The sequence below is a fragment of the Stegostoma tigrinum genome, chromosome 46 (genome assembly GCF_030684315.1).
Source record: "Stegostoma tigrinum isolate sSteTig4 chromosome 46, sSteTig4.hap1, whole genome shotgun sequence".
NCBI classification, from domain to species: Eukaryota; Metazoa; Chordata; class Chondrichthyes; order Orectolobiformes; family Stegostomatidae; genus Stegostoma; species Stegostoma tigrinum.
This window is the reverse complement of record NC_081399.1, coordinates 10,276,542-10,346,175: the sequence shown is the minus strand read 5'-3', so window position 1 is coordinate 10,346,175 and position 69,634 is coordinate 10,276,542. Positions and strand designations below refer to the sequence as shown.

General features: G+C 52.3%; 3 protein-coding genes across 10 annotated transcripts; 2 read left to right on the top strand and 1 right to left on the bottom strand.

Annotated features, from left to right (window-relative positions):
• The first annotated feature begins 11,147 nt into the window (after nt 1–11,147).
• LOC125451973 (oocyte zinc finger protein XlCOF6.1-like) lies at nt 11,148–25,618 on the top strand. Of its 2 annotated transcripts, XM_059642738.1 has the most exons (3): nt 11,148–11,420; nt 18,629–18,782; nt 22,381–25,618. In XM_059642738.1, the coding sequence occupies exon 3, from the start codon at nt 22,430–22,432 to the stop codon at nt 23,231–23,233; it is 804 nt and encodes a 267-aa protein (XP_059498721.1). In that variant the 5' UTR covers nt 11,148–11,420; nt 18,629–18,782; nt 22,381–22,429; the 3' UTR covers nt 23,234–25,618. The 2 variants fall into 2 exon arrangements, with proteins under 2 accessions (XP_059498721.1, XP_059498720.1); XM_059642737.1 differs by lacking the exon at nt 18,629–18,782.
• Nucleotides 25,619–26,027: 409 nt separating this feature from the next.
• LOC125450435 (immunoglobulin superfamily member 11-like) lies at nt 26,028–46,568 on the bottom strand. 6 transcript variants are annotated; one of them, XM_059642733.1, is made up of 7 exons: nt 44,330–46,568; nt 38,261–38,418; nt 33,171–33,375; nt 30,624–30,779; nt 29,636–29,755; nt 27,211–27,353; nt 26,028–26,301 (listed from the first exon to the last, which is right to left on the bottom strand). In XM_059642733.1, exons 2-7 carry the CDS (start codon nt 38,279–38,281, stop codon nt 26,233–26,235), a joined length of 714 nt encoding a protein of 237 aa, XP_059498716.1. In that variant the 5' UTR covers nt 38,282–38,418; nt 44,330–46,568; the 3' UTR covers nt 26,028–26,232. The 6 variants fall into 6 exon arrangements, with proteins under 6 accessions (XP_059498716.1, XP_059498717.1, XP_059498714.1 ...); XM_059642734.1 differs by having other exon boundaries at nt 44,335–46,568; XM_059642731.1 differs by having other exon boundaries at nt 45,086–46,568.
• A 5,389-nt stretch (nt 46,569–51,957) lies between these two features.
• Nucleotides 51,958–67,297, top strand: LOC125449607 (thiosulfate:glutathione sulfurtransferase-like). Of its 2 annotated transcripts, none has more exons than XM_048525451.2 (4): nt 51,958–52,456; nt 64,064–64,219; nt 65,433–65,592; nt 66,107–67,297. In XM_048525451.2, exons 2-4 carry the CDS (start codon nt 64,129–64,131, stop codon nt 66,159–66,161), a joined length of 306 nt encoding a protein of 101 aa, XP_048381408.1. In that variant the 5' UTR covers nt 51,958–52,456; nt 64,064–64,128; the 3' UTR covers nt 66,162–67,297. The 2 variants fall into 2 exon arrangements, with proteins under 2 accessions (XP_048381408.1, XP_048381407.1); XM_048525450.2 differs by having other exon boundaries at nt 51,963–52,456; nt 64,097–64,219.
• Nucleotides 67,298–69,634: the final 2,337 nt, after the last annotated feature.

The following is a 69,634-nucleotide window of genomic DNA, read 5'->3' as shown; positions in this document are numbered from 1 at the left end:
TGGGGCCCTGAGAACTGGAGTTCCCTCTTTTTCTTGCTCACCTTTTGCTCTGCCACAACCATCTAATGATGGCTTTTGTAACCAAGTGGGTGCCAGTGAATGAAAACGCTGCCCAGTTTCTCCGTTTTTATGTATTTTTCTGCATCGTACAGTGAGGAAATAAATCTAAATCTGAAGCTGGCTCGCAGTTTTACCGTTTAGCTGTACAATAGCTGTGGAATAATTCCGAGTGTGCTGAGGATATAATGCTGACTGTCAAATTAACATCATCCGTGGGGCTCACTGCATTTGCACAAATCGAAAACGACCTTTATTTACGCAAATTATTGGCAGACCGAAAGGTCACGGAGTCTGTTTCAGCTCAATGAAACAGGCCGCAGCCATTCTCTTTGTTCATCCTTCAGGACAGATCAAAGTCAACCTGGGCTTGTTTAAATTTAGAACCAAGCTCGGCAGTTAACTGTCAGCCATCGCCTACCTGGTGCCTTCTCAACGGCCATGCTCTGCCCTGCCGGAATCCCCTTTCCAGCTTTCCGATGCTATTTGAATTCACCAGCTTGCATCCACACTGAGCTGCCCTGTCCCCACTGTTGTCTAGTCTCTCCTTTGAATAACTTGGACAGCTCTGACCATAATGCAATGAACAGATTTGAACAGGTGTCCCACAACAGTCGAAGTGACCAACACACTACGAACACAATCGCACACCAAAACAAAACATTCACAACTTTATTAGGAGCAAAATTACCTTTTAATAGCCCACCCGCCGTCTCCAATCCTATTTAGCCACTTACAATATATCCCGAGTCTGTTGTAACCCTTGGCAATCGCACTCCCTTTTCTGAAAATGGGTCCTGGCCTGAAACGTCAGCTTTCCTGCTGCCCTGATGCTGCCTGCCCTGCTGTGTTCATCCAGCTCCACACTGCGTTATCTCTGGCTCCAACATCGACAGCTCCTACTATCTCTGAGTGAGCACACCCTCTCCTCCTGTCTTCAGCTGTGCACAGCTGCTTTCTGTTTTTCCTCCCTCTCTCTGTCTCTCTATCTATCTCACTCTCCCTCCCTCCCTCTCTCTATCTATTCCCCCCCCTCTATCTACCTCTCTCCCCCTCTCTCTCTTTCTCCCCCCTCTCTTTGTCTCTCTCTCTATCTATCTCTGTCTTCCACTCCCTCTCTTCCTCTAGCTCTCTCTCTACCTCTCTCCCTCTCTCTCTCTGTCTTCCACTCCCTCTCTTCCTCTCTCTCTCTCTCTCTACCTCTCCCTCTCTATCTCTCTCTCTCTCTATCTCCGTCTTCCACTCCCTCTCTTCCTCTCTCTCTCTCTACCTCTCTCTCTCCATCTCTATCTCTCTATCTATCTCTCTCTATTTATCTTTCTCTCTCTCTCTCCATCTCTCTCTCTCTCTCTCTCTCTATCTCTCTCTATCTATCTATCTTTCTCTCCCTGTCTATCTATCTCTCTCTCTCTCTCTCTCTTTCTTTCCCCCTCTCTCTGGGCGGTTAGCTGGTCTCTGCCTCCTGCCCTAGCTGCTTGGCCTGCTGTGTTCATCCAGCTCCACACTTTGTTATCTCGGATTCTCCAGCATCTGCAGTTCCCATTATCTCTGCCTCCTGCCTTGCTGTTTTCCTGGGAAGGCCTCAGCCGTTCCGAGAGAGCGGTCTGCGGATAAAAGAGATAATGGGAGTTGCAGATGCTGGAGAATCTGAGATAACCCAGTGTGGAGCTGGACGAACGCAGCAGGCCCAGTAGCTCCTGTGATGCTGCTTGGCCTGCTGCGTTCGGTCTGTGGATAAACCCTGTTTCTAATACTTTTTTCTGGAACTTTCTATAGTGCTGACCAATCAGGCAGATTAATAGCAGATTTTGGTCTGGGTCTTCCTTTTTAAGTTTGAGGATCTTATGAGGATACTTTTGCACTGTGTGTCTGGTGTGTGGGTTTTGTGATTTCAGAGTTCTGTTTGGCCAACATACCCAGTGTCCCTCGCTGTTTGACCAAGTTAGTGAATGGTGTGTGCTTTAACAGCCAGGAGGCTGATACATCTGCAGAAAAGCCCCACACCTTCCAGTCCAGTCATTAGAACATCAACATTGTGCACAGCAACTTCAGAGCAGTGTGGGACTGGAGGAACGCAGCGGGCCAGGCAGCATCAGAGGAGCAGGAAAGCTGACGTTTCGGGTCGGGCCCCTTGTTCAGGAAAATTTTTCTTTTTCGGAAGAGGGGTCCCAGGCCAAAATGTCAGCTTTCCTGCTCCTTTGATGCCGCCTGGCCCGCTGCGTTCCTCCAGCTCCACGCTGTGTTATCTCTGACTCCAGCCTTGGCAGTTCCTGCTGTGTCTAATTGCAGATCAGGACCTGTGCCAGCAAAACTGGTTTGCGTGCTGTTTTCTCCGGGGTTTTTCTGGGTAGATCTTCATTGCAGAAATTTGTATCACTGTTTGTTCTGCATTCTACTGATTTCCACAGTGCCATCACAGTTCATTTTGACTGTTGTATCATGAGACTGTTATTCTGTAATCCCCCCTCAGCTCTGCTCTCATTTGGTTCTTCCTGCATGTGTCAGTATGAGTGTGATTGTGTGTGTGTGTGTGTGTGTGTCTGTGTGTGTGTGTGTAAATGTGTGTGAGTGAGGGTGTGCTTGTGTATTTAAGAGTGTGTGTGTGTGTGCATTTGTGTAAGTGTGTGTATATGTCAGTGCGTGTGTACATAAGTGAGTGAATGTGAGTGTGCATTTATGTGAGAGAGTGTGAGTGAGTGAGTGCAAGTACATAAATGAGTGTGTGTGAGAGTGAGTGTGAATTTTAATAAGTGTGAATTTTGTGTGAGGGGGTGCCTGCGCGTGTATTTAAGTGTGTGTGTGTGTATTTAAGTGAGTGTGTGTGAAAGTGAGTGTGCATTTGCGTGTTTGTGTGTGTATGAGTGTGTGAGAGTGTGAATGTGCATTATGTGTGTGTGTTTGTGTGCATGTGAGTATGCATTTGTGTGTGTGTATAGTAAGGGTGTGTGTATTTAAGTGTGTGTAAGAGTGTGTGCATTTGTGTGAGCAAGTGTGCGTACATAAGTGAGTGTGTGAGTATGAATTTGTGTGATTGTGTGTGAGTGTGAATTTGTGTGTGTGTGTGTGTGTACTTATGCAAGTGTGAGTCAGTGTGAATGAGAGTGTGTTTATGCGTGAGTATGTGCACTCGTGTTTGTGTAAATGTGCATGTGTGACTGTGTGTGAGTGTGCATGAGAGTGTGTGTCAGTGTATGAGTGGGAGTGTGTGTGTGTGAGTAAATATGTGAGCGAGTCTGAGTGAGTGTGAGTAAGTGGGTGAGTCTGTGTGTGTGTGTGAGAGGGAGTTAGTGTGAGTGTGTAATGGAGTATGCGTGCGGGTGGGCAGGTGTGAGAATGAGTGTGTGTCAGTGTAATTGAGTGAGTGTCAGTGTGTGTACGTCAGCCTCAGTTTGAGAGTGAATCAGTTTTAGTTTTTTTAAATTTGCGTTTGTGATGTGGGTGTTACTGGCTGGGCCCAGTGTTTATTGCCCCCTGTCCCTAGTTGCCCCCCTTACGAAGGTGGGGGTGAGCTGCATCCTAGAACCCCTGCAGTCCATGTGCTGTGGGTTGAGCCCTTCGGGAGGGAATTCCAGGGATTCTGACCCAGTGACACTGAAGAAACAGGGATATATTTCCAAGTCGGGATGGGGAGGGGCTCGGAGGGGAACGTGTGGGGGTGGGGGTCCCATGTACCTGCTGCCCCTTGTCCTTCTGGATAGAAGTGGGTCATGGGGTTTGGAAGGTGCTGCCTGAGGATCTTTGGTGAATCTCTGCAGAGCATCTTGTTGATGGTACACACTGCTGCGACTGAGCGTCGGTGGGGAGGGCAGGGAGTGGGATATTTGTAGATGTGGTGCCAGTCGAGTGGGGGCTGCTTTGTCCTGGATGGTGTCAAGCTTCTTGAGTGTTGTTGGGGCTGTCCCCATCCAGGGGCAAGTGGGGAGTATTCCATCCCACTCCTGCCTTGTGCCTTGTAGATGGTGGGACAGGATTTGGGGGGAGACAGGACGGGAGTTACTCGCTGCAGGATTCCCAACCTCTGACCTGCTCCTGTAGCTGCTGTGTTCATGTGGTGGATCCAGTTGAGTTTCTGGTCAATGGTAACCCCCAGGATGTTGATAGTGGGGGGGATTCAGTGATGGGAACACCATTGAATGTCAAGGGGCAGTGGTTAGATTGTCTCTTATTGGTGATGGGCATAGCCTGGCATTTGTGTGGCGCGAATGTCACTTGTCAGCCCAAACCTGGTTATTGTCCAGATGTTGTTACATGCGGACACGGACTGATTCAGTATCTGAGGAGTCACAAATGGGGCTGAACATTGTGTTATCATCGGCGAACATCCCCAACATCTAACCTTATGATGGAGGGAAGGTCATGGATGAAGCAGCTGAAGATGGTTGAGCCGAGGGCACGCCCCTGAGGAACTCCTGCAGAGATGTCCTGGAGCTGACATGACTGACCTCCAATAGCCACCAGCATCTCCCTGTGCAACAGGTAAGACTCCAACCACCAGAGAGCTTGACCCCTGATACCCACTGATTCCAGATTTGCCGGGGCCCTGTGATGCCACTCTCGGTCAACTCAGTCAATGTGAGTGAGTTAGGATGGGTGTGAGTGAGGGTGAGGGTGAATGAGATTCAAGGAGGGTGTGAGAGTGATCGAGAGCGAAAGGATAGAAAGTGAGTTAGTGTGTAAGAGTGAGTCTGAATCAGTGTGAGTCAGGATGAATGTGAGTTTGTGTGAGTGAGCATAAGTGTGAGTGAGAGTGAGGGTGAGTGAGTCAGTGTGAGTTAGGGTGTGTGAGAGTCAGGGTGCATGTGAGTGAATGTGAGCTAGTGTATGCGAGGGTGGGCGTGAGAGTCAGAGTGAGTGTGAATGAGAGTGAGCTATTGAAGGTGACTGTGAGAGTCAGAGTGCATGAGTGAGACGGGGAGTGTGAGTTCATGTGAGTGGGTGTGAGTGCGAGAATCAGGCTGGTTTATGAGCGAGAGTGTGAGTGAGGGTGGGTGAGAGTGAGAGTGTGTGTGAGGGGGAGTGTGAAAGTCAGGCTGGGTGTAAGTGAGGGTCTGAGTCAGTGTGAGCATGAGAGTGAGAGTCAGGCTGGGTGTGAGCGAGAGTGAGTGTGAGTGTGAGAGTCAGGCTGGGTGTGAGCAAGAGTGTGCGTAAGAGAGAATCAGGCTGGGTGTGAGCAAGAGTGTGAGTGAGTGTGAGAGTCAGGCTGGGTGAGAGTATGAGTGTGAGTGAGTGTGAGAGTCAGGCTGGGTATGACTGAGAGTGTGGGTGAGTGTGAGTCAGGATGAGTGTGAGTGAGTGTGTGAGTGAGTGAGAGTCAGGCTGGGTGAGAGTGTGAGTGAGTGTGACTGTGAGAGTCAGGCTGGGTGTGAGTGAGTGTGTGAGTGAGTGAGTGTGAGAGTCAGTCTGGGTGAGTGTGAATCAGGCTGGGTGAGAGTGTGAGTGAGTGTGAGAGCCAGGCTGGGTGTGTGTGAGTGAGTCTGAGAGCCAGGCTGGGTGTGAGTGAGTGTAAGAGTCAGGCTGGGTATGGCTGAGAGTGTGAGTGAGTGTGAGTCAGGCTGGGTGTGAGCGAGCGTGTTTGAGCTGTTGGGAAAAACAGAGCACGTCCCCTGACTCACCACTAGCTCTGAACGACTCCCCCTGTTGGACACAGAGCACCAACGCCTCAGGGCAAGCTCCATGGCACTGGGCTCCCGTACCTCATGCCCAGGGACATGGGCGTTCAACAAGCCCCAGTCTTCATCGACCATCACAGCACAATGTACGAGGGACACTCACTAAGGGCTAAAGTCCAAGAAGAGCCCAGCGACGTGACCGAATGTATCCTCGGATATTATTATGGAAGTGCTGGGTAGTAATCTTCCATTACATCTTCATTACATCCTGAAAAACATAAATCCCTGAGGAAAACTGACAATGTAACACTTTTATTTACAAAAGGAGATAATACAACTGGGAAACTATAGGCCGGTTCGCTCAACATCTGTTGTTGGGAAAATGTGAAGAGTTTTTAAAAAAATAATAGACAATATTAGCAGAACATTTATGATCCGAAAGAGTCAGTATGCTTTCATGAAGGGGAATCAGCATCTGACAAACTTAAGAGAATTATTTGAAGAGATATCAATCAGGGTGACTAAAGGGAATAAAAATCAGACATAATATATTTGGAGTTTTAGAAACATTTGATAAGGCACATGAGACTACTTAGTGCAGAATCCCATGGTGTTGGGGTAACACATTAGCATGGAGAGAGGATTGGCTGACTAATAGAAAATAGAGAGTTGGGATAAAGGTGGAATTTTCAGCATGGCAACCTATAGCTAGTGGAGTGCCTCAGGGATCAGAGATTGGGTCACAATTATTTCCAAGATATTTTAGCGACTTGGATGAGGAAGGAGGAAGGCGGGTAAGTGGTAAAGTTTATTCAGAGAATATGCAGAGGGGCCTGGGCAGGTTAAGTGAGTGAGAAAAAACTTGTCAGATGTGATATAGCGTGGGACATGTGAGGTCTGGACTTTGGCAGGAAGAGTAGAGGAGCTGAATATTATTTAAATGGAGAAAGGCTGCAGAAAGCTACAGCACAGAGGGATTTGGGAGTCCTCATGTACAAATCACAAAAAGCTAATGCACAAGCTCAGGGGGTAACAGGGAAGGCAAATGGAACGCTGGCTTTAATTTGAAAGGGAATGGAGTCGAAAAGTAGGCTAGTCTTATAAACTATACAAGGCACTCGTAAGAGCACACCTACAATACTGTGAGTGGCTTTGGGTCACCCTTATCTAAGGAAAGATATCCTGGTATTAGAGGCAGTCCAGAGGAGGTTCACGTCACTGATCCCAGGGATGGAGGGACTGTCTGAGAGTTTGGGCCTGAACTAATTGGAGTTTAGGTGAGTGAGAGGCGACTTTGTTGAATCATGCAAGATTCTTAAGGGGGGGACCCGACAGGAGAGATGTGGAGAGATTGCTCCCCCTTGTGGGAGATTCTAGGGCCGGCGGGCGTAATCTCAGAATAAGGAGTTGAGACAGAGATGAGGAGGGATTTCTTCTCTCAGAGGGGAGTGAATATGTCGAATTCTTCACCAGGGAGGGGCTGTTGAGGCAGGGTCAGTCAGTTCATTCAAGGTTGAGATTTTTAATTAGGAAGGGAAGCTTTGCAGCTGGAGAATAGGCAGGAAAAAGTGGAGCTGAGGATTATGAGATGAACTACAGGATCTGATTGAGTGGGTCGTCCTCTGACAGCTCATTTCATACACAACCAACAACCTCTGCATGAAAATGTTGCCGCTTAGGTCCTTTTTAAACCTTTTAAGGTCCCTTTTAAATCTCAATAAAATTGCTCCTGCATTTCTTTCTGCCAGGAAGCTCGTCAAGGTCATCCACAACCCTCAAATGAGTCTTCATTTGTCATTTACATTAGCAATTTGGGTGAGAATATAGAAGGCTGGGTTCGGAAGTTTGCAGGGGACGCCAAGGTTGGTGATATAGTGGACAGTGAAGAAGTTTATCAAAGATTACAAAGAGATCTTGATCAATTGGGCCAATGGGTCGAGGGGTGGCAGACGGACTTTAATTTGGGTAAATACGAGGTATTGCATTTTAGTAAAACAAACAAGGACAGAATTTATACAATTAACAGTGGGGTCCTGGGTAGTGCTGGAGAACTGAGAAACCCAAGGGTGCAGGTATATAAGTCTTTGAAGTTCACAGGAAATTAATGAGGCATCTTCTGGAGCACTGTGTGCAGTTCTGGTCACCCCATTAAAAGAAGGGTAGTATTAAACTGGAGAGGGCTAGGAAAAGATTTACCAGGATGTTGCCAAGAATGGAGGGTTTGAGATATATGGAGAGACTGGATAATCTGGGACCTTTATAGGACATAGAACATAGAACAATACAGCGCAGAACAGGCCATTTGGCCCTCGATGTTGCGCCGACCTGTGAACTAATCTAAGCCCCTCCCCCTACACTATCCCATCATTATCCATATGCTTATCCAAGGACTGTTTAAATGCCCCTACTATGGCTGAGTTAACTACATTGGCAGGCAGGGTGTTCCACACCCTTACCACTCTCTGAGTAAAGAACCTGCCTCTGACATCTGTCTTTAATCTATCACCCCACAATTTGTAGCTATGCCGCCTCATACAAGCTGACATCATCATCCTCGGAAAAAGACTCTCACTGTCCACCCTAACTAATCCTCTGATCATCTTGTATGTCTCTATTAAATCCCCTCTTAACGTCCTTCTCTCCAATGAGAACAGACCCAAGTCCCTCAGCCTTTCTTCATAGGGCCTGTGCTCCAGACCAGGCAACATCCTGGTAAATCTCCTCTGCACCTTTTCCAATGCTTCCACATCCTTCCTATAATGGGGCGACCAGAACTGCACACAATATTCCAGGTGAGGCCGCACTAGCATTACCCACTGGCATTTAGGAGGTTAGGGATGAGCTTGTAGATGTTTATAAAATCAGAAGGTGTATACATAAAGGTGATAGCAATAGCAAACTTTTTTAAAATCCCTGCGGATGGGGGAAGTTCAAAACGAGATGGCATATTTTTAAGGAGAAAGGTTTAATAGGGGCCTGAGAGGCAACTTTTTCACGCAGAGGGTGGTGCGTGTATGGAATGAGCTTCCTGAGGAAGTGAAGGATGTGGGCACAGTTACAATGTTTAATAGACATTTGGGTAAGTACATGAACAGGGAAAGGTTCGGAGGGATATGGGCTGGGAGCAGGCAGGTGGGACTGTTTAGCTTGGGATAGTGGTCAGCACGGACTGGTTGGACCAAAGGGTCTGTTTCTGCGCTGTATGACTCTAAAACTCTCTGTGATTTAAGTCTGGGCTGGGTGGTCTGACAGTAAGCCAAGGGCAGCCCCTGGCATCTAAGTTGGTACTTTTTGTCCCTTATTAAAGGTGATTGGCAGGCTGATGAAGGGTCTAGGCCCGAAACGTCAGCTTTTGTGCTCCTGAGATGCTGCTTGGCCTGCTGTGTTCATCCAGCCTCACATTTTATTATCTTGGAATCTCCAGCATCTGCAGTTCCCATTATCTCTGCCCATGACCTGCCTTGGCTCTTCCTGCCCTGCTGTGGGCTGTTTGATCTGGACTGGGAGTAAAGCAGGTTAAGGGATGTCATGGCTTAGCCTATTAATCCAGAAACTCAGCTAACGTTCTGGGGGACCCAGGTTCAAGTCCAGACTAGGCAAATGGTGTAAGTTGAATTTTTCTTCAACAGTTAAAAAAGTATTGAATGATGACCCCGAATCCATTGTCAGAAAAACCCACCTGGTTCGCGAATGTCCTTGAGGGAAGGAAACTGCCTTCCTCACCTGGTCTGGCCTACTCATGACACCAGACCCACAGCAACTTGGTTGATTCACCACAGCCCTCTGAAACGGCCCAGCAAGGCACTCGGTTCAAGAGGGCAGCTAGGGACTGGCAATAAACGCTTCTCTGGGAGGGTACGCATCAGCTTTGAGCTGCCCTTGTCCGCGGCTCGCTCTGGCTCTGGGCAACTTCCCCCAACCCCTGGGAACCGTACGTAACTCCTGCTCACTACCTCCTCCTCTGAGGCGCAGGGGTATCTCACTGAGGGGGGAGAGTGAGGGGTGTCTCACTGAGGGGGGAGGGTGAAGGAGGGGTATCTCACTGAGGGGGGAGAGTGAGGGATGTCTCACTGAGGGAGGGACGATGAGGGATGTCTCACTGAGGGAGGGATGATGAGGGATGCCTCACTGAGGGAGGAAGGATGAGGGAGGGGTATCTCACTGAGGGAGGAAGGATGAGGGAGGGGTATCTCATTGAGGGGGGAGAGTGAGGGATGTCTCACTGAGGGAGGGATGAATGGATGGTCTGGTTATCTCACTGAGGGGAGAAGAGTTTGGGGGACTATCTCACGAACCAAAGGGCCCACTGAGTCCTCAGTCTGATACCCAGGGGAGTTATAACGCACCCTGCCATGAGACATTGCCTGACCCTGCGTTCCAAGATAGCGGCGCTGGCAAGTCACGCAGATTGCAATTCTGTCCGCAGCAGACCAGCCGCTTCCTTCCTTCTTCTGTAACCTCTTTATCCTGTTTTCTTCGCCTTCATTCCTGGCAGAGATGGGGATATCTAGGAGGGGGTCAAATGGAGCAGAACACTTGGTGAGACAGCAGTCTGACCTGGCAGAGAAGTCAGCATCGCCTGGCTCCTGTAGGCCCGGAGCCTGGGACTCCTGGCTCCTGTAGGCCCGGAGCCTGGGACTCCTGGCTCCTGTAGGCCCGGAGCCTGGACTCCTGGTTGTGGGGCGAGTGCTGGCCCAGCAAGTGTCCTGACAGGGTGAGTAAGGTGGGCAGGGAGGTGAAGGGGTAGTGCCCGTAGAATGGCAACTCCAGTGTTTGTAGGTCTGACAGAGGTGGCAGTGAGGCATGAAGTGGAAGGCAGTTGTGGTCGGTGGACCAGCTCAGAGCTCGAGGTGGAGGCAGCCACAATAAATATTGAGTATCTTTCAAATTCCATCTTTTTATCCTTAAACTATTCCAAATGGCACCAGCCTGCAGTGCTGTGTTATTCACTGTAAAATGCAAGCAACAATACTCAGCTGTGGGATAATGCTACCTCTACATTTTCCCCCTATCAAACATGCCCAGGAGAGTTATAGCACAAGGTTAGATACAGAATAAGTCTCCCTCTACACCCTCTGCCATCAAACACTCCCAGGGCAGGGACAGCACAGGGTTAGATACAGAGTAAAGCTTCCTCTACATTGTCTCCCATCAAACACTCTCAGAGGGCAGGGACAGCACAGGGTTAGATACAGAATTAAGCTCCTCTACACTCTTGCCCCATCAAACCCTTCCAGGGCAGAGGCAGCATGGGGTTTATATACAGGGTAAAGCTCCCTCTACACAGTCCCCATTTAGCACTCCCAGGACAGGGACAGCATGGTGTTAGAATATAACATAACATGCAATCTCCACTCTCGATGTGAAATGCAATAGAGGGTAGGGGGTAGAAGCTGCACAAGAGTGGAATTAATGGAAGTCATGTTCTCCCAGAATGCTCTCTGGTTGTGCAAGTGCCCTATTGGTTGCCTTTGGCAGGCAATGACTGTGCAGATTGGTGTGTGTGTATGTGGGGCTGGAAGCCATTTGCAGAATAATAAGTCTGGAGCTTGCCCTGGTCCTCTGCTTTGAGAATGAGCTTCCAGCCAACCCCTGGGCAGGGTGTGGAAGGCCCTGAGACAGCTCTTATTTGTTAGCAGCCTGCCCTGCCCTTTGTTTCAGGAGGAGCAGAGGGAGAAGCAGGAGGACTGAGGGAAGGAGACGATTGCTGCATTGAGCAGGCCTGAAGCTAACAAAGGAGCCTGCAGTGTCCTGGTAGGTCAGCCCCAGCGTCTAGCTGTTACTGTTTAACCGAGCCACATAAAGCATGCAATCCCCAAACCCACACCCCACCGTCTCCGTCTCCTTCCCTCCATTGCACTGCATCCTCTACCCACTCTCATACTCCTATGTACTGTCACTTTTTCTTTCTCTCTCCTCTGCACCGTCTCTCTCTCTCTCTCTCTCTCTCTCTATTCCTCCATCCCCTCACCTTTGCCCTCTCTCTCTCTCTCTCTCTTCCTCCCACACACACACACACTCTCACTCACACTCACACACACTCTCTCTCTCTCTCTCTCTGTCTCTCTCGCTCTCTCTTCCCCCCCACTCCCTTTCTCTCTTGCTCCCCGCTTACAGTCTCTCACTTTTCCTCCCACCGTCTCACACTCTCTCCTCCTGCCTCCATCACTCATTCATACTTTCTTCCTTCTCTCTATCACCCAGTTACTTGCCTTCTGTGTATTGCCCTCTCTGTCTCCTTCTCTCCCTCCCATCTCTGTCTGTGTCTCTCTCTCTCTCTCATCCTACCCTCCATCACAGTCTCTCATTCCATCTGTGTCACTCAGTCCTTCCCTCCGTCTCCATCTCATTTTCTCCTCCTCCTTCCCTCTGTCACATGCACACGCTCTCTCTCCACCAGCCCTCTGTGTCTGCTTCTCTGGGTCTCCTTTTCGCTCCATCACAATCTCTTGTTCCCCTCCTGTCTCTCTGTCCCCCCCACCCCCCCACAACCCATTTTGCTTTTTCCTCCATCAGTTATCGATCTCTTACCTCCTCCCCTTTGTCACTCTCTCACTCACTCTCTCCTCCTTCCCTCCATTTCTTTCTCTCTCTCTCTCTCTCTCTCTCTCTCTCTCAAACTTCATTATGTATCCTCAGATCCTCTCCCCCTTCCTCTGTCATCTCCTCATTATCTCCTCCTTTTGCCTTTCAGTCTTTCCTACTTCTTTCCATCACATTCTCTCTGTCACACACGTTCACTCTCTCCCCCTCACTCTCACCCCCATCGTTCTCTTATCTGTCTGACTGTCTCATTCCCTCCATCTCCCTCTCACTCCCTCTGTTGCTCACCTCATTTTGGCTGCCTATTCCTTCTCTTTGTCTCCCACCTTCCCTCCATCACTCTCTCTTACTCCCTCCATTGCACACGGACTCTGCTCTTCCCTCCATCTCCCCCTCTCCCCTCTCCTTCACGCTGTACCTCTTATCACGCATTCTTCCTTCCCTCTGTCACTCTCACTCCCCCTTTTTGTCAATTGCCATCACACTCACTCCATTATCGTCTGTGACTCTCTTGTCTTTTCGCCATTACACACTCCCTCTCTCTCTGACCTTTTTCCTTCCACTTCCCCCTCACTCTCTCCTCTATTTGTCCTTCCCTCCATCTACCTGTCTTTGACAGATTCTCACTCTCTTCCTTCCCTCATTACCACACCGCACCCCCCACCCACTCACTCCCCTTTCCCTTCCTTCCCTCCATCACTCGTCCTCCCTGTCTCGCTCTCTTTCCTCCTTCCCTCCATCCCTGGCTTGAGCGCTTTCTCCTCCATTCCTCCGTCCCTGGCTGACGCGTGCTCTCTCCCTCCTTCCCCCAACCTCCCCCCAGCCCCTGACTGGAGCACGCTTCATCTTCCATCATGGGTTGAATTGAGAGCCCTGACTACTCCTTGCCACTGTCCTGCCGTTGAGTAGCGGGCAGCTGGGGTATGAGAAACATGCAAACAATTGGCTCAGAAGCAGAGGGGAGCCACTTGAACCTTGACCCTGGTCTGACATTCAAGAATATCCGATCCGATGGTAACCTCAAATCCACATTCCTGACTAACTGCCAATAACCTCTGAGTTGCAGGTAGACAGGGCGGTGAGGGAGGTGTTTGGGACACTGGCCTTTATTGGTCAGTGCATTGAGTACAGGGAGCTGGGAGGGTCATGTTGCGGCTGTACAGGACATTGGTTAGGGCCACTTCTGGAATACTGTGTGTAATCCCGGTCTCCTTGCTACAGGAAGGATGTTGTGAAACTTGAAAGGGGTCAGAACGGATTTACGAGGATGTTGCCAGGGTCGGAGGGTTTGAGCTGCAGGGAGGGGCTGGGGCTATTTTCCCCGGAGCGTCAGAGGCTGAGGAGGGCGACCTTATAGAGGTTTATAAAAGCAGGAGGGGCATGGATAGGGTGAGTAGACAAGGTCCTTTACCCCAGGGGTGGGGGAGTCCAAAACTAGAGGGACATAGGTTTAAGGTGAGAGGGGAAAGATTTAAAAGAGACCTGAGGGGTAACTATTTCACACAGAGGGTGGTGCGTGTATGGAATGAGCTGCCAGAGGAAGTGGTGGGGGCTGGTACAGTTACAGCATTTAAAAGGCACCTGGATGGGGACATGGATAGGAAGGGTTTAGAGGGACATGGGCCAAATGCTGGCGAATGGGACTAGATTAATGTAGGATATCGTGTCAGCATGGATGGGTTGGACCGAAGGGTCTGTTTCTGCGCTGTACGTCTCTGTGACTCTATAACGTTTCATCCCTTCCCTACTCAAGAAGGCAGACATATAAAATATAAAATTTGGCAAGCTATGTGCCAGCTACACAAAACTGTAGCTGGGTTTTGTCAGGAATATTGCGTGCTGTTCTGGTCACCACCATACCGGGAGAACATGAATGGTATGGAGAGGGGACAGGGAATGGTCTGGACAGTTATGAGGTGAGGTTGAATAAACTCAAATTGTTTTCACTGGAAAGACTCAGGGGTGAGGGGTGGGTGACATGACAGAAGCCGACAAAGTTAGGAGAGGCCTGGGGGGACAGTCAGAGGCCTTCCCGCCCCCAGGGTGGAAAGATCCATCACAGGGGTACACAGGCTCCAGGTGAGACAGTGCAATCTTTAGGGGAGAAATGTGGGGAATATATTTCACCCAGAGGGTGTGGGTGCCTGGAACGCACTCCCAGTGGAAGTGGGTACATTAGCAATGCTTAAGGTGCATCTCGATAGATACATGAAGGGGAGGGAGAACAGAGGCAAAGAAACCACACACGGGCAGTAGGGAGCGGGTCTGAGAAACCAACAAACACTGCAGTGCAGAGGCAGGCCACTCAAGCATTTGGGTAACCCACCCTAATCCGCACATCCCTGGGCACTATGGGACAATTTAGCACGGCCAACCCCCCCTAACCCGCACATCCCTGGGCACTATGGGACAATTTAGCACGGCCCACCCACCCTAACCTGCACATCCCTGGGCACGACGGGACAATTTAGCACGGCCAACCCACCCTAACCCGCACATCCCTGGGCACTATGGGACAATTTAGCACGGCCAACCCACCCTAACCTGCACATCCCTGGGCACTACGGGACAATTTAGCACGGCCAATCCACCCTAACCTGTACATCCCTGGGCACTATGGGACAATTTAGCACGGCCAACCCACCCTAACCCGCACATCCCTGGGCACTACGGGACAATTTAGCACGGCCAATCCACCCTAACCTGTACATCCCTGGGCACTACGGGACAATTTATCACGGCCAACCCACCCTAACCTGTACATCCCTGGGCACTATGGGACAATTTAGCACGGCCAACCCACCCTAACCCGCACACCCCTGGGCACTATGGGACAATTTAGCATGGCCAATCCACCCTAACCCGCACATCCCTGTGCACTATGGGACAATTTAGCACGGCCAATCCACCCTAACCTGCACATCCCTGGGCACTACGGGACAATTCAGCACGGCCAATCCCCCCTAAACCGCACGTCCCTGGGCACTATGGGACAATTTAACACGGCCAATCCACCCTAACCCGCACATCCCTGGGCACTATGGGACAATTTAGCACGGCCAACCTACCGTAACCTGTACATAGAGTCACAGAGACGTACAGCGCACAAACAGACCCTTCGGTCCAACTCGTCCATGCTGACCCGATGTCCAAAGTTAATCTAGTCCCATCTTCCAGCATTTGGCCCATGTCCCTCTAAACCCTTCCTATCCATGTCCCCATCCAGATCCCTTTTAAATGCTGTAACTGTACCAGCCCCCACCACTTCCTCTGGCAGCTCATTCCATACACACACCACCCTCTGTGTGGAATAGTTACCCCTCAGGTCCCTTTCCCCTCTCACCTTAAACCTATGCCCCTCTAGTTTCGGACTGCCCCACCCCTGGGGTAAAGGACCTTGTCTATTCACCCTAATCATGCCCCTCCTGCTTTTATAAACCTCTATAAGGTCGCCCCCTCAGCCAGCGAAATTAGACCCAGACTATTCAACCTCTCCCTAATAGCTCATCTTTGGACTGTGGGAGGAAACCCACGCAGATACGGGGAAAACGTCCACACCGGCAGTCGCCCGAGGGTGGAATCGTACCTGGGACCCTGGCGTTCGGAGGCAGCAGGGCTTACCCACTGTGATGCCCCCAGTTCTATGTTTCCCTGCAGGACCAAACATCCTTTCAACGCCACCGAAAGTGGCCCCCTCAGGACCTTGTATGTTTCGATGTCATCGTCGCAGACTCTTAACTCCAGACTGAAAGGGTCTATCTTTCCCCGTGAGGAAACCTGCGCGTTCCAGTTACGAGCCTGCTAAATCTTCCCTGAATTCCCCCTCATGTATTTGCACCACACATGGACCTCGAACAGTACAGTGTGCTGTAGAGTGGAAGTTGTGGGTAATACAGAAGGCAGATGGAAAGTTGGCCTTCATTTCAAAGGGAGTGGGGTATAAAAATAGAGAGTTTTTGTTAAAATGAGACACGGCACTATTCAGCAGGGACACCGTGAACAGTGTTGGGAGCCCAGAAAGACTGAGCAGCCCAGAGAAGGCTCACTCAGCTGATTCCGGGGGTGGAGGGACTCTCTGACGAGGGAGAGGTTGGGGTAGGATGGGCCTGTACTCGATGGAGTTTAGGGGAGGGAGAGGCGACCTTACTGAACCATTTGGGATTCATAGTTGGGGGGAACTGACAGGGGAGATGTGGAGAGGCTGTCTCCGCACCACCCCCCCCCACCCGCCCCGTGGGAGAGCCTAGGACCAGAAGGCATCAACTCAGAATAAGTGGTTGTGAGATTGAGACAGAGATGAGGAGGAGAGGAGGGAATCTGTGGGATTCCTTCCCACACACAGGGTGTCGGGGCTGGCTCAGTCAGGATATTCGCGGCCAAGAGAGATTTTTAACCGGGGCAGGAATGCAGAGGCAAGGGGAGAGGTGGGTAAGCGGAGTTGAGGATCATCAGATCAGCCATGGATGGCAGAACATTGACAATGGGCTGAATGGCCCAATCTGCTCCTACGATTTATGGTCTAAATCCTATGCCTGCCCCCCCACCCAACCGAATGCCTGCTGGTTTGATGTGAGATTTATCCAATTCACCTTCTCCAGCCGCCACCGACCCCTGCCCCGCCCCTCGGCCCAGGAATAAGGTCAGCAGTAGATGTTCTGTCCAAGACTTCTTCATGGGGAAGCATTGGGGGTGGGGGGGTGGTGCGGGGTGCGCAGCTGAGATACTGGGGGGGGGGGTGGGGACGGTGAGGTGGGGGAGAGGGTGGAGGGGGACATGGGGGGGGGGGGGGCGTGGAGGGCGGGAGTAGGTGGGGACGGTAGGGGGCAGAGGGGCCGCTGGGGAGGGTGGGGGGTTCGTGGGCAGGTTGGGTGGCGGAGGCGATGCTGTGGGGGTGTGGGTGGCGCAGAGGAGACACTGGGGAGATGCCGGGTTGGGGGTAGGGGGGGTGCGCGGAGGGGACGCTGAGGAGGAGGGTGGCCCTGGGAGGGGGGGGGGGGTGCGGCGGGTGGGACACTGGGGAGGAGGGCAGTGGATGGTGGGGATGCCGGTGGGGGGAGTGGATGGTGGTGACACGGGCGGGGGGAGCGGTGGTTGGGAATGGTGGTGCCGGTGGGGTGGGGGTGTTGATGGAGGGGGGGGGGGGGGAGTGGTGGTTTCGTTGGGGTGGGAGGGATTGCCCATGGTGGGGGTGTGCAGGGTTGACGGTTACGGTGGGTTTTGCCTGTTGGCGGGGGGGGGGGTCGACGGTGACAGTGGGGTAGGGGATGTTGCTGGTTATGGTGGGGGTGCTTGGCTGGTGAGGGGAGGGACAGGGTCGACAGTTACGGTGGGGTGGTGGGGAGTGTTGACCGTTATGGTGGGGGGGGTCATTGCCGGTTGTGGGGGCGGGGTTGATGGTTATGGTGAAGTGTGGGTGTTGCCAATTACGGTGGGGTGGGGCTCGGTTACTGTCGGGTGGTTGAGTTGCTGGTTATGGGATGAGGGGGGGTTGTTGCCAGTTACAGTGGGGTTGCTGGTTACGGCGGGGGTGTGCGGGTTACGGTAGGGTGGTGGCCGGGGTGGGGGGGGGTCACCAGTCACAGTGGTGTGACGGGGTGTGGCTGGTTACGGTGGGGTGAGGGGGTTTGCCGGTTATGGTGGTGTCACTGGGGGGCGTCGGGAGTGTGTGGCGGTGGTGCCGGTGGCGGGGGTGTTTGAAGCTTATGGTGGGGGAGTGGGGTTGAAGGTTACGGTGGGGTGGGGTGTGTGTGTGTGGGGGTGGGTGGGGATGACAGTTACAGTGGGTGGGGCAGTGCTGGTGGTGTTCGGGGGTTTGACTATTACGGTGGGGTGTTGGGGTTGATGAGGTTGACGGTTACGGTGGTGTGGGGGGGGACGTTGACGGTGGGGTTGGTGGTGTGGGGGTGCATTGACGGTTACGGTGGGGTGGGGGTGGTGCATTGACGGTTACGGTGGGGTGTGGCGGGGTTGCATTGACGGTTACGGTGGGGTGTGGGGGGTTGCATTGACGGTTACGGTGGGGTGGGGGGAACGTTGACAGTTACGGTGGGGTGGGGGGGTGCATTGACGTTTACGGTGGGGGGTGGGGGGGACGTTGATGGTTACGGTGGGGGTGGTGCATTGACGGTTATGGTGGGGTGGGGGGGTGCATTGATGGTTACGGTGGGGTGGGGGGACGTTGACGGTTACGGTGGGGGGGCGTGGGGTGCATTGACGGTGGTGAGAGTCAGTCTTTCCTGCGTTGGCTGCAGGTTTGGAGCAAGGTTGGACAAACCCCAGAGGGTGCTGGGAGAAATCGGCTCGGGAACTGCCTGGTTGGCTGACCCAATGGGTGGATGATACTGGTGGCTGAGGTGTGACGCTGTGGAGGCAATGGTAATGTTGATAGGTGACTCCCGTCTGTCCCGTCTGTCCCACAGGGATCTCCGGTTTAACCTCTCGCTGAATCCTCCTCACATCCCATTGTGATAACTTGCACAGGCAGGTGAGCCGCGAGTGAGGATCCTTGGGACTCCCGGTCGCTAGTTCGGGTTTGGAGTCCATTCAAATACGCAACACTAACCCGTCATCCAGGTGCGTGTGGGCAGCGGTGAGGGAGCCCAGTGTCCAGGTCACCCCCAACCCATTACAATCGCACAGTGCCACTCACAGCTATCCCTAACAATTCCCACTGCCTCGCACTCACCCCGCTATCAATCCCAAACTAATCCCTCTGTCCTGTTCAAACTATTCCCACTTCCATGCTCACTTTCCCCATCCCTGTATCAATCCCCAAACCGATCCCACTGCCCCGCTCCCTCCCCATATCCCTATAACCATCCCCAAACCGATCCCACTGCCCCGCTCCCTCCCCATATCCCTATATCCATCCTCAAACTGATCCCACTGCCCGGCTCCCTCCCCCTATCCCTGTATCCATCCCCAAACCGATCCCACTGCCCCGCTCCCTCCCCCTATCCCTGTATCCATCCCCAAACCGATCCCACTGCCCCGCAGCCTCTCCCTGTTTGTCCCATCCAGCTTTGTGCCCTCTGCCGGCTGTTTTTATTCACTTGTGAGACATGGGCAATGCTGCCCGTCCCCAGTTGCCCCCTTTGAGTTGGTAGTGGTGGGGGGGGAGCCGTGCAGTCCATGTGCTGTGGGTTGACCCACAGTGTCCCCTTAGGGAGGGAATTCCAGGGATTCTGACCCAATGACACTGAAGGAACGGGGATATATTTCCAAGTCGGGATGGGGAGGGTCTCGGAGGGGAACGTGCAGGGGGTGGGGGTCCCATGTAGCTGCTGCCCCTTGTCCTTCTGGATGGAAGTGGGTCGTGGGGTTTGGAAGGTGCTGCCTGAGGATCTTTGGTGAATCTCTGCAGAGCATCTTGTAGATGGTACACACTGCTGCGACTGAGCGTCGTTTGGTGGGTTGGGGGGGGGGGGGTGGTGGGCGGCAGGCAGCAGGGAGTGGGATGTTTGTGGATGTGGTGCCCATCGGGCGGGGGCTGCTTTGTCCTGGATGGTGTCGAGCTTCTTGAGTGTTGTTGGAGCTGCCCTCATCCTGGAGCAAGTGGGGAGTATCCCATCCCACTCCTGCCTTGTGCCTTGTAGATGGTGGGACAGGATTTGGGGGGAGACAGGACGGGAGTTACTCGCTGCAGGATTCCCAGCCTCTGACCTGCTCTTGTAGCCGCTGTGTTCATGTGGTGGGTCCAGTGGAGTTTCTGGTTAATGATAACCCCCAGGATGTTGATAGTGGGGGGATTCAGTGATGGTAACACCATTGAATGTCAAGGGACAGTGGTTAGATTGTCTCTTATTGGTGATGGGCATAGCCTGGCATTTGTGTGGCACTTGTCAGCCCAAACCTGGATATTGTGCAGATCTTGTTGCATTCGGACACGGGCTGCTTCAGTATCTGAGGAGTCATGAATGGGGCTGGACATTGTGTAATCTTCGGCGACCATCCCCAACATCTGACCTGATGATGGAGGGAAGGTCATTGATGAAGCAGCTGAAGATGGCTGGGCCTAGGACACTCCCCTGAGGAACTCCTGCAGAGATGTCCTGGAGCTGAGATGACTGACCTCCCACAAACACTACCATCTCCCGGTGTGCCAGGTGCGACTCCAACCACCGGAGGATTTGCCCCCGATACCCATTGATTTCAGCTTTGCCAGGGCTGTGTGATGCCACACTCGGTCGAATGTAGCCTACGTCAAAGGCTGTCACCCTCTGGATTCCAGGTCTCTTGTCCATGTTTGAACCGAGGCTGTAATGAGTTCAGGAGCTGAGTGGCCCTGGCGGAACCCAAACTGGGCGTCACTGAGCAGGTTATTGCTGAGCAGGTGCTGTGTGATAACACTGTTACTGACACCTTCCATCACTTTACTGATGGTCGAGAGGAGACTGATGGGATGGGAATTGGCCGGGTTGGATTTGTCCTGCTTTTTGTGTACAGGATATACTTGGGCAATTCTCCTCATTGTCGGGTAGAGGCTGAGATGGATCATCCACTCAGCACTTCTGGCTGAAGATTTCTGCTTCAGCCTTTGCTCTGATGCGGGGCTCTTGCATCGTTGAGGACAGGGATATTTGTGAAGCCCCCTCCTCCAGTGAGCTGTTTAATTATCCCCCACCATTCACCACTGGACGTGGCAGGACTGCGGAGCTTAGATGGGATCTGTTGGATGTGGGATCCCTTAGCTCTGCCTATCACTTGCTGCTCTCGCTGTTTGGTGTGTAAGCTGCCCTGTTTGGGGGCTTCACCAGGTTGATACCTCCCCTTCAGGTATTCCTGGTGTTGCCCCTGGCACGCCCTCCTGCACCGTCCATTGAACCAGGGTTGACCCCCTGGCCTGACGGTGATGGTTGAGTGGGGGATATGCCGGGCGTGAGGTTACAGATTGTGTTGCTGTACAATCCTGCTGCTGTTGGTGGCCCACAGCGCCTCATGGATGCCCGGTCGATGTTGCTCGATCTGTGTGCAGTCTGTCCCATTGAGCATGGTGATAGTGCCACACAACAGGATGGAGGCTGTTCTCAATGCGAAGGCGGGACTCTGTCTCCACGAGGACCGTGCGATGGTCACTCTTACCGATACTGCCCTGGACAGATGCTCCTGCAGCTGGTAGGTTGGTAAGGACGGGGTCAAGTATGTTTTTCCCTCTTGTTGGTTCCCTCACCACCTGCCGCAGACCCAGTCTCGCAGCTCTGTCCTTTAGGGCCCGGCCAGCTCGATCAGTAATCCTGCTGCCGAGCCACTCTTGGTGGGGGGCACTGAAATCCCCCACCCAGGGTACATTCTGTGTCCGAGCCACCCTCAGCGCTGCCTCTAATTGCTGTTCAACATGGAGGAGAGACTGATTCACCAGCGGAGGGAGGCCGGGACGTGGTCACCAGCAGGAGGTTTCCTTGCCCATGTTTAACCTGAAGCCACGAGACTTCATGGGGTTCGGGGTCAATGTTGAGGGCTCCCAGAGCAACTCCCTCCCGACTATACCCCCTCCCACTCAACGCTGCTGCATTTCAGAGGGCAGTGGAGATGTTAATTATTAGCGGGAACAGATTTACATATTGATAGTCATCACTGCTGTGTTGAGTTTCGAGCAAAGAAAAGTACAGCTGAGGAACAGGCCCTTCAGCCCGAACCTGACGATGCCGAACGTCGCTTCGACCCCAGTGGCTGTAATTTTTTACAGCTCACTTTAGTCTCCCCTCCCGGCCTCTGGCAAAATAATCCCAGTTCTGCTGACAAGAGGGGCCCCAGCCCGAAACGTCAGCTTCCCCCCCACCTCAGGTGCCTGGGCCTGCTGTGTCCCAGAACGGTGGGTCCTGGTGGGTGCCTGGAACGAGTTGCCAGCAGAGGTGGTAGAGTTGGGCACGATAACCTCACTTAAGATGTACCTAGACAGATACATGGATGGGCAGGGAGCAGAGGGATACACATCCTTGGAAAACAGGCGACTGGTTTAGACAGAGGATCAGGATCGGCACAGGCCTGGAGGGCCGAAGGGCCTGTTCCTGTGCTGTAATTTTTCATTATTTTGCCCCTCCAGCTCCCTCTGTGACTCCAGCATCGGCAGCTCTACCTATCCCTGAGTTTTTGTTTAAACCCTCGAATCCTGCGCTCTTCCCGCGACGCTCCCAGCCAACGTCTCACTGTCTGCCTGTCCCCCCCCTTGCAGGCAGACGGGGGGACATTCGACCCTGGGAGGCGTCGCGCAGCCCTCGAAGATGGAGCCGGAGAGGGAGGAGGAGGAGGAGACGGAGAGGCTGCAGACGGGAGGTGGAGAGGAGGACGAGGACGAGGACGAGGAGGAGGAGGACGGCGGCGGGCCCTTCGGCCTGGTGGTGCCACCCCCTCCCTGCCACTGCGCGGTGTGCGAGAAGGGCTTCAGCTGCCGCTCTCACCTGGAGCGCCACCTGCGGGTGCACACGGGCGAGCGCCCGTTCGAGTGCGCAGTGTGCGGCAACCGTTTCAACCGCGCCAGCAACCTGCGGCGACACCAGCAGCACCGAGCGGCAGCCGGGGGCCAGGGCCCGCTGGAGTGCCAGTTGTGCCACCGTCTCTTCTGCGTAACGGGGGACCTGGTGCGCCACCGGAGGGCTCATGCCGGGGAGCGCCCCTTCGAGTGCGGGGTATGCGGTAAGCGCTTCTGTCGGCTAGCGGTGCTGGAGATTCACCAGCGGTACCACACCGGCGAGCGGCCGTACCAGTGCCCGCTCTGCTCCAAGCGCTTCTACACCTCCAGCGAGCTGAACCGCCACCAGCGGACCCACACGGGAGACAGGCCGTACCCGTGCCCGCTCTGCTCCAAGCGCTTCTACACGGCCAGCAAGCTGGCCGTCCACCGGCAGATTCACACCGGCGACAGGCCCTACCCGTGCCCCGAGTGCCCCAAGCGCTTCTACACCGCGGGCAAGCTGCGCAGGCACCAGAGGACCCACGGACCCGCCAGCCAGTTCATCTGTGGCGTTTGCGGCAAGACCTTCACCCGCACCAGTCATCTCACCAACCATCAGCGCACCCATCGCTGAGGGTGTGCGGGCACCACTGTCGGTGCGGGGCGGGGGCCTTCCGGACTCGGACATCCGCCGCCGTAGCCCCTCGGCGAGGAGGGAAGGAGAGCGCGAGGGAGGGTACAGGACTCCCTCCTCCTGAGCTTGCGCTCGCGTGCTCTGTCTCTCTCTGTCTGTCTGTCTCTCACCCTCTCTCTCTGTGTCTCCCTCTCTCTCTGTGTCTCCCTCTCTCTCTGTGTCTCCCTCTCTCTCTGTGTCTCCCTCTCTCTCTGTGTCTCCCTCTCTCTCTGTGTCTCCCTCTCTCTCTGTGTCTCCCTCTCTCTCTGTGTCTCCCTCTCTCTCTGTCTCTCCCTCTCTCTCTGTCTCTCCCTCTCTCTCTGTCTCTCCCTCTCTCTCTGTCTCTCCCTCTCTCTCTGTCTCTCCCTCTCCCTCTGTCTCTCCCTCTCCCTCTCTCTCTGTCTCTCTCTCTCTCTCTCTCTCTCTCTCTCTCTCTCTCTGTGTCTCTCTCCACCAGGCCATGATTTTCTCACATTTTTTCCCCATTTCTGGGGAACCATTTCAATGTAAATAACCATCCAATGCCTCTCCACTGAAGCATCCCTCGACAGAACCTGCCTCCAAAAGAATTCCAGGCAGTACGTTCTGCACCATCTCCATTCACTGTATGAAAAAGTGTTCTCTCATAACACAATTCATTCATTTGAAGATCATTTTAAATATACGCTGAACAAAGAAAATTACAGCACAGGAACAGGCCCTTCGGCCCTCCAAGCCTGCGCCGATTGAGACCTTCTACCTAAGCCCACCATCTATTTTCGAAGGGTCTGTGTCCATTTGCTCCCCGCCCATCCATGTACCTGTCCAAATATATCTTAAAAGACACTAACATGTCTGCGTTTACCACCTCCGCTGGCAATGTGTTCCAGATGCCCACCACCCTCTGCGTAAAGAACTTTCCACGCATATCTCCCTTAAACTTTCCTCCTCTCACTTTGAACTCATGACCCCTAGTAATTGAGTCCCCCACTCTGGGAAAAAGCTTTTTGCTATCCACCCTGTCTATACCCTTCATGATTTTGTAGACCTCAATCAGGTCCCCCTCAATCTCCGTCTTTCTGATGAAAATAATCCTAATCTATTCAACCTCTCTTCATAGCTAGCACCCTCCATGCCAGGCAACATCCTGGTGAACCTCCTCTGCACCCTCTCCAAAGCACCCACATCCTTTTGGTAATGTGGCGACCAGAACTGTACACAGTACTCCAAGTGTGGCCGAAACAAAGTCCTATACAACTGCAACATGACCTGCCAACTCTTGTACTCAATACCCCGCCCAATGAAGGAAAGCATGCCATATGCCTTCTTGACCACCCTATTGACCTGCGTTGTCACCTTCAGGGAACAATGGACCTGAACACCCAGATCTCTCTCTTCTTCAATTTTCCCTAGGACTTTTCCATTTACTGTATAGTTCGCCCTCGAATTGGATCTTCCAAAATGCATCACCTCGCATTTGCCCGGATTGAACTCCATCTGCCATTTATCTGCCCAACTCTCCAGTCTATCTATATTCTGCTGTAATCTCTGACAGTCCCCTTCACTATCTGCTGCTCCACTAATCTTAGTGTCATCAGCAAACTTGCTGATCAGGCCACCTACACCTTCCTCCAGATCATTTACATATATCACAAACAACAGTGGTCCCAGCACAGATGCCTGTGGAACACCACTGGTTACAGGTCTCCAATTTGAGAAACTCCCTTCTACTAGAACTCTCTGTTTCCTGTTGCCTCGCCAGTTTTTTATCCATCTAGCTAGCACACCCTGGACCCCATGTTACTTTACTTTCTCCATCAGCCTGCCATGGGGAACCTTATCAAATGCCTTACTGAAGTCCATGTATATGACATCGACAGCCTTTCCCTCATCGATCAACTTTGTCACGTCCTCAAAGTCCTCCCGCACTTTACTGTTCCTTTCAGAAGTTGAGAGGGCTTCTCACTATCACCTCTGTCCAGTACCCGAATCATGATTTTGAAAACATTTATCTGAATTCCTGCTGAGGATAACAGCCCCTGATACTTTGATCTCTCCTCATCCCTGAAGTTTGTCAGTCCTGGACCAGTCCTCGTAAATCACTTCTACATCTCTGTCTCTCCCTCCTGTGTCTGTGTCTGTCTCTCTCTCTCTCTCTCTATGTGTGTGTGTGTGTGTGTCTTATTTGCTCTCTTTTATTCGCTTACTGTCTCTCTGTTATTTGCTGTCTTTTATGTGCTCTCTCTTACTCTCTCTCATTCCGACTCTCGTTTGCGCTCTGTCCCCACCCCCCACCCTGCGGTGCTCGCTGTCTCTCGCTGGGTGCATGGGGAGCAGTAACCTTCAATAAATTGTGAAGGGAAGATACCAGGCGCGGCTGACTCGTCACTAACTCCAACCTCACCCTCCCTTCACACTGTCTGTTTCCCCTTCTCCCGCACCCCATCCCCCACACACAATCTTCCCCTCTTGCGCTCTCTCACACTCTCTCACTCTTCCCTCTTCTCCACCCAACCTACTTCCATTCCGTCTTCCGCCCCTCTCTGTCTCTGTCTCTGTCTCGCTCTCTCTCTCTTGCGCGCCCTCCCCCTCTCTTTCCACTTGCATCTGAAAGACTGGGATCGGGGTGAGGGTAGGATGGAGGGAGGGTTCAGGGTGGAAGTGTGTTGTTGAGGATCGGAGACTGGATTACCTCAGTGCAGAATATTAAACCCTTTCCTGGATGGGGCTCCGCAGAAAGGAACCATGATTCCAGATACTGAACACATCCCATTTTATTAGAGGTTTCAGAAAGTGTGCCAGAGGCTGGAGGAGGCACAGCCGGAATGAGATGGGGGTGAAAGATAGATTAAAGGTGGAAGGAAGGTCTCTGAATGAGTGTAGGATCAGAGTGGGGGACAGTCTGAGATGGACATGTGCAGAGACCGCGTGTGATATTGACAGCATGTAGGATTGAACATTTGACAGTCAGCTTCAGCTACTCAAAGGGTCTGCTCTGTGAGGGCTGTTTGGCTGGGAGGGGCATCATCAACGACCGGTACGCAAGTCACCTGGAAACCAGAAAGCATCCATTAATCAGAGTGCAAGGCAGTGACAGGGAGAAGGGGTGGGCCACTTGTACCACCGTCACTGAAACACTCAGCTCGGGAGTGCTCCCCTCCACGAACAACATCCCCCGCCCCCCCCCCCCCCCCCCCCCCCCCCCCATGGGACGTGACTCCCAGCTCAGAGACTCTGCTGCAAACATCAGCTCTGGGGGAGCAATGCTGAGCTGGATCCTGAAGTCCAAACTGGACTATTGTGCTCTGCTTCGTCGCTGGCTCCCAAAGTGAAGGAGCACAAATGGCAAAACATTTCTTCGTTCCTGAAAAACACCTTCCTCTATACTGTCCTCCAGCCCCGACACCCCCTCCCTATCTCTGTAACCCCCTCCAGGCCCTACACCCCCTCCCTATCTCTGTCACCCCCTCCATCCCTTACACCCCCTCCCTATCTCTGTAACCCCCTCCAGCCCCTACACCCCCTCCCTATCTCTGTAATCCCCTACAACCCCTCCCTATCTCTGTAACCCCCTCCATCCCCTACACCCCCTCCCTATCTCTGTCACCCCCTCCAGCCCGTACACCCCCTCCCAATCAGTGTAACCTCCAAGTCTGGTCTCTTGCCTGTTCTCTCATCACTTTCAACCCCGGTCCCCTGCCTCTGGCTTTGGAAAGTGCAGATGACCCTCCCTCAATCTCCGTATTCCCCTGCCTGATATCTTTTCACTGCGCTCAGAGCTAGGTGCTACACAAATGCAAGTAGCGGCAGCAGATGCCACGCAATTCAGAGAGTGGCGGCAGGGGAGACGGGTGAAGCCCCAGGCCGCAGCGGGCTGGAGTTTGGATTCCCGCGGGATTTTCCAGCCCAGCTATTGGCCGGAACAGGAAGACGGCCACAACTGGTTCGCAATCCCTCACCTGGTTTTCAGGCAGTGAGCGGGACTGGCGAATCCGGTTCTCCCGGTGAAGGCACAGGAGCAGGCTGAGGAGGGTGAGCAGGATCACGGCCATCGTCGTAGCAACGGTCACGCCGACAGCCAATGTGTTCTCCTCCTGTTGAACTGAAAAAGAACAGCAGGATCCCAAGAGGGGATGCGTTCAACTCAAGCACATGGTTCAAGCAACGGCCAATGAAAGCTGCAGACGGAATAAAATCCCACAATCCCAATTGACCCAAACCCCTTCCCGTTCACTCCCACTGTACACAATCCCAATGGACCCAAACCCCTTCCCATTCACTCCCACTGCACACAATCCCGATGGACCCAAACCCCTTCCCATTCACTCCCACTGTACACAATCCCAATGGACCCAAACCCATTCCCATTCATTCCCGCTGCACACAATCCCAATGGAACAAACCCCTTCCCATTCACTCCCACTGTACACAATCCCAATGGACCCGAATCCCTTCCCATTCACTCCCACTGTACACAATCCCAATGGAATAAACCCCTTCCAATTCACTCCCACTGCACACAATTCCAATGGACCCCAATCCCTTCCCATTCACTCCCACTGTGCACAATCCCAATGGACACAGACCCCTTCCCATTCACTCCCACTGTACACAATCCCAATGGACACAGACCCCTTCCCATTCACTCCCACTGCACACAATCCCATGGACCCGCACCCCTTCCCATTCACTCCCACTGCACACAATCCCAATGGACCAAACTCCTTCCCATTCACTCCCACCGCACACAGTCCCAATGGACCAAACTCCTTCCCATTCATGCCCACTGCACACAATCCCAATGGACCCAATCCCTTCCCATTCGCTCCCACTGCACACAATCCCAATGGACCAAACTCCTTCCCATTCACTCCCACTGCACACAATCCCAATGGACCCAATCCCTTCCCATTCACTCCCACTGCACATAATCCCAATGGAACAAACCCCTTCCCATTCACTCCTGCTGTACACAACCATATTCCGCTTGGGAACCCTGCAGCCCAATGGTATCAATGTGGACTTCACCAGCTTCAAAATCTCCCCTTCCCCCACCGCATCCCAAAACCAGCCCAGTTCGTCCACTGCACCACACAACCAGCCCAGCTCTTCCCCTCCACCCACTGCATCCCAAAACCAGTCCAACCTGTCTCTGCCTCCCTAACCTCTTCTTCCTCTCACCCATCCCTTCCTCCCACCCCAAGCCGCACCTCCATCTCCTACCTACTAACCTCATCCCACCTCCTTGACCTGTCCGTCTTGCCTGGACTGACCTATCCCCTCCCTACCTCCCCACCTATATTCTCCTCTCCACCTATCTTCTTTTCTCTCCATCTTCGGTCCGCCTCCCCCTCTCTCCCTATTTATTCCAGGACCCTCTCCCCATCCCCCTCTTTGATGAAGGGTCTAGGCCTGAAACGTCAGCTTTTGTGCTCCTGAGATGCTGCTGGGCCTGCTGTGTTCATCCAGCCTCACATTTTATTATCTTGGATTCTCCGGCATCTGCAGTTCCCATTATCACTGGAATAAACCCCTTCCCATTCACTCCCACTGCACACAATCCCAATGGACCCAAACCCCTTCCCATTCACCCCCACTGCACACAATCCCAATGGACCCAAATCCCTTTCCATTCACTCCCATTGCACACAATCCCAATGGTCCCAAACCCCTTCCCATTCACTCCCCCTGCACACAATCCCAATGGACACCAATCCCTTCCCATTCACTCCCACTGCACACAATCCCAATGGATCCAAATCCCTTCCCATTCACTCCCACTGCACACAATCCCAATGGACCCAAACCCCTTCCCATTCACTCCTACTGCACACAATCCCAATGGACCCACACCCCTTCCCATTCACTCCCACTGCACACAATCCCAATGGACTCAAATCCCTTCTCATTCACTCCCATTGCACACAATCCCAATGGTCCCAAACCCCTTCCCATTCACTCCCCCTGCACACAATCCCAATGGACCCACACCACTTCCCATTCACTCCCAATGCACACAATCCCAATGGACCCACACCACTTCCCAGTCACTCCCACTGCACATAATCTCAATGGACCCAAACCCCTTCCCATTCACTCCCACTGCACACAATCCCATTGGACCCAAACCCCTTCCCATTCACTCCCACTGCACACAATTCCAATTCACCCAAACCCCTTCCAATTCACTGCCACTGCACACAATCCCAGTGGACCCCAATCCCTTCCAATTCACTCCCACTGTACACAATCCCAATGGACCAAACTCCTTCCCATTCACTCCCACTGCACTCAATCCCAATGGATCCAAATCCCTTCCCATTCACTCCCACTGCTCACAATCCCAAATGACCCAACATCTTTCTGTTGACTATTTAGACTCACAGATCAATAACTGAAGGAGGATGAAACAGCTCTCAGATCCCAGGGAGTTTGATGAGACACAAACATATCGACCAGATGTCTCCTCTGTGACATTGTGAAGCACAACAATGCCATCTTCTGCTGGAAGTATGATGGCACAGAGTCAGAAATGGGAAAGCTGCCTCTACACTGTCCCCAACCAAACGCCTCCAGGACAGGTACAGCACAGGGTTAGATACAGAGTAAAGCACCCTCTACAGTGTCCCCGCTCCCCACCTACCGCCCCCCTCCACCCAGCAAACACTCCCAGGGGCAGCACGGGGTCAGATACAGGGTAAAGTTCCCCCTACACTGTCACCCCATCAAACACTCCCAGGGACAGCACGGGGTTAGATACAGAGAAAAGCTTCCTCTACACAGTCCCCCCATCAAACACTCCCAGGACAGGTACAGCACAGGGTTAGATACAGAGTAAAGCTCCCTCTACACTGCCCCCCATCAAACACTCCCAGGACAGGTACAGCACGGGGTTAGATACAGAGTAAAGCTTCCTCTACACAGTCCCCCCATCAAACACTCCCAGGACAGGTACAGCACAGGGTTAGATACAGAGTAAAGCTCCCTCTACACAGTCCCCCCATCAAACACTCCCAGGACAGGTACAGCACGGGGTTAGATACAGAGTAAAGCTCCCTCTACACTGCCCCCCATCAAAGGACTCCTGGGGACAGGGACAGCACGGGGTTAGATACAGAGTAAATCTCCCCCTATGCTGTCCCCCATCAAACACTCCCAGGGACAGGGACAGCACGGGGTTAGATACAGAGTAAAGCTCCCTCTACTCTGAAACCCCCATCACACACTCCCGGGGACAGGGACAGCACGGGGTTAGATACAGAGTAAAGCTCCCTCTACTCTGAAACCCCCATCACACACTCCCGGGGACAGGGACAGCACGGGGTTAGATACAGAGCAAATAGATACAAAGGGGTGAGAAAGATTCCCTTACTTTGGAGCAGATGGAGTGGGATGTTGCCTTTGGGATCCTGTTTCCACCAGCTGTAGCGGGGCTGAGGGTCGCCGGTGAAGGACCTGCAGGTGAGAGTGATCTCGCTGCCCAGCTCCAATTCTCCCTCTGCGCTGCATGTTGGTGTGGATGGAGGCTCTGCGAGGATTGAGGGACACACAGCGGGCATGTCAACTGCTGGCTGTTGGAAAGCAGAGTGAACACCAGCCATTTCACTGCATCTCTGCCTGTCCGTCTCTCATACCTCCCCGCTCCCTGTCCTCCCTCTCTCTGTCCCTCACTATGTCCGCATCAGTACCTTTCTGTCATACCTTACTCTGCCCTGTTTCCTGTCCCTCTCTTTGTCTCCATCCTCTTGGTTGCTCCTCAATCTGTTTTATTCCACATAAATCTTCATCTCGAAAAGGGTACAAAAGATAGCTTTGGAAAATCGGGTTAATGAGAATCCAAAGGGATTATCCAAGTGCTTTAAGCATAGCAGGGTCGCTAGGCAGAGAATAGATCAGAAGCGTCACCTAAGTGTGGATCTGCAGGACATGGGTGAGATACGAAAGAAGTATTGTGCATCAGTGTTGACTGTAGAGAAGGATATGGAGGCGAGAGAACTTGGTGAAATAAATAAGGGCATTTGAAAAATGTCCTCATTATGAACGAGAACGTGCTGAATGTCTTAAAACCCCCACAGGGGAATAAATCCCCAGGACCTACCCTGGAACTCTGTGGGAAGCCAGGGAAGAGATCGCTGGGCCTCTTGCTGAGGTATTTGTATCATCAGTAACCATCAATAGGTGACGTGCCGGAAGACTGGAGGTTGGCTAACATTGCATCACTACCTAAGAAAGGAGGCAAGAAAAAGCCAAAGAACTATAGACCAGTGAGCCTGACATTGGTGGTGGGTAATTTGTTACAGGGAATCCTGACAGACAGGATCTACATGTATTTCAAAAGGCAAGAACTCATTAGGGATAGTCAACATGGATGTGTGTGTGGAAAATCATGTCTCACTAACTTGATTGAGATTTTTTTGAATAAGTAACAAAGAGGATTGATGAGGGCAGAGCGATGATGTGGTCTACACGGACTTCAGTATGGCATTCGACAAGGTTGCTCACGGTAGACTGGTTCGCAAAGTTAGATCACACAGAATACAGGGAGAAGTAACCACTTAGATACAGAACTGGCTGGAAGGTAGGAGACAGAGGGTGGTGGGGGAGGGTTGCTTTTCAGACTGGAGGCCTGTGACCAGCCGTGTGCTACAGGGATCGGTGCTGGGTCCACTGCTTTTCATCTTCTACATAAATGATTTGGATGGGAAGATAGGAGGGGTGGTTAGTAATTTGCATATGGCAGTGAGATTGGTGTTATAGTGGGCAGCGAAGAAGGTTACCCTCAGAGTACAACAGGATCTTGATCAGATGGGCCAATGGGCCAAGGGGTGGCAGATGGAGATTAATTTAGATAAATGTGAGGGGCTGCACTTTGGAAAGGCACATCAGGGCAGGACTTATACACTTAATGGGAAGGTCCTGGGGAGTGTTACTGAACAAAGAGACCTGCGGGGGGGGGGCAGGTTCATAGCTCCCTGAGAGTGGAGTCGCAGGTAGACAGGGCGGTGAGGGAGGTGTTTGGGACACCGGTCCTTTATTGGTCAGTGCATTGAGTACAGGGAGCTGGGAGGGTCATGTTGCGGCTGTACAGGGCATTGGTTAGGGCCACTTCTGGAATACTGTGTGTAATCCTGGTCTCCCTGCTACAGGAAGGATGTTGTGAAACTTGAAAGAGTTCAGAAAAGATTTACGAAGATGTTGCCAGGGTTGGAGGGTTTGAGCTACAGGGAGAGGCCGGGGCTTCTTTCCCCGGAGTGTTGGAGGCTGAGGGGGCGACCTTATAGAGGTTTATAAAAGCAGGAGGGGCATGGACAGGGTGAACAGACAAGGCCTTTGTCCCCAGGGTCGGGGAGTCCAAAACTAGAGGGACATAGGTTTAAGGTGAGAGGGGAAAGATTTAAAAGGGGTCTAAGGGGTAACTTTTTCACACAGAGGGTGGTGCGTGTATGGAATGAGCTGCCAGAGGAAGTGGTGGGGGCTGGTACAGTTACAGCATTTAAAAGGCATCTGGATGGGGACATGGATAGGAAGGGTTTAGAGGGACATGGGCCAAATGCTGGAAAATGGGACCTGATGAATAGGACATCGGTTTGGCTTGGACGAGTTGGACCGAAAGGGTCAGATTCCGTGCTCTCTAGCCTCTCTCTCACCGTTTCTCTTCCTCTCTCTGTTACTCTGTAATCTCATTTGTGTCTCCCTCATCTCTCTGGCTCTCTGTCTCTCCCTCTGTCCCTGTGTTCCACTTTCTAAGCCTCACTCTGTCCAGTTCATGCACAATCTCACTTCTCCTTTCTCTACCTCCTGCTCATTTCTCTCTTCAGACATCTCTCCTTCTCTCGCTGACATATCCCATCACAGTCTCTTGGGTTATCCTTCTGCTGCTCGATCTATCAGACCCTTGATTCCCCAAAGAAGCACACACCCAGTACTGTCACGTTGATCAGACGAATGAGACTCAGATGATTCAGAATGGGATTGACCACCAGACACTGATAGAGGCCAGCATCGGCGGAATGAGTTCCCTCAATGGAGATTGTCCCACTTTGCAAGGGATTGTTCAGGAAGGAGACACGCCGCCCGAGATTCCATGCTGTCCTGCGAACCCGGCCGTCCTGGAACAGAATGACCTGCAGGAGAGGAAATGAGAGGTTTGGACAAGGAGAGAGCAAGCAGACTGGGTGGGATAATAAAGGGAGCGGGGAGACTGGGATTAGACTGGGTGGGATATTACAGGGAGCGGGGGAGAGTGGGATTAGACTGGATGGGATCTTAAAGGGAGCGGGGAATGAGGGGGGAGAGTGGGATTAGACTGGGTTGGATATTAAAGGGAGCGGGGAGTGAGGGGGGAGAGTGGGATTAGACTGGGTGGGATATTAAAGGGAGCGGGGAATGAGGGGGGAGAGCGGATTTAGACAGAGTGGGATATTAAAGGGAGCGGGGAGTGAGGGGGGAGAGTGGGATTAGACTGGGTGGGATATTAAAGGGAGCGGGGAGTGAGGGGGAGAGTGGAATTAGACTAGGTGGGATATTAAAGGGAGTGGGGAGTGAGCGGGAGAGTAGGATTAGACTGGGTGGGATATTAAAGGGAGCGGAGAGACTGGGATTAGACTGGGTGGGATATGGAAGGGAGGGGGGATTGAGGGGGGAGAGTGGGATTCGACTGGGTGGGATATTAAAGGGAGTGGGGAGTGAGGGGGGAGAGTGGGATTAGACTGGGTGGGATATTAGAGGGAGCGGGGAGTGAGGGGTGAGAGTGGGATTAGACCAGGTGGCATATTGAATGGAGCAGGGAGTGAGGGGGGAGAGTGGTATTAGACTGAGTAGGATATTAAATTGAGCGGGGAGTAAGGGGGGAGAGTGGGATTAGACTGGGTAGGATATTACAGGGAGTGGGGAGTGAGGGGGGAGAGTGGGATTAGACTGGGTGGGATATTAAAGGGAGCGGGGAGTAAGGGAGGAGAGTGGGATTAGACTGGGTGGGATATTAAAGGAAGTGGGGAGTGAGGGGGGAGAGTGGGATTAGACTGGGTGGGATATTACAGGGAGCGGGAAGTGAGGGGGGAGACTGGGATTAGACTGGGTGGGATATTAAAGGGAGCGGAGAGTGAGGGGGGAGAGTGGGATTAGACTGGGTGGGATATTAAGGGGAGCGGGGAGTGATGGGGGAGACTGGGATTAGACTGGGTGGGATATTAAAGGGAGCGGGGAGAGTGGGATTAGACTGGGTGGGATATTAAAGGGAGTGGGGAGTGAGGGGGGAGCGTGGGATTAGACTGGGTGGGATATTAAAGGGAGCGGGGAGTGAGGGGGGAGAGTGGGATTAGACTGGGTGGGATATTAAAGGGAGCGGGGAGAGTGGGATTAGACTGGGTTGGATATGGAAGGGAGGGGGGAGTGAGGGGGGAGAGTGGGATTAGACTGGGTGGGATATTACAGGGAGCGGGGAGTGAGGGGGGAGAGTGGGTTTAGACTGGGTGTGATATTAAAGGGAGCGGGGAGTGAGTGGGAAAGTGGGATTAGACTGGGTGGGATATTAAAGCGAGTGGGGAGTGAGGGGGGAGAGTGGGGTTAGACTGTGTGGGATATTACAGGGAGCGGGGAGTGAGGGGGAGAGTGGGATTAGACTGGGTGGTATATTACAGGGAGCGGGGAGTGAGGGGGAGAGTGGGATTAGACTGGGTGCGTTATTAAAGGGAGCGGGGAGCGAGGCGGGAGAGTGGGATTAGACTGGGTGGGATATTAGAGGGAGCGGGTAGTGAGGGGGGAGAGTGGGATGAGACTGGGTGGGACATTAAAGGGAGCGGGGAGTAAGGGAGGAGAGTGGGATTAGACTGGGTGGGATATTAGAGGGAGCGGGGAGTGAGGGGTGAGAGTGGGATTAGACCAGGTGGCATATTGAATGGAGCAGGGAGTGAGGGGGGAGAGTGGTATTAGACTGAGTAGGATATTAAATTGAGCGGGGAGTAAGGGGGGAGAGTGGGATTAGACTGGGTGGGGTATTAAAGGGAGCGGGGACTGAGGTGGAAGAGTGGGATTAGACTCTGTGGGATATTAAAGGGAGCGGGGAGTGAGGGGGGGGGTCAGTGGAATTAGACTGGGTGGGACATTCAAGGGAGCGGGGAGTGAGGGGGAGATTCGGTTTAGACCAGGTGGGATATTGAAGCGAGCAGGGTGTGAGGGGGGAGTGTGGGATTAGACTGGGTGGGATATTACAGGGAGCGGGGAGTGACAGGGAGAGTGGGATTAGACCGGGTGGAATATTAAAGGGAGCGGGGAATGAGTGGGGTGAGTTGGATTCGACTGGGTGGGATATTAAAGGGAGCGGGCAGTGAGGGGGGAGAGTGGGATTAGACTGGTTGGTATATTAAAGGGAGCGGGGAGTGAGGGGGAGATGGAATTTGACCGGGTGGGATATTGAAGGGAGCGGGGAGTGAGGGGGGAGAGTGGGATTAGACTGGGTTTGATATTAAATGGAGCGGAGAGTGAGGGGGGAGAGTGGGATTTGACTGGCTGGGATATTAAAGGGAGCGGGAAGTGAGGGGGGAGAGTGGGATTAGACTGGGTGGGATATGAAAGGGAGCGGGGAGTGAGCGGGGAGAGTTGGATTAGACTGGGTGGGATATGGAAGGGAGCGGGGAGTAAGGGGGAGAGTGGGATTAGACTGGGTGGGATATTACAGGGAGTGGTGAGTGAGCGGGGAGAGTGGGATTAGACTGGGATGGGATATTAAAGGGAGCGGGGAGTGAGGGGGGAGAGTGGGATTAGACTAGGTGGGATATTAAAGGGAGCAGGGAGTGAGAGGGGAGAGTGTGATTAGACTGGGTGGGATATTAAAGGGAGCGGGGAGTGAGGGAGAGAGTGGGATTAGACTGGGTGGGATATTAAAGGGAGCGGGGAGTGAGGGGGGAGAGTGGGATTAGACTAGGTGGGATATTAAAGGGAGCAGGGAGTGAGAGGGGAGAGTGTGATTAGACTGGGTGGGATATTAAAGGGAGCGGGGAGTGAGGGGAGAGACTGGGATTAGACTGGGTGGGATATTACAGGGAGCGGGGAGTGAGGGGGAGAGTGGGATTAGACTGGGTGGGGTATTAAAGGGAGCGCGGAGTGAGGGGGAGAGTGGGATTAGACTGGGTGGGATATTAAAGGGAGCGGGGAGTGAGTGGGGAGAATGGGATTAGACTGGGTGGGATAGTAAAGAGAGCGGGGAGTGAAGGAGAGAGTGGGTTTAGACCAAGTGGGATATTGAAGGGAGCAGGGAGTGAGGGGGGAGTGTGGGATAAGACTGGGTGGGATATTAAAGGGAGCGGGGAGTGAGGGGGGACAGTGGGATTACACTGGGTGTGATAGTAAAGGGAGCGGGGACTGAGGGGGGAGAGTGGGATTAGACTGGGAGGGATATTAAAGGGAGCGGGGAGTGTGGGGAGAGAGTGGGATTAGACTGGGTGGGGTATTAAAGGGAGCGGGGAGTGAGGGGGAGAGTGGGTTTAGACCAGGTGGGACATTGAAGGGAGCAGGGAGTGAGGGGGGAGTGTGGGATTAGACTGGGTGGGATATTAAAGGGAGCGGCAGTGAGCGGGGAGAGTCGGATTAGACTGGGTGGGGTATTAGAGGGAGCGGGGAGTGAGGGGGAGAGTGGGATTAGACTGGGTGGGATATTACAGGGACCGGGGTGTGAGGGGGGAGAGTGGGATTAGACTGGGTGGGATATTACAGGGAGCGGGGTGTGAGGGGGGAGAGTGGGATTAGACGGGGTGGGATATTAAAGGGAGCGGGGAGTTAGGGAGAGAGTGGGATTAGACGGGGTGGGTTATTAAAGGGAGCGGGGAGTGAGGGGGAGAGCAGGATTAGACTGGGTAGGATATGAAAGGGAGCGGGGAGGGAGAGGGGAGAGTGGGATTAGACTGGGTGGGATATTAAAGGGAGCGGGGAGTGAGGGGGGAGACTGGGATTAGACTGGGTGGGATATTACAGGGAGCGGGGAGTGAGGGGGAGAGTGGGATTAGACTGGGTGGGATATTAAAGGGAGCGGGGAGTGAGGGGGGAGACTGGGATTAGACTGGGTGGGATATTACAGCGAGCGGGGAGTGAGGGGTAGAGTGGGATTACACTGGGTGGGATATTAAAGGGAGCGCGGAGTGAGGGGGAGAGTGTGGATTAGACTGGGTGGGATATTAGAGGGAGCGGGGAGTGAGTGGGGAGAGTGGGATTAGACTGGGTGGGATATTAAACAGAGCGGGTGTGAGGGGGGAGAGTGGGATTGGACTGGGTGGGATATTAAACGGAGCGGGGAGTGAGGGGGACAGTGGGATTAGACTGGGTTTGATATTAAAGGGAGCGGGGAGTGAGGGGGAGAGTGGCATTAGACTCGGTCGGATATTAAAGGGAGCGGGGAGTGAGGGGGGAATGTGGGTTTAGCCTGGGTGGGATATTTAAGTGAGCGGGGAGTGAGGCGGGAGAGTGGGATTAGACTGGGTGGGATATTAAACGGAGCGGGGATTGAGGGGGAGAGTGGGTTTAGACTGGGTGGGATATTAAATGGTGTGGGGAGTGAGTGGGGAGAGTGGGATTAGTCTGGTTGGGATATTAAAGGGAGCGGGGAGTGAGGGGGAGAGTGGGGTTAGACTGGGTGGGATATTACAGGGAGCGGTGAGTGAGGGCGAGAGTGGGATTAGACTGGGTGGGATATTAAATGGAGTGGGGAGTGAGGGGGGTGAGTGGGATTAGACTGGGTGGGATATTAAAGGGAGCGGGGAGTGAGTGGGGAGAGTGGGATTAGACTGGCTGGGATATTAAAGGGAGCGGGGAGTGAGGCGGGAGAGTGGGATTAGACTGGGTGGGATATGGAAGGGAGCGGGAAGTGAGCGGGGAGAGTGGGATTAGACTGGGTGGGATATGGAAGGGAGCGGGGAGTGAGGGGGGAGAGTGGGATTAGACTGGGTGGGGTATTAAAGGGAGTAGGTTTGTTGGACCGGGTTACAGACTGACCCTTGAGCTAGTTTACTTCTGTATCACCTGAAAGGGATCTGTATCCATCCTCCTGGGGTTGAATGTCCACACAATATAGAGACGAGACGAATCATTAAATTTTTGGAATTCACATGGTAACACAGCTCTGTCTCCCTGCGTTACAACAAGACCCGGATCACTGTCTGCGTGAGTCCAACTCACAGCTGAAATTAAAATGAAGGATTGTTACTGCATGATTCCTGTCACTGAACCCCCTCGGTTAGATTCCAGTCTGTAACTCCCTCCCGGGGTATCTGTTATTCTGTATATAACCCACCCTGAACCCCTCGATTTAGTTTCCAGTCTGTAACTCCCTCCCGGGGTATCTGTTATTCTGTATATAACCCACCCTGAACCCCTCGATTTAGTTTCCAGTCTGTAACTCCCTCCCGGGGTATCTGTTATTCTGTATATAACCCACCCTGAACCCCTCGATCAGATTCCAGTCTGTAACTCCCTCCCGGGGTATCTGTTATTCTGTATATAACACACCCTGAACCCCTCCATGAGATTCCAGTCTGTAACTCCCACCCGGGGTATCTGTTATTCTGTATATAACCCACCCTGAACCCTTCGGTTAGATTCCAGTCTGTAACTCCCTCCCGGGGTATCTGTTATTCTGTATATAACCCACCCTGAACCCCTCGGTTAGATTCCAGACTGTAACTCCCTCCCGGGGTATCTGTTATTCTGTATATAACCCACACTGAACCCCTCGATTAGATTCCAGTCTGTAACTCCCTCCCGGGGTATCTGTTATTCTATATATAACCCACCCTGAACCCCTCGATTAGATTCCAGTCTGTAACTCCCTCCCGGGGTATCTGTTATTCTCTATATAACCCACCCTGAACCCCTCGATTAGATTCCAGTCTGTAACTCCCTCCCTGGGGGGTATGTTATTGAATGTATAACCCACTGAAAGGAGATCATTCCTGACACATCTGTTCGAATTCTTTGAGGAGGAACAAACAGCTTAGACAAAGGATAGCCAGTGAACTTTGGATTTCCTCAAGGCACAGTGTCACACAGTCAGCTGCTGAGCAAGGTGATGGTGTTGGTGGCAAGGTATTGTGACGGATAGAGGATTGGCTGCCTGGCAGAAGGTGGGGATAAAGGTGTCTTTCTCTGAAGCGGGTGAGTAATTTGGTTCCACAGGGCCAGTGTTGGGACAACATGTTGCACATTAATGATCTGAATGGGGGAATTGAAGGGCCTTGGTGCTCATCTTGCAGATGACTCGAAGATCGGTACAGGGACAGGTCGTGTTGAGGTAGTGTAGAGTTGCCTGTGTTGGGCTGGTCCTGACAAAGGCAGAAGTCACACGACACCAGGTTATAGTCCAACAGGCTCATTTGAAACCACAACCTTTTTAAGCATTGCCCCTTCATCAGGTGCAGTCACAAATACAATATCAGCGCCCATTTCAAGAAAGTACATTACAAGAGCAGAGACTGTACTGCTGAGGCAGTATAAGACTCTGGTCGGATGGCATTGGGAATATTGAGAGCAGTTTTGGGTCCCCGTATCTCAGGAGTGATGTGCTGGTGTTGGAGGGGGCCCAGAGGACGTTTGTAAGAATGATCCTGGGGATGAAGGGCTTGTCATGTGAGGAGCGGTTGAGGGCTCTGGATCGGTACTCAGTGGAGTTTAGAAAGATGAGGGGATGGATCTGATCGAAACTTACAGGATACTGAGAGGCCTGGATAGAGCAGAAACGAAGATGTTCCCACCAGGAGGAGAGACTAGGCACAGCCTCAGGGTGAGAAACATTATCCAAATGATTGAATGGGGGAGCAGGTTGACGGGCTGAATGGCCTGATTCTTCTCCTATATCTAATGGTCTATCTAAACAACTACAAACCCATCTATCTACGTGCTCACTGCTTTGTTTCCACGGGCACTGTGATTCCTTCACAACCACACACTCTCGTAAGCACGCGCTCATAAACATGCCACATTCTCATGCTCACACATTCCCCATCCACTAGAGGAGAACATAAGAACAGGAGCACGCCATTCAGCCCGTCCTTCTATACAATTGTGGCTAATCAAACACTTCAGTTCCTTCTTGTTCCAAACTCCCCAAACTGGGAAAACATCTTACATGCATCTACACTGTATATCCCAATCAGGTCGCTCATCATTCATAGGGTTATAGAGTCATACAACACAGAAACAGACCCTTCAATCCAACCAGTCCACGCCGAGCACAATTCCCAGACTAAACTAGTCGCACCTGCCTGTTCCTGCCCAATATCCCTCCGAACCTTTCCCTACTCATGGACTTATCCAAATGTCTTTTAAATGTTGTACCTGTGCCCACATCCCCCACTTCCTCTGGAGGTTCATTCCACACATGAGCCACTTTGTACTTACAAAATTACTCCTCGTCTCTTTTTTTAAATCTTTCTCCCCTTGCCTTAAAAATGTGCCCTCCATTTTTGAAATCTTACACCCTCGGGAAGAGATACTTTATCTACGCCCCTAATAACTTTGTAAGCCTCTGCAAGGTCATGTTTCGACCTCCTCCGCTTCAGCGATAAAAGTCCCAGCCTCTCCTTATAACTTAAACCCGCCATTCCCGGCAACATCCTGGTAAATCTCCTCCGAGCCCTCTCCAGTTTCATAACTTCCTTCCTGTAACGGGGCGACCAGAACTGGACGCAGTGCTCCAGGAGAGGCCTCACCAACGTCCCTTTACAACCTCAAAGTGGTCTACTGCAACCTACTCACAATGAAGACAAACTATCTAGTCATCTTCCTCACGGCTCGCTGCAGGTCGCCCTTTAGTGATTTCCCATCAAGGAGACCCGGGTCTCTTTGCACATTTACACTTTCCAGCCTCTTACCATTTAAGATGTAGTCTGAGCATCTGATCCTCCTTTTCCACACGATATGCTGTCTTCCATGCTCACTAAGTCTGGTCAAGTCCGCTGGATCTACATTCTTTCACGCTCACAACACACAGCCCTGTCTCGTTTTCTATCATCTGAAAATTTGGAAATGTCACATTTTGTTCTCCCATCTCCAAATCATTGATGTATGTGAAGCCCCAGTGTTGGCCCTTACAGTATCTCACTAGTCACAATCTGTCAACTCTAGACAAACCCATTTATTCCTGTTTTCTATCTGTGAGAGAAAATCAGTCCATGCCTACACATTACTTCCAATCCCATGTTCTTTCTAGATTCCCTACAGTGTGGAAACAGGCCCTTCAGCCCAACAAGTCCACACTGACCCTTGCAGCATCCCACCCAGACCCATCCCCCTATAACCCACACGCCCCTGAACACTACGGAAAATTTAGCACAGCCGATCACGTAGCCTGCACATCTTTGGACTGTGGGAGGAAACCGGAGCACCCAGAGGAAACCCACGCAGACACGGGGAGAATGTGCAAACTCCACACAGACACTCACTAACCACTGAGCCACCGTGCCGCCCTTTAACCCTTCCAACCTGCCTGTTAACTTATCAAGAGCATGTTGAAAATCTAAATATACTACATCTATTGGTTCTCCGTTATCAGTTTTGCTTGTTGCGTCTTCAAGAAAATTTAACAAGATTGCTCAGCACTTTTTCCTGTTCACCAACGCATGCCCAATCAGATCATTACTGTCCAAGTGTCCATCCATCCCATCCACTACAATAGATTTGAACATTTTCCCACTATACTGATGTAAGGCTGAACGAAGAATGGATCACTGGCTTCAGGAAGAAAGAGGGAGAACACCCCTCCCCCATTTTCGTCAATGGGGAGGAGATGGAGTTCCTAGGAGAGATGATAACCAACCTGTCCTGGGCGTCGGTCAAGAAGGAACAACGATGCCTCTCCTCCCTCAGGCAGTTCAGGAAATTTGGCCTGTCCATAAGGCCCCCCCACCAACCTCTACAGATTCACCATGGAAAGCATCCTGTCTGGGTGTTTTATGGCCTGGTGAAGAAACGACTCTGCCCAGGACTGTAAGAAACTACAGCGGGTGGTGTGCACAGGCCAGACCGTCACGGAAGCCATGCGCCCATCCATGGGCTCTGTTTACACAGCTCACTGCTACAGAAAGGCTGTTAACATGATCACAATCCCATCGCACCCCGGTAACGATCTCCTACAGCCTCTTTCATCAGGCAGAGGGTACAGAAGCCTGAACACACCCACCTGCAGGTTCAGCAACAGTTTCATCCTGGCCGTTATCGGGCTGCTGAATGGATTCTCTCCTCAAATAACGTAAACTGCAATGTAACCTGTACGCCTCTAAATCTTTTTGATCCGTACATCCTTTGCTGGCTCTGATCAGCCTCTACCACTCGTAAACAAAGCTTTTCACTGTATTCCGGCTTGATGGACACGTCGTCTACGGAATGGGAGGGGGCGTTAAAATGGTTCGCGACTGGGAGGTGCAGTTGTTTATTGCGAACCGAGCGGAGGTGTTCTGCAAAGCAGTCCCCAAGCCTCCACTTGGTTTCCCCAATGTAGAGGAAGCCACACCGGGTACAATGGATACAGTATACCATATTGGCAGATGTGCAGGTGAACCTCTGCTTAATGTGGAACGTCATCTTGGGGCCTGGGATAGGGGTGAGGGAAGAGGTGTGGGGGCAAGTGTAGCACTTCCTGCGGTTGCAGGGGAAGGTGCCGGGTGTGGTGGGGTTGGAGGGCAGTGTGGAGCGAACAAGGGAGTCACGGAGAGAGTGGTCTCTCCGGAAGGCAGACAAGGGTGGGGATGGAAAAATGTCATGGTGGTGGGGTCGGATTGTAGATGGCGGAAGTGTCGGAGGATGATGCGTTGTATCCGGAGGTTGGTGGGGTGGTATGTGAGAACGAGGGGGATCCTCTTAGGGCAGTTATTGCAGGGGTGGGGTGTGAGGGACGTGTTGCGGGAAACGCAGGAGACGTGGTCAAGGGCGTTCTCGGCCACTGCCGGGGGGAGGTTGTGGTCCTTGAAGAACATGGACATCTGGTATGTGCCGGAGTGGAATGCCTCATCCTGGGAGCAAATGCGGCGGAGGCCATGGAATTGGGAATAGTCGCGAACCATTTTAACTGTCCCTCCCATTCCTTAGACGACATGTCCATCCTGGGCCTCCTGCAGTGCCACAATGATGCCACCCGAAGGTTGCAGGAACAGCAACTCATATTCCGCTTGGGAACCCTGCAGCCCAATGGTATCAATGTGGACTTCACAAGCTTCAAAATCTCCCCTTCCCCCACTCCATCCCAAAACCAGCCCAGCCTGTCTCTGCCTCCCTAACCTGTTCTTCCTCTCACCTATCCCCTCCTCCCACCTCAAGCCGCACCTCCATCTCCTACCTACTAACCTCATCCCGCCCCCTTGACCTGTCTGTCATCCCTGGACTGACCTATCCCCTCCCCACCTATACTCTCCTCCCCACTTATCTTCTTTTCTATCCATCTTCGGTCCGTCCTCCCCCACCACCCCTCCACCGCCGACCCCCTATTTATTCCAGTTCCCTCTCCCCATCCCCCTCTCTGATGAAGTGTCTAGGCCGGAAACGTCAGCTTTTGTGCTCCTGAGATGCTGCTTGGCCTGCTGTGTTCATCCAGCTTCACATTTTGTTATCTTGGATTCTCCAGCATTTGCAGTTCCCATGATCTCTGATCACACCCTTCTTCCAACCTCAGTCACTGGTTTCAGAGCACGTCTGTGATCCTCCTTTTCTCGAAGCCCCCACCAACACTCCCCCCCACCCCCGGGCATCCTTGACGGGGGCACCGGCGAGGTGGTACACTACCCTGGGAGACGCGCTGAGTGCGATCGCAATGGGTCTGCGATTCTCTGACAGCAGAGCCTCCTCTTGCTTTGCCACTTACTGTTCCTACACCCCACCAAGGTGCCTGCAGGCTCCTGAGAACACTGCAGTTTTCACCTGTGGGGCTGAAGGCTAAGTGCTGACGTTGCTGAGAGTCCTTACCTTGTGCTCAGGGGAACGTTGGTTCGATCCTCAGCAGGGCAGATAGTGAAAATTTGAATTGAATAAAAACATTTTTTAAAAAAAGATAGCTATAATTAAGAGTAAAATGTCATTAATAGGGCAGTACTGAGGAAGGCTCACCGGACCGGAAACTTTAACTCCGAATATTTTTTTCTTCACAAATGTTGCCGGTGATTTTCCAGGAACTTCTGTTTATGTTCTTGATTTACAGCATCCTCAGTTCCTTCTTTTTTTTTGTTTTGTGTCAACCGCCGTCTGGTTCACTCCGGACTCACAGAAATGGTCATTAACATGTAATGGTTAGTGACTGACAACAGTCAGAATGATGCCCCAGCTGACAGTGCCGCATACAGATTGTTAAAAATTACACACACGCTAATGGTCACATCTTCTGCTGACCCAGTTCCCAGAGATACTGAATGAATGGAGGTCCTTGTTCCCGGGATGTTGGAAGAGAGCGAACCGGAGAGAAACACACAGAGAAAGAGAGAGAGAGAGACAGGTAGGAAAAGAGATAGAGATAGAGAGAGAGAAAAACAGAGGGAGCATGACTGAGACAAGAAAGGGAGATGAGTAACTGACAGAGAAGGGTCTAAAGAGATAGTCAGACTAGACACTGACGGGGAAATGGGAAATTCGCTCTTTCTGCTTTTCCATTTCTGTCTCTCTCATTCCTTCTCCTTCTCTCCATCCCTCTCCCTCCCACACACGCTATCTCAGTGTTATCTTTCTCTCATGATCTGTTAGTATTGCTCTGTCTGTGTCTCTTCTACTCACTCCTTGTACCTCTCTCTCCCTCTGTCTCTTACAGGGTCTGCCTCTCTCTCTCTCTCTCTCTCTCTCTCTCTCTCTCTCCTTTCCAGCTGTCATCCTTACCTTGCAGACTCAGGTGAATAAAATACAGAAGGCGAAGATTCTCTCTGGATCTCATTGTGAGCTGCTCTACTGTGATCTGAATGGATCTCTGTGTCAGTCCTGTCAGTCCCGCCTCAGTTTCTCACTCTCCCTTCAACCTCTCTCTCTGTATCATTGTCTCACTCTCTCTCTTTCTCTGGCATCTCCCCCTTTAACTCTGTTCTCTCTCAATCTCCCAATCAGTGTTCCCCTCTCTCCATCTCATTGTCTTCTCCATCTCTATGCTTGTGCATCTCTCTCTGTCTGAGCTTTTACTGTCTCTATCTATCCCTCACTCTGCTATCTGTCTTCTCTCTATCTCTCTACATCAGTCTCGCTCTCTCTCCATACCACTGTGCATCTCCCTCTCCCTTTTTCTATATTACTGTTCCCTTCTCTCTGTCTATCCATATCAGTGTCCCCCTCTCTCACCACATCTTGCTATTTCCATATTACTGTCGCCCTCTCTCTCTGTCTCTCTTTATCACTACAGCTTTCTTGCTCTCTCCCCTTCTCTTTCACTTGCTATCCTTCTATTCCTTTATTGCTTTTTTGACCCTTCTGTCCCTATCTCATTCACTCTCTTCGTGGACTCACACTTCCTTTCTCTAGAATTTCTTTCTGCTTCCGTCTCCATCTCTTTCTCCTCCGATCGCCAACCTAACTCACTATCTCTATTTCACCTTCTCCCTCTCACCGCTTCAATATCCCTGTCTCTCTCTCTCTCTCTCTCTCTCCAACCGCCAACCAACTCTGTTTCACTGTATCCCTTGTTCCCAATCTACTGATCTGCCTCTCTCTGTCTCCTGTCTCTTTCTCCATCTCTCTGTTTGAATATCACTGTCTATCCTCGATTTCCATGGCACTCTTACTCTCTCTCTCTTGGTTCATCTCGCTGTGTGACTGTCACTGGCCATTCTCGATCTCCCTGGCTCACTTTCTGTGTGGGTCTCTCTCTCTCTCTCTCTTGCTCCAGCTGTCTGTTTGACATGACCACAGTTGTTCGATCTCCCTGGCTCTCTTTCTCTCTCTCAGTCTACTCCCACCAGAACACACCACCGTGTTTGACTGTATCACTTGTTCTCAATCTACCTTTCTGCATATCTTTATTGCCTCTCCTACTCCGTCTCTCTGTTTAACGACACCTCAGTTGTTCCACAATAAAAGCCAATACAGCGGTACAGAGTTAACACTGCTGTCTCACAGCGCCAAAAGAGCCCAGGTCGAATCCAGCCACATGTGACTGTCTGTGTGGGGTTTGCAAAAACAACCCGCGTCTGCGTGGGTTTTCACCCACAGCAGGTTAGGGTGGATTGGCCATGCAAAATTGTCCCATAGTGCCCAGGGATGTGCGGGTTAGGGTGAATTGGCCATGCTAAATTGTCCCCATAGTGCCCAGGGACGTGCAGGTTAGGGTGGATTGGCCGTGCTAAATTGTCCCATAGTGCCCAGGGATGTGCAGGTAAGGGTGGGTTGGCCGTGCTAAATTGTCCCATAGTGCCCAGGGATGTGCAGGTTAGGGTGGGTTGGCCGTGCTAAATTGTCCCATAGTGCCCAGGGATGTGCAGGTTAGGGTGGGTTGGCCGTGCTAAATTGTCCCATAGTGCCCAGGGATGTGCAGGTTAGGGTGGATTGGCCGTGCTAAATTGTCCCACAGTGTCCAGGGATGTGCGGGTTAGGGTGGTTTGGCCGTGCTAAATTGTCCCATAGTGTCCAGGGATGTGCAGGTTAGGGTGGGTTGGCCGTGCGAAATTGTCCCATAGTGCCCAGGGATGTGCGGGTTAGGGTGGGTTGGCCATGCTAAATTGTCCCATAGTGCCCAGGGATGTGCGGGTTAGGGTGGGTTGGCCGTGCTAAATTGTCCCATAGTGCCCAGGGATGTACAGGTTAGGGTGGGTTGGCCGTGCTAAATTGTCCCATAGTGCCCAGGGATGTACAGGTTAGGGTGGGTTGGCCGTGCTAAATTGTCCCATAGTGCCCAGGGATGTGCGGGTTAGGGTGGGTTGGCCGTGCTAAATTGTCCCATAGTGCCCAGGGATGTGCGGGTTACGGTGGATTGGCTGTGTTAAATTGTCCCGTAGTGTCCAGGGATGTGCGGGTTAGGGTGGGTTGGCCATGCTAAATTGTCCCGTAGTGCCCAGGGATGTGCGGGTTAGGGTGGGTTGGCCGTGCTAAATTGTCCCATAGTGCCCAGGGATGTGCGGGTTAGGGTGGATTGGCCGTGCTAAATTGTCCCCTAGTGCCCAGGGATGTGCGGGTTAGGGTGGATTGGCCGTGCTAAATTGTCCCGTAGTGCACAGGGATGTGCGGGTTAGGGTGGATTGGCCGTGCTAAATTGTCCCGTAGTGCCCAGGGATGTGCGGGTTAGGGTGGGTTGGCCGTGCTAAATTGTCCCATAGTGCCCAGGGATGTGCGGGTTAGGGTGGGTTGGCCGTGCTAAATTGTCCCCTAGTGCCCAGGGATGTGCAGGTTAGGGTGGATTGGCCGTGCTAAATTGTCCCATAGTGCCCAGGGATGTGCGGGTTAGGGTGGGATTGGCCGTGCTAAATTGTCCCGTAGTGCCCAGGGGTGTGCGGGTTAGGGTGGGTTGGCCGTGCTAAATTGTCCCGTAGTGCCCAGGGGTGTGCAGGTTAGGGTGGGTTGGCCGTGCTAAATTGTCCCGTAGTGCCCAGGGATATGCAGGTTATGTTGTTACACCCTCCATACACTCCACCCCCTCCCTATCTCTGTAAACCCTTCCAGCCCCTACACCCCTCCCTATGTCTGTAACCTCCACCATCTACTACACCTCCTCCCTATCTCTTTCACCCCTCCAGCCCCTACACCCCCTCACTATCTTTGTAATCCCCTCGAGCCCCTAAACCCCCTCCCTATCTCTGTAAACCCCTCCAGCCCCTACACCCACTCCCTATCTCTATAACCTCCTCGATCCCCTACACCCCCTCCTTATCTCTGTAACCCCCTCCAGCCCCTACACCCCCTCCCTATCTCTGTAACCCCCTCCAGCCCCTACACCCTCTCCTTATCTCTGTAACCCCCTTCAGCCCCTACACCCCCTCCCTATCTCTGTAACCCCCTCCAGCCCCTACACCCCCTCTCTATCTCTGTAAACCCCCTCCGGCCCCTACACCCACTCCCTATCTCTGTAACCTCCTCGATCCCCTACACCCCCTCCTTATCTCTGTAACCCCCTTCAGCTCCTACACCCCCTCCCTATCTCTGTAACCCCCCCAGCCCCTACACCCCCTCCCTATATCTGTAACCCCCTCCAGCCCCTACACCCCCTCCCTATCTCTGTAACCCCCTCCATCCCCTACACCCCCTCCCTATCTATGTAACACCCTCCAACCCCTACACCCCCTCCCTATCTCTGTAACCCCCTCCAGCCGCTACACCCCCTCCCTATCTCTGTAACCCCCTCCAGCCCCTACACCCCCTCCCTATCTCTGTGACCCCCCCCCGGCCCCTACATCCCTCTCTGGGATCTCCAATTGTGAATATTTCTGCGTGCACACGTTCCCTGTCCTCAATTACAATATTGCTTACAATCTCCCCGGGGGATCAGATGTTGCTCACCTGCCAGTGGTCAGTCTATATGCGGTCAGGTTCACAGGTGTGAAGGTTTTGAAATGTCTTGCTCAAGTGCTATGCATGTGTAAATTTTTTTAAATGTACTTCTGTCTCTCTTTGCCTTTCTGTGTGTCTCCATCTTTCTCTCCACTTCTATCTGTCCCTGCTTTTTAATACATGTCTCTCTCTATCTACCTCTCCTGGTCCTGAGGGGAATGTAAACTGGGCGGCAGGCAATTAAGGAGAGACCTTTAAAAGGCCCATTGGACCATCTCATCAAGGTCCTGTTGCACTCTGAGGTGGTATAATCTTGTCATTTCGGAAACATTTAGATAGCTACATTGTTAGGATAGGTGCTGAGGAATTGGAAACAAGTGCCGGAAAACGGTACTAGTTTGTGAAAGCTGGGAATCATGGACAATGTTTTTGGTCAAGAACAAAGTGGAGTCAGACACTCTCCCATCGGAGCTCCTGCACTCGTTCTGAGCCCTTCGCTTTAGTCTTTCGGTGTCTCACAGCTCATGTTGAGATTCTCAGCCTGGTCTCTCGGTAACTCACGGGGAGTGTCTCGGCCTGGTCTCTCGGTAACTCACGGTGAGTGTCTGGGCCCGGTCTCTCGGTAAGTCACGGTGAGAGTCTTGGCCCAGTCTCTCGGTAACTCACGGTGAGTGTCGCAGCCTGGTCTCTCGGTAACAAGCGGTGAGTGTCTCGGCCTGATCTCTCGGTAACTCACGGGGAGTGTCTCGGCCCGGTCTCTCGGTAAGTCACGGTGAGAGTCTTGGCCCAGTCTCTCGGTAACCCACGGTGAGTGTCTCAGCCTGGTGTATCGGTAACTCATGGTGAGTGCCTGGGCCCAGTTTCTCGGTAACTCACGGTGAGTGTCTCGGCCTGGTCACTTGGTAACTCACGGTGAGTGTCTCGGCCCGGTCTCTTGGTAATTCACAGTGAGTGTCTCGGCCCAGTCTCTCGGTACCTCACGGTGAGTGTCTTGGCCCGGTCTCTCAGTAACTCACGGTGAGTGTCTGGGCCCGGTCTCTCGGTAACTCCCGGTGAGTGTCTCGGCCCGGTCTCTCGGTAACTCGCGGTGAGTGTCTCGGCCCGGTCTCTCGGTAACTCACGATGAGTGTCTGGGCCCGGTCTCTCGGTAACTCACGGTGAGTGTCTGGGCCCGGTCTCTCGGTAACTCACGGTGAGTGTCTGGGCCCGGTTTCTCGGTAACTCACGGTGAGTGTCTCGGACGGTCCCTCGGTAACTCACGGTGAGTGTCTCGGCCCGGTCTCTTGGTAATTCACAGTGAGTGTCTCGGCCCAGTCTCTCGGTAACTCACGGTGAGTGTCTTGGCCCGGTCTCTCAGTAACTCACGGTGAGTGTCTGGGCCCGGTCTCTCGGTAACTCCCGGTGAGTGTCTCGGCCCGGTCTCTCGGTAACTCGCGGTGAGTGTCTCGGCCCGGTCTCTCGGTAACTCACGATGAGTGTCTGGGCCCGGTCTCTCGGTAACTCACGGTGAGTGTCTGGGCCCGGTCTCTCGGTAACTCACGGTGAGTGTCTGGGCCCGGTTTCTCGGTAACTCACGGTGAGTGTCTCGGACGGTCCCTCGGTAACTCACGGTGAGAGTCTCGGCCCGGTCTCTCGGTAACTCACGGTGAGTGTCTGGGCCCGGTCTCTCGGTAACTCACGGTGAGTGTCTGGGCCCGGTTTCTCGGTAACTCACGGTGAGTGTCTCGGCCCGGTCCCTCGGTAACTCACGGTGAGAGTCTCGGCCCGGTCTCTCGGTAACTCACGGTGCGTGTCTGGGCCCGTCTCTCGGTAACTCACGGTGAATGTCTGGGCCCGGTCTCTCGGTAACTCACGGTGAGTGTCTGGGCCCGGTCTCTCGGTAACTCACGGTGAGTGTTTCGGCCCGGTCTCTCGGTAACTCACGGTGAGTGTCTGGGCCCGGTCTCTCGGTAACTCACGGTGAGTGTCTGGGCCCGGTCTCTCGGTAACTCACGGTGAATGTCTGGGCCCGGTCTCTCGGTAACTCACAGTGAGTGTCTGGGCCCGGTCTCTCGGTAACTCACGGTGAGTGTCTGGGCCCGGTCTCTCGGTAACTCGCGGTCAGTGTCTGGGCCCGGTCTCTCGGTAACTCACGGTCAGTGTCTGGGCCCGGTCTCTCGGTAACTCACGGTGAGTGTCTGGGCCCGGTCTCTCGGTAACTCACGGTGAATGTCTGGGCCCGGTCTCTCGGTAACTCACGGTGAGTGTCTGGGCCTGGTCTCTTGGTAACTCACGGTGAGTGTCTCGGTGAGACTGTGAGTGAGTCCTGAGGTCCTGGCAGTGATCGGAGAAGCTGTATTCCTAGCAGCGGTGGGAGCATCTGTGGCAGCAGCCTTGAGACCAAATATTTGATGGAGATAAATGGAAGGCTCATCAACCTCTGTGTTCCTTTACCCTTCTTTGTCCTCGTTTAAACCGTGAACAGTTTTATTGTAAAATATTCTTTAGTTCTTTATTTTTTTCTCTTCCACAAAGTGACGCCTGACCTTTTAACTCTTGTGTCTCTTACAGCCCTGTCCTGGGCTTATCTTCTCCCTCGGTTACTCAGACATGGTGACATTATGCATTTTTCGCTGCGCTCCTGCAGTTAAGTGCGCGTGACCATAAAAATCTAAATCTTAATAAAAATCTACTTGGGTCTGGTTCCATGCTGCACAGCTGTCCACCTCATTTCTTTCCAGCGCTGTCTCTGCTGTTTTTGGTCTGTACAGTGTGCAGTCACATGAAGAGGCCAATAATGTGACAACAAATCATGCCACCCCTCCTTCAGAGTGAGATACTGCTCACAATCTCAGCTTGCACAGTGAGCATCTTGTCCATGAAGCTCCTGCTGTTGAATACTTTGGCCTTGTGCTCCTTCTTAGAAACATAATGTTCTCTGCCTCTCATTCTCTCTCTCGCTCTCCCTCTCTGCTCCTTTCTCGCTCTCTCTCTCTCTCTGTTTGTCTCTGCTCCTTTCTGTCTCTCTCAAATTTCTGCTCTTTTCTCTTTCTGCCTGTCCGTGGCTCCTTGCTCTCTCTCTCTGCTCCTCTCTCTTTCTGCCTGTCTCTGCTCCTCTCTCTCTCTACCCTTTTCTCTCTCTCTGTCTCTGCTGTTTTCTTTCTCTCTCACTGCTCCTTTCTCTCTCTCTCTGTCCCTTTCTCTCTCTCTCTCTCTCTCTGCTCCTTTCTCTTTCTGTCTTTCTGCCTGTCTGTGCTTCTGTCTGTCTCCGCCCCTTTCTCTCTCTCTCTCTGCTCCTTTCTCTCTCTATTCCTTTCTCTCTGCTCCTTTCTCTCACTGCTCCTTTCTTTCTCTCTCTCTCTCTGCTCCTTTCTCTTTCTCTCTTTCTGCTTGTCTGTGCTTCTCTCTGTCTCTGCCCCTTTCTCTCTCTCTCTCTGCTCCTTTCTCTTTCTCTTTCTGCCTGTCTGTGCTTCTCTCTGTCTCTGCCCCTTTCTCTCTCTCTCTCTCACTCTCTCTCTCCCTCTCTGCTCCTCTCTCTCTCTCCCTACTTTTCACCTTGTTTTCTATTTATTGCAGGAATCCAGGCTGGCCAGGTATTTCAATGCCAATCCCTCGCTGCCCTGGAGGAGGAGCTTTTCCAGCGTCACCGCATTTTACTGCATTATCCTTCCGTGTTGAGGGTTTGGTTGCTCGGATTCCTGGTTCTCGCTCAGAAACGTTACTTGACGAGTGCTTTCCCTGTTTTGCCGAGTCACTGCTGAAGGCGAGGCGCTGATCGATTCTTGGCCAGGAACATGAGCGCATCGGGTAAGGGTCACTGTCCCAGCACTTGGACACACAGACACCCACTTCCCCTCCTGCACTGGGTGGGTGAGGCCTGAGCAAGGGTCAGGGAGGTAAAGGGATGGCGTGTGGGGGATGGAAATAGAGTGAGAGAGAGAAGAGAAAGACACAGCAGAGGGACACACGGGGAGAGATGCAGACATCTAGGAATATAGAGAGATTAGGAAAGAGAGAATCAGGGAGAGAGAGAGAGATGGGGAGACGGAGAGAGAGATAGGGACAGGGAGAGAGAGAGGCAGAGACAGACAGGAAGAGACCCAGAGACAGGGAGGGAGAGAAAGAGACAGAGAGAGAAAGGGAGAGAGAGAGAGAGAGAGATATGGGGAGGGAGGTGGGGGAAGAGAGAGAGAGATACAGACAGGGAGAGAGATAGAGAGATGTGTGGAGGAAGCGGGGGGAGAGAGAGGCATGGGGAGGGAGGGAAAGAGAGAGAGAGACGTGGGGAAGGAAAGAGAGACATGGGGAGGGAGGGAAAGAGAGAGAGAGACGTGGGGAGGGAAAGAGAGACATGGGAGGGAGGGAAAGAGAGAGAGAGAAACAGGGGGGGAAAGAGAGACATGGGAGGGAGGGAAAGAGAGAGAGAGAGACGGAGGGAGGGAGGGAGAGAGAATCGTGGGGAGGGAGGGAGGGAGAGAGAGAGAGACGTGGGAAGGAACAAGGGAGGGAGGGAGAGAGAGAGAGACATGGTGAGGGAGGGAGATAGGGAGGGAGAGAGAGGGACGTGGGGAGGAAAGGAGAGAGAGACACATGGGGGGAGTGGGAAAGAGAGAGAGAGAGAGAGACGTGGTGAGGGAGGGAGAGAGAGAAAAATGGGGAGGGTAAGAGAGAGAGATGTGTTGAGGGAGGGAGAGGGAGAGACATGGGGAGGGCGGGAAAGAGACAGAAAGAGAGAGAGTCGTGGGGAGAGAGAGATAGAGATGTGGGGAGGGTGGAAAAGAGAGAGGGAGATGTAGGGAGGGAGAGAGAGAGATGTGAGGAGTGAGGGAGGGGAACTAAACTGGTATGGGGATAGGAGCCTACGCGAGGATTCAGAGGAAAAGAATTTAGCGTGAGAACCAAAGACTGCGGAATTAAAGACCAGAATGGAACAAGGCCCACAGTAAACCATAAAGGGAATGGGAGAAGAAACATTAAGGAGAGAATTCCCTAAGGATTTATATCTGAATGCGCGGAGAATTTAAAACAAAGTTGATGAACGAATTGTACATTTAGACGGAAATGGATGTGACGTAGCTGGGTGATGATTCGATTGATTTATTATTGTCGCATGCACCTGAGTACAGTGAAAAGTTTTGTTTCACCTGTGGATCATAACGTGCGACGTGATAGAACAGAGCGAGGGAGACAATGTGACGGCTGCAGAGAAGGTGCACAGAGAGGGAGGTTAGGTCTGAAATTTGGGAGGTCCGTTCGGAAAGCTTGCATGACTGGGCTGTGTGCACAGCTCTGTGCTTTCGTACCACAGGTCCTGTTTGCTGTGCCAAGCTGTGGTGCATCCCGGTAGAATGCTTTTTACGGTGTGCATCTATAAAAACCATGGGCCTGCTGCGTTTCCCGAGCCTCCTGAGGGAGTAGAGGCGTTGTAAGTTCTTGACCGTCGCATCATTGTGGGAGGACAGATTATTGGCGATCGCCACTTCTAGGAACTTGAGGCTTCCACCTCAGCTCCGCTGACAGGGAGCATGCCTTCCTTCCTGAAGCTGATGACCAGCTCTTTAGTGTTTCTGCCGTCGAGGGCAAGATTTGTTATCATTATACTCTTGTTAATGGAGACGTGGTTACAGGGGGGTGCATAGGAACTGAAGATCCAGAGTTAGATTAGATTAGATTAGATTAGATTCCCTACAGTGTGGAAACAGGCCCTTTGGCCCAACAAGTCCACACCACCCCTTGGAGCATCCCACCCAGACCCATCCCCCTATAACCCACACACCCCTGGGCACTATGGGGCAATTTAGCACGGCCAACCCACCCTAACCCGCACATCCCCGGGCACTATGGGACAATTTAGCACGGCCAATCCCACCCTAACCTGCACATCCCTGGGCACTATGGGACAATTTAGCACGGCCAATCCCACCCTATCCCGCACATCCCTGGGCACTATGGGACAATTTAGCACGGCCAATCCCACCCTAACCCGCACATCCCTGGGCACTATGGGACAATTTAGCACGGCCAATCCACCCTAACCCACACATCCCTGGACACTATGGGACAATTTAGCACGGCTAGCCCACCCTAACCTGCACATCCCTGGGCACTATGGGACAATTTAGCATGGCCAATCCACCCTAACCTGCACATCCCTGGGCACTATGGGACAATTTAGCACGGCCAATCCCACCCTAACCCGCACATCCCTGGGCACTATGGGACAATTTAGCATGGCCAATCCCACCCTAACCTGCACATCCCTGGGCACTATGGGACAATTTAGCACGGCCAATCCCACCCTAACCCGCACATCCCTGGGCACTATGGGACAATTTAGCACGGCCAATCCACCCTAACCTGCACATCCCTGGGCACTATGGGACAATTTAGCATGGCCAATCCACCCTAACCCGCACATCCCTGGGCACTACGGGACAATTTAGCACGGCCAACCCACCCTAACCTGCACATCCCTGGGCACTGTGGGACAATTTAGCACGGCCAACCCACCCTAACCCGCACATCCCTGGGCACTATGGGACAATTTAGCACGGCCAACCCACCCTAACCCGCACATCCCTGGGCACTATGGGACAATTTAGCACAGCCAACCCACCCTAACCTGCACATCCCTGGGCACTGTGGGACAATTTAGCACGGCCAACCCACCCTAACCCGCACATCCCTGGGCACTATGGGACAATTTAGCACGGCCAACCCACCCTAACCCGCACATCCCTGGGCACTATGGGACAATTTAGCACAGCCAATCCACCCTAACCTGCACATCCCTGGGCACTATGGGACAATTTAGCACAGCCAATCCACCCTAACCCGCACATCCCTGGGCACTATGGGACAATTTAGCACAGCCAATCCACCCAGCCTGCAATTCCTTGTACACTATGGGACAATTTAGCACGGCCAACCCACCCTAACCTGCACATCTTTGGAGTGTGGGAGGAAGACGGAGCACCCGGAGAAAACCCACACGGACACGGGAAGAATGTGCAAATTCCACACAGGCAGTCGCCCGAGGGTGGGATCGAACCCGGGTCCCTGGCGCTGTGAGGCTGCAGTGCTCACCACTGAGCCACCGTGCCACCCCGTTAACCAGCACTTAGGAAGGCCAGGCCGAAAGGCGCAGATAAAAGTGTCACATTTAAAGAGATATGAGCGCAGTATCGAGGTAAGGTATTAGCTCAGGCAAAATACATTCTGTGTAGGCAGAAGAGCATCAGAGCGGGTGGTCTACAGGCTGCCAAACTGTAGTGACGTTGGAAGTGGCAACCAGACATGTGTGCAGTAAAGGAACATTTGTGATTTAGCTGCATTGAGCTCGGGTGAGAGAAATTGTAGAGTGTAAACAAAGACTGTTTCCTCGACCAATGTGTTGAGGAACCCACGAGAGAACAAGTTACTTTAGACTTGGGGGTTGGGGGTTTACATAACGATAATCGGCATTGTAGTTGCAAGAGACCTCTCGGGGATGAGTGATCATAACATGATAGAGTTCTGCATCATGGTGGACAGTGATTCTGAGACTGGAGCCCTGAATCTCAGTAAGGGAAACTACGATGGTATGAGGCACGAGTTGCCCATGGTGGACTGGGGAAGGAGTCACAGTGGACAGAAAATGGCAAATGAGCGAAAGGGTGATCTACGAAAAAATAATTTGGTCCTCTCTGGTGCAAGAGTGCAAAAACAACTGTGGCTAAAACTACTAATTACCAGGAAGTTAGAGAGGGTATCACATGCGAGGAAAAAGAGGCATGCACAATTGGGAACAGTTTAGAAATCAGCAAAGGAGGACCAAGAGTTTAAGAATGAGCACAACAGAGGACTATGGGAGAGAGATAATGGGAACTGCAGATGCTGGAGAATCCGAGATAACAAAGTGTGGAGCTGGATGAACACAGCAGGACAAGCAGCATCTCAGGAGCACAAAAGCTGACGTTTCGGGCCTAGACCCTTCATCAGAGGAGTATGGGAGTAAGCTTACAGAGGACATGAGAGTTGACCGTAAATATTTCCAAAGTTACAGGAAGAGGAAAAGATGGGTGAAAACTATCGGCGGTCCCTTGCAGTCAGAAATGGGGGAGTTTACACAGAAGTGTTTGACAAACTAAATTCACACTTTCCTCCTGTCTTCACAAAGGAAGACATGAATAATGTACCGGGAATATTGAGGAACGCAGGAGAGAGAGTATGGGGGCGGGGGACTACCCCAAATCTGCATTGGTATCGAAATGACGCTGAGGAAATTAAAGGGGCTGAAGGCCAGTAAATCCCAAAGGGTCTGATAATCTGCATCCCAGAATGTTTAAGGAAGTGACCCTAGAAATAATGGACACATTGGTGATCATCTTCTGATTTATTTTTAAGACTCTGGGACAGTTCTGACAGCTCAGAGGGAAACTAACGTAACCACACTTTTTAAAAATAGGTCGGGGGGCGCATGGAAAGAATGCCGGAAATTTTAGACTGGGGCGGGGCCGACATTGGGAGGGGGGAAGACGGGAGAGCCCAATATCAACGATTTTAGAGCAGAGCACTTGGAAAACAGTGGGGAAATTCAGGCAGAGCATGGATTTACAAAAGGGAAACCATCCCTTGACAAATCGACTGGGATTGTTTGGGAATGCAACTGGTGGAGCTGTTCGGGGCTGGGGGGCAGCTGGCGGATGCAGTGTATCTACACTCCCGGAAGGTTTTCAGCATGGAAGGCTAACGTGTAAAATTAAAGCACGCGGGTTTGGGGGAAGAGTTTTGAGATGGACGGGAGATCGATTAGCAAGCAGGAAACAAACTGATGGAATCCGCGGGATTTTTCCTGAGTCACCAGGCAGTGACCAACTGGCTACTGTCGGGATCGCTACTAGGACCCCAGCTATCCACAATAGATGTTGAAGGTTTCGATCAGGGACTTAAATGGAATATGTTCAGAAGTGAGAGGGAGCGACAGATACTGAGAGAGTGAGTGCGAGAGAGAGAGAGCGTGAAGGCGAAGGTAGAGCAAGACCTAGAGGAAACGCAGGGACGGAGGGGAGAATATGAGAAACACAGTTCCAGGTATCAAAGCAGAACGCTAAAGCGCGATTCCCCACTGTTTAGTGTCTCTGTCAATTTCATTCTCCCTGTCTGTTTCACTCACACAGCCTCGGATGTTCGGAAGGGGCCGGCTATGTTTTGCCCCTGCCCCGTTTGTGAGGTTTCAGTCTTTGTGTGGTCCAGGTGGAGCACCTCTCCCACCTGAACTTTGTACATCGCAGGGCCTGGACCCGGCACCGACCTCCCCTCCTACCCATGCAGCGCCTGGCCTTGACAGCAAAGTTGATCTCTCCTGGAAATAAACTTTTCTTTCTCTCTCTCTCTCTCTCTCTCGATCAGAGGAGCCCTGTGCCTGGCATTAGCGTCCTCGATGCCAATCCCACACCCCAGGACCGGGAGGGTCAGGCCTCAGCAGGCCTCACCCTTCTCGCCGCTGTCGTTTGCATGAACCTGCACTCTAACGGGAGCCGGGGCAGTTTGGCATCGACTGAAGCACCAGCTCAGCTGTCTCCTTGAGCCCGCTTTCTACGTTTCGGCTGCTCTTTCCCGCCCGACCCTCGGCTGACGGATGGGATGGGGCTGTCCTCACCAGTCAAATGCTGCTCGAATTTAGGGGCTGCTCGATTTCCCCGGCCAGTGGCCCGCTGTCTGGGTCCAACGCGCTTCCCGGAGTCTCGGCACGCAGCGAAAGATGCTTCCAACTTTTCTGGCATCATCCCTGAGTTCGACAACGGGCGTGTGCACCCGCGTTGACCGGGAGCACTGAGCCAATGAAAGGGCCGGCTTGTTGACATGTGACTGAGTCTGGGGTCTCCCTGGCCATTCTCACCAATGTCGGGGGAGGCGGTAGGTTCTCTCCTTGTTGGCGCACTGCCCCACCTCCGTCGGCATCCAATCTCAACCACCAGGCCTAGCTTCTTGCCAACATCACCACCCCCTGAGTGCTAACCCCCCACCCACCTATTTCTGGTCGCGTTTGACTAGTATCCAGTGGTGCTTGATCGCTCTGGCTCCCCAAAGCAATGCGCCATCCTCTCTGCGGCCGCCTCCCCTCTCGCCAGCTCCAGGAAGGGTTCAGTCCTGTTTGCGAAGGCCCTACCGTTGCCCCCATCGCCACCAGCTCTTAGCCGGGGTTGGTGGGGGGTGGGGTGGGCGCAGGTCTTTTTATGCATCCACGGTTGCACGCGGGAAGGGCGTTCGGGAAGTTTAAAACCAGAACGGACTTTGCCGTGGTGTATCTGCCAAAAATGGCTTCCCTAGCCACGTTCCAACTCGTAATTGCACCGACTCAAAAGAAAACGCCGCCTCATTTACCCGAAACCACGGGCCGCACGGCCTAGTCCTCTTCGCGTAACCCTGGCGGTGGGGGAGTTTGCGCTTTGTTACTGTTACAAACGGTAAAGGTGTGAGTGGAACTTTCCCACAACAAAAATGGCCACCAATCCTTCCTCCTCTCCCTGGGCATATCCACCAAAGTCCGGGAAGCATTCGCTATCGGGTGTTGCAGCGATGTGCCATCGGTACCCCGGCACCACCTGGGGTGGGGCGGATGGAGGGGCACTGCCCTTGACAGCGTTCCTTTCTCCCTTCGGGTCATGGTAGGCCAAAGCCTCAGATGACAACAACGCCCGCTTCTCGGCTTCGCCGCACCCTGGCGACGTGACCACTTCCAAACCATGGCATTTCCTCAAAGGCAAGTGCCGGGGTGCAAGGATGGGGGCAGGCATTTTTCCAGGATAACTCGCCAATCCTGGTGAAGGCCTCAGCTGACGCGGGGGGGGTGCCAGGCCATCTCCGGCCTCCCTTGCTTTGCCTTCCAACGGGTGTGGCCCGGTCCTGCCCAGTCGTAAAGGAACACATGTTTTCTCTCCCCCCTCGTGACCCCACCTTGGAGAAAACGTTCAAAGCGGGTGCCCAAGCCCCCTAGATGGTCCTTATTGGTCTTCCAGGTTATTAACGCTTCGTCCACATCAATGGCGGCCTGGAGGGGACCCCGTGAAATGTTCCCCCTTGTCAGCTGGAACATGGCCGAATCCGCACCAAGGCGATTCGGCCCGTCAGGCTCCCCACTGGCATCGCACTTTGGGCTGGTTTGATGATTCCTTCGTTTTCCGGTCTCCCTGATTTCTGGCCCTGCTTTTGCCCAAAAGGCGTTGGGCAGGGTCTCACAGAATCATGGGATTGCTCCCTGGTCAACACGTGCGGTGACGTTGCCTCCTTTGACAGCCTCTAGTCCTCCCTGAAAAGCTTCCGGCTATTTATTTAGGACCCACCCCCAGGCAGCCATTTACTCAAGGGAGAAATGTTGAACAATCGTAGTGAGTCTGTCTCAACCAAATTCGCTCCCATCGAGCCTGGGCCTGAATTTGGTTAAATGCTGATTGTGTGATCACTGATGTTGACCTGCATTAGAGGGGACTGTTTAACCAGATGTTTATTTTGATTGGCTTTGATTTGGACATTGCTAAGCAGTTTAACTGGCCCCAAAACAGATCGAAATGGGCTTTCCAGGGTCTGCACTCTCCTGGATATCGACCTATGAGTCTTCTTACTCAATTCAGATGTAGTGGAATTCTTTTGCTGTCTTGAGTCCACAAACTGGCAACAACCACAATGTCTTGCTGGCCTGGATCCTGACCAAAATTTTAATTGTTCGGCCGAGGCTAGGGTTTGTTTTGTGACTTTGCTGTGAGCTGACCTGGAGTCCTTCTCTTCAGCATATGTCCTGAGTGAGGCTATGTAATCACCTTCACTCAAGTGATGTTCCCCAAGCTCAGTTGGACAGGTGATGGCATCCACTTTCATCAGAATTGAGTGCAACTTTTATGCTCCACTTGCAGCATTTTCCAATGATAAAGCCACTTTGTAAGCTGGTAGGTGTTCCTACGCGGTTACATCATTCGTCCCACATACCTAATGTCCCCTCAGCATCTCAGAAAGGACTAAACCAAAGTCACACGCCTCTGCCAGTCATCCCAATCTCATCAAAACTCCCAACACCGATTTCCCCCGCTGGGTAAAACTGACGGCGTCCCAGAAGCAGAGGGGGCTTGGGGTCGTAAGTGTTTTCAAGTGTTTCCCCACTCTGAGAACAAAAACCGAAACACCCAAAGAGGAGCCGCTCACGCTGTAATCTGTGAAACGAATGTGAAAAGTGGTGTAACCTGCCTTTCAGCAGTGGCAAAAGAAAATCAACGTCCGGCGCTCACTTCACAACCAACAAGAAACTATTTATTTTCCTAACTCGAACAGTGAGCAGATTAACTAAACTATTAACAAACTGAATAAACCCCTTTTAACTACTCTCCTTCCAATAAATACGAGTCTCACTTAAACAAAATAATTTTTTTTAATGTAGAATTTAGTCTCTCGAAATTACAGCCAGATTACACATTTACTGGAATGTTCTGTGCCTTCTCTGTCGAATGTTCTGTCGGGAATATCTTTTGTGTTGACCCTTCTGCCAGGAATTTATGAGTTGAGGTGTTAGTATCTTTAACGTTTAGATGGTGCTTTCTCTGTGCAGGGGTCTGTGAGAGCCAGCGATTCTCTCTTGAGAGCTGAGAGCTCTTAAATCTTGCAGATGGCAGTTAGTCTCCTACCTTTGTCCAACATCTCTCACCTTTTATACTCCTGATGACATGTCAATTTCTTACAATCGAATGGTCCTAGGCTGTCAAAACTATCAGACTTAAATTTAATTGGCTTTTGGTATCTAAGTGCCTGGTTCAAATGGATTGGTTCAATTCAAAAACCTGGCTTCCTTAGTAAAAATGCTGCTTGGCCTGCTATCTGTATGGCCTTTCAATACAAATATTTTAATTCGGGTGCTCTCTCCACTTGCAAACTTTCAAGCTGCTCACAGATGTCTCCAAGCATAGAGAAAAGCACAATCTTTTAAAGGGACCACGCAATGCTTCTTTTAACAAATGCCAAATTCTAACACCCTGTCTCCCAATCCACAAATGCTCTACCCAACTTCGTAACAGTAAGATTCCTTAGCTAAATCCATCAACCCACGAAAGGTTTTAGTGCCTGGCGCCTCGGAGACAGCCAGACTCCTAATAACTGAAAAAGCTGCAGGTCCACAAGCTGTCAGGAGAACTGTTTGTTGCTTTTCACCTGCGTCAATGTCATTTTCCCAGAAAGAAAGTGACACCTCCTTTCCACATACTGGTCCCAGATTTGGACGGCAGGCCAGAAAGAGTCAAATAACAGCATGATTTCAGAAATGCTTACCCCCAACTATTCAATCGAATCTCCTCAGGAACTGCGTTTTTCTCTTGTTGCTATTGAAATAGCTCCACAGAGGCTGGTATCTGTCACTGAGTCACGTTTTATTTACACACAAAAAATCCTTGACGCTGACCCAGCTCCCTCAGGGCCAGCTCTCTGAGTGAACAGAACCCCTGACCCTCCTGTTTAGACCTGCCAGCCAGGGCTCCCTGATTGGGGAGCCCATAATCTGTGAGATCCTCCTGGCTGGCCTCGTTTCTGTGTATCTCTGCTCATCTCTCCATCCCTGCCTGCCCCTCTATTGCCAACAGTCTCTAACTGTCTATCGTCAGCTTCCCCCTGTCCGACACCAGACCAGACCCCCTCAAAATATTTGAAGGAGGAGCCTGGACCCTAACCTTTTCCAATTTAGAAGGTAAACATGAAGTGCTGTGTTCCAGATGTAATGTGAATTCTACTTGACGGGGCGGCATGGTGGCTCAGTGATTAGCACTGCAGCCTCACAGCGCCAGGGACCCGGGTTCAATTCCAGCCTCGGGCGACTGTCTGTGTGGAGTTTGCACATTCTCCCCGTGTCTGCGTGGGTTTCCTCTGCGTGCTCCGGTTTCCTCCCACAGTCCAAAGATGTGCAGGCTAGGTGGATCGGCCGTGCTAAATTGCCCATAGTGTTCAGGGGTGTGTGGGTTATAGGGGGATGGGTCTGGGTGGGATGCTCCAAGGGGCGGTGTGGGCTTGTTGGGCCGAAGGGCCTGTTTCCACACTGTAGGGAATCTAATCTGATTAAACAAAATACAATTTATTTAAACACAACAGTTACAATAAAATGGAGGAATTAGAATAACTTAACTCAATTGGAAAGCGTACTAATAGATAGAGTAACTGGCAACGGTAAACACACCCCTCTTGGCCAAAAGGCAGATTCAGAAAACTAGGTTTCGTCTCACAGGTTACCCAGCAGCAGAGAGAAAGTGTATCAGAGATAATAGGAACTGCAGATGCTGGAGAATCCGAGATAACAAAGTGTGGAGCTGGATGAACACAGCAGGCCAAGCAGCATCTCAGGAGCACAAAAGCTGACGTTTCGGGCCCAGACCCTTCATCAGATCCCCAGCTTTCCCCTGTAACCGAGAAAAGGGAAAAGATATCTCCTGCAACTTCAGAACCCCAGCAGTTTCTGCCCTGCGGAGACTCCACCAGCAACTGATGCTGAAACTTAAAGCAAAAGGAACTAAAAACTAGAAGCCCTGGACTGGGAGAGTTGGCCACACTCAGCCAGGCTGCTTCTATTGTTCCAACATTTAAGAAAAAATTCCAAACCCTCACAAACTGTTGATGTTACCACAGACAGATCTTCAGCCCTCGTTCGACCTCTGTCTTAAAAGACACAAGGACAAAATGCACCACTTAAATTGCCTCAACTCGTTCATAGAGCCACACAACACAGCAACAGACCCTTCAGTTCTACCAGCCCATGCCGACCATAATCCCCAAATGGAGCTAGTCCCACCTGCCTGCTCCTGGCCCATATCCCTCCAAAACTTTCCCGTTCATGGACTTATCCAAATGTACTGATTGTAGCCAAATGCAACTCTTCTTCTCAACAGAAGCCTCTGTCTGTCGTCACCCCCATCTCTCTCAGTTTCTCTGTCCCTGTCTCTCTTTCATTGTATCTTTCAACCTCTCTCTTTCTCACTCCATCTCTATCTTTGTCACTCTCACTCTCTGCCTCTTTCTCACTTTCATTGTCTCTTTCTTCTCTCTTCCACTCTCTGTCTCTCACTTTATGCCCCTGTCTCTCTCGCTCTCTTTCTCTCATTCATTGTCTCTTTCTATCACTCTCACACTCTTCCTCTCTCCGCCTCTATCTTTGTCTCTCTCTCTCTCTCTTACTACCTCGCTTTCTCACTTTCGTTGTCTCTCTCCCTCTCTCTCTCTATTTCTGTCCCTGCCCCTCTCTCTTTCTGTCTTACATTGTCTCTATCTATCTCTCTCTTTCTCTCTCTATCTCCACCTTTGTCGCGCTCTCTCTGCCTCTCTTTCTCAGTTTCATTCTCTCCTTCTCCCTCTATCTCCCTCTCTTTCTCACTCTCTCTCTCTCTCTCCCCCTCTTTTTTGTCCATCTGTCAGATTCTGTTATCTAAAGCCTGGTGTGATTGGCAGGGGATGAAGTGACGTGCGAGGAGTTGAAGAAGATGTTGGTGAATGACAAGGTGACTATCATCGATGTGAGGAATCCTGAGGAACTGGAGAAAGGGACAATCCAGGGATCCGTCAATATTCCAGGTGGGGTATACAATAATCCCCCTCCCATAGGGGCACAGACTGCCCGGTGTGTATAAATGGGGAGGGGGTGTGTGAGGGGGTTAATCCCCCTGCGATAGGGGAACAGACTGCCCGGTGTGTGTAAATGGGGAGGGGGTGTGTGAGAGGGTTAATCCCCCTGCGATAGGGGAACAGACTGCCCGGTGTGTGTAAATGGGGAGGGGGTGTGTGAGAGGGTTAATCCCCCTCCGATAGGGGAACAGACTGCCTGGTGTGTGTAAATGGGGAGGGGGTGTGTGAGGGGGTTAATCCCCCTGCGATAGGGGAAAAGACTGCCCGGTGTGTGTAAATGGGGAGGGGGTGTGTGAGAGGGTTAATCCCCCTCCGATAGGGGAACAGACTGCCTGGTGTGTGTAAATGGGGAGGGGGTGTGTGAGGGGGTTAATCCCCCTGCGATAGGGGAAAAGACTGCCCGGTGTGTGTAAATGGGGAGGGGGTGTGTGAGAGGGTTAATCCCCCTCCGATAGGGGAACAGACTGCCCGGTGTGTGTAAATGGGGAGGGGGTGTGTGAGGGGGTTAATCCCCCTCCGATAGGGGAACAGACTGCCCGGTGTGTGTAAATGGGGAGGGGGTGTGTGAGGGGGTTAATCCCCCTCCGATAGGGGAACAGACTGCCCGGTGTGTGTAAATGGGGAGGGGGTGGGTGAGGGGGTTAATCCCCCTCCGATAGGGGAACAGACTGCCCGGTGTGTGTAAATGGGGAGGGGGTGGGTGAGAGGGTTAATCCCCCTCCGATAGGGGAACAGACTGCCCGGTGTGTGTAAATGGGGAGGGGGTGTGTGAGGGGGTTAATCCCCCTCCGATAGGGGAACAGACTGCCCGGTGTGTGTAAATGGGGAAGGGGTGTGTGAGGGGGTTAATCCCCCTCCGATAGGGGAACAGGCTGCCCGGTGTGTGTAAATGGGGAGGGGGTGTGTGAGGGGGTTAATCCCCCTCCGATAGGGGAACAGACTGCCCGGTGTGTGTAAATGGGGAGGGGGTGTGTGAGGGGGTTAATCCCCCTCCGATAGGGGAACAGACTGCCCGGTGTGTGTAAATGGGGAGGGGGTGTGTGAGGGGGTTAATCCCCCTCCGATAGGGGAACAGACTGCCCGGTGTGTGTAAATGGGGAGGGGGTGGGTGACCATCTGTGACTGAATGTCCTTCACACCTTCTCTCATGATCCTGCTGTAGTGAACAATGTGAAAGAAGCTTTGTCTCTGGATCCAAGAAGTTTCGAGAGCAGGTTTGGCCGACAGAAGCCGAGCCCGGACACCCCGGTGATATTCCATTGCCAGCTCGGCCGGAGAGGGGCAAATGCAACTGGAATTGCCAGAGAGATGGGTTACTGCAGGTAAAGACAACGAGGGGAATGTTTGTGCTGCACTTCGATACAGGGTAAAGCTTCCTCTACACTGTCCCCCATCGAACACTCCCAGGGACAGGGACAGCATGGGGTTAGATACAGAGTAAAGCTCCCTCTACACTGTCCCCCATCGAACTCTCCCAGGAACAGGGACAGCACGGGGTTAGATACAGAGTAAAGCTCCCTCTACACTGTCCCCCATCGAACTCTCCCAGGGACAGGGGCAGCACGGGGTTAGATACAGAGTAAAGCTGCCTCTACACTGTCCCCCATCGAACTCTCCCAGGGACAGGGACAGCACGGGGTTAGATACAGAGTAAAGCTGCCTCTACAATGTCCCCCATCGAACTCTCCCAGGGACAGGGACAGCACGGGGTAGAAACAGAGTAAAGCTCCCTCTACACTGTCCCCCATCAAACACTCCCAGGGCAAGGACAGCACGAGATTAGATACAGAGTAAAGCTCCCTCTACACTGTTTTATTTCTGGTTGTTTATTTTCAGGGCCCAGAATTTGAAAGGTGGATTTGGCGAGTGGGACAGCCACACAGCACAATGAAGGGTCTCAGCAAACGTGGGCACTGTGAGACCAGGAGGCCGCTACTGTCCACTCCATGACCCTGACCTTACACTGACCTTTGACTCCTGTACCATTTGTCCAACTTTGCCCGTGCTCAGACCCGAATCCCGAGCCACCTTCTGTGGATCCATACAGCGGGGAAAAGTTCCAACCTGCCCGTGTTGACCATAATCTCACACTAATCCAATCGCGCCTGCCTGTCCCTGGTCCAGATCCCTCCAAACCATCCCTGTTCACGTAGCTGTCCTCCACATCCACCACTTCTCCCGGAAGTCCATTCCACACATGAACCACTCTCCGTATCAAATGATTGCCCCTCATGCCCTTTTATAAAACCTTTCTCCTGTCTCCGTGGAAGTACGCTCCCCAGTTTTGACGCCCCTGCCACCCCCCCCCCCCACCCTAACGAAAGCACCCACCTTTCCCCTTGCCCCTCATAGCCCTATCAACTTCTGTAAGGTCACTCTGCATCTTCCTGCCCTCCAGTGAAAAAAACTCCCAGCCTCTCTCCATAAACCCCCTGTACCCGGCAACATCCTGGTAAATCCCTCCGGAGCCCCTCTCCAGTTTAATAACATCCTTCCTGTAACAGGACGACCAGAACTGGGCACAGTGCTCCAGGAGAGGTCTCACCAACGTCCCTCTACAGCCCCAATATGACGTCCCCAACCCCTACACTCAAAGGTCTGAGCAGTGAAGGCAAAATGTGCTAAACGCCTTCTTAACCCCCCTGTCTGTATGTGAGACAAACTTCAAAGAATTATGCACACGAACCCCTGGGTCTCTCCATTCTACAACACCACCCAAGGCCCTATTTTTAATTGTGTAAGTACTGGTCTTATTTGTTTTGTCAAAATGCAATACCTCAAATTGAGTTGAACACCCACGAAGGGCCTGTCCCGTGCTGTGTGTTTCAATGGCATGAACTCCCGAGCTGCCTTTGAGCTCCATCTCCTGAAAGTTCAAAAAAGCGTCAGCCTTGGCCTGGCCCAATCTCTTTGCTCGCCAAGCCTCAAACGGAGCTGGGATTGACAGACACTTCATCCCATTGTTTCGCGCTGTGTACCCCGGTCTCTCGTAGAAACCGAGCTCAGTAAACATCGAGAAGGACCCTAGGCTGGAGTTGAGTTTGTTATTTCGCTTTTGATGCTCTTGTCACGTGCATTTCGCGGTGAGAATGCAACCAAATACGGGGGATGCTTTCACTTGTTGCCATGACACAGCGCCATTTTGAATCATTTGGGAGCATAAGGAGGAGAAGTGAAGGGGCGTGACAAGAGTCCGTCGGTCCTGAGCCAACTCACCACCATCAACTGTGTCCCTCCGCCAAATGGTTCGACGCCGTCGCCAACCCTCAGGGACCGTCTTTGCCGCTGGGTCCCTGCCCCTCTGCCAACACCTGTGTCGGGCAAGCCACCAGCAGAGTGTGGTTGGTGTGATGGTGTGATTGTGAATTCCTTCATGGGAAGCTTGAGAAGAGCAGAGAGAGAGAGGGAGAGAGACAGGGAGCGTGCGACAGTGTGATTGTGAATTTCTTCACAGGAAACAGAGAGAGAGAGAGAAGAGCAGAGAGGGGGAGAGAGAGAGAGAGAGAGAGAGAAGAGCAGAGAGGGGGAGAGAGAGAGAGAGGGACAGGGAGCATGTGAGAGATAACCAGATAAAAACCGGGAGAAGGTGAGCCGTGGAAAGCGAGAGATAGGCAACGGATAATACTGCTTAAGAAACAGAGGGTAGGATGTGCTGGAAGTGGAGGGGCTACAGAGGGGGTTCGCTTGGAGAATTTCAGAATGAAGAGGCTGATGAGCAGAGATTGAGAAGACTGGGACTAATCTCATCGGAATTTAGAAGAATGAGGGAGGAATCTTATAGAAACATACCCACTTATGAAGGGAATAGATAAGACAGAGGTGGGGTAGTGTTTCCACTGGTTGGGGGGAGCTAGAACGAGGGCGCATAGCCTCAAAATAAAGGGGGGGAGCAGATTTAGAACTGAGTTGGGAAGGAACTTCTTCACCCAAAGGGCTGTGAATCGGTGAAATTCCCTGCCCAGTGAGGCTGACCTTGAAAGTAAAGGCAGATTATTGAGCATTAAAGGTTATGGGGAGCTGGAGGGAAAGTGGAACTGAGCCTGTGTGAGAGAGAGGGAGATCAGCCGTGATCCTCACTGAATGGTGGAGTGGGCTCGATGGGCCAAATGGCCTACTCCTGCTCCAGGTCCTTACGTTCATAGAAAGAGGGAGAGAACCGGTGAAACAGAGAATGTACAGAGAGAGCGAGTGAGAAATGCAGACGGGGAGGGCAGACATTCAAACAAGAAAGAGCTGCGAAAAAGAGAAAGAGAGAGAGCACAGATGAAAGGAGAGAGAGAGAAGGTCAGACAGAGGGATACGATGACATCAACAGGGAAAGAGAGAAATAGAGAAAGGCACACTGAGATACTTCACAATGGCTGATGGAAGGAGAGAGACAGAAGTGATACAGATAGAGGGAGAGAGACAGGAGTGATACAGACAGAGGGAGTGAGACAGAAGTGATACAGATAGAGGGAGAGAGACAGGAGTGATACAGACAGAGGGAGTGAGACAGAAGTGATACAGATAGAGGGAGAGAGACAGCAGTGATACAGATAGAGGGAGAGAGACAGGAGTGGTACAAACAGATAGAGGGAGAGAGACAGGAGTGATACAGATAGAGGGAGAGAGACAGGAGTGTTACAAACAGATAGAGGGAGAGAGACAGGAGTGTTACAAACAGATAGAGAGAGTGAGACAGGAGTGGTACAAACAGATAGAGGGAGAGAGACAGGAGTGATACAAACAGATAGAGGGAGTGAGACAGGAGTGATAAAAACAGAGAGAGGGAGAGAGACAGGAGTGATACAAACAGATAGAGGGAGTGAGACAGGAGTGATACCAACAGATAGAGGGAGAGAGACAGGAGTGATACAAACAGATAGAGGGAGAGAGACAGGAGTGGTACAAACAGATAGAGGGAGTGAGACAGTGATACCAACAGATAGAGGGAGAGAGACAGGAGTGATACAAACAGATAGAGGGAGAGAGACAGGAGTGAGACAGAAGGAGGGAGTGAGACAGGAGTGGTACAAACAGATAGAGGGAGAGAGACAGGAGTGATACAAACAGATAGAGGGAGAGAGACAGGAGTGGTACAAACAGATAGAGGGAGAGAGACAGGAGTGATACAAACAGATAGAGGGAGAGAGACAGGAGTGATACAAGCAGATAGAGGGAGAGAGACAGGAGTGAGACAGAAGGAGGGAGTGAGACAGCAGTGATACAAACAGATAGAGGGAGAGAGACAGGAGTGGTACAAACAGATAGAGGGAGAGAGACAGGAGTTATACAAACAGACGGAGGGAGTGAGACAGGAGTGATAAAAACAGATAGAGGGAGAGAGACAGGAGTGATACAGATAGACGGAGAGAGACAGGA

What these genes read in the sequence shown, in the direction of transcription:
- LOC125451973 (XM_059642737.1), top strand. Translation starts at nt 22,430, where the DNA reads ATGGAGCCGGAGAGGGAGGAGGAGGAGGAGACGGAGAGGCTGCAGACG.
- LOC125450435 (XM_059642731.1), bottom strand. Translation starts at nt 45,140, where the DNA reads ATGAGATCCAGAGAGAATCTTCGCCTTCTGTATTTTATTCACCTGAGT. An exon ending in TGGATACAGATCCCTTTCAG is followed by an intron (nt 33,376 to 38,260) that starts GTGATACAGAAG and finishes CCTCTCCTGCAG; the next exon opens with GTCATTCTGTTCCAGGACGG. An exon ending in CCTCCTTCAGTTATTGATCT is followed by an intron (nt 27,354 to 29,635) that starts GTGAGTCTAAAT and finishes GTTCTTTTTCAG; the next exon opens with TTCAACAGGAGGAGAACACA.
- LOC125449607 (XM_048525450.2), top strand. An exon ending in GGGATCCGTCAATATTCCAG is followed by an intron (nt 64,220 to 65,432) that starts GTGGGGTATACA and finishes ATCCTGCTGTAG; the next exon opens with TGAACAATGTGAAAGAAGCT. An exon ending in AGAGAGATGGGTTACTGCAG is followed by an intron (nt 65,593 to 66,106) that starts GTAAAGACAACG and finishes GTTTATTTTCAG; the next exon opens with GGCCCAGAATTTGAAAGGTG.